Genomic DNA, 72089 nt, shown 5'->3' on the forward strand with positions numbered 1-72089 from the left:
AAAATGTAAATGTAACATCTGTGGTACTTTATTCTGCAATACTGCAACTTCCTAGTAATCCTTTAACATTTTTTTGCTATTGCCATGTAAAGTGGCAAGACACGTGACCTGCAAACAAATTCCACTTGGTAAAGAACATATTCCATTTACTTGGGAGCTTTACACTTTTTCTTTACCCAGTAATGATTTTGTTACTTTCACAGGTTTCAAATATTCTTCCAATTAAAAGCTTATATTAATTAGATGCAGCACAGCTGAATCTTCTGCCAAAATGAATTTGTAGTCTCATTCAACATTCTAATTCTCCTTCAGATGAATTGCTAATCTTATTCGTCATAAATTACCAATTATGGTAGTTTACTTGTTTTGTCTTTTGACATATTCAAGGTTCAGGAGCAATTTTACTTATCCCAAAACACTGTGGAGTAAATAGAAGCTGGAGTTCACCTATCAAACATTCACTTCTGAGAGTACTTAAGACAGCCAGATCATCTTGTACAATTTCTGTTTCAGCCTAGAGTTGTAATAATTTTGTAAAGTAATGAAAGTGTGATCTCTAAAATGATCTCTAAAATATGTTCTTGTTGCAACTTTCCTTGCACACTCATGCCCTCAGTACTACTTCTAAGGTTTGAAGACCATAATGACTACAATCAATTCTATTCTCACTGTCACCATGGTCATTCCTAAATCATGCAATAGGATCAAAAAATCCAAGTCTTATGAAAATGATGAAAGGAAAAGAAGATCAGGGCTCAAACACAACTTAAAGACTTCAAGGTGGCATGAATTATACACAATCATAAACAAAGAAACAAACAAAAATATTTCTTCCTTAGAAACATAAGGGGATTTATCAAATTCTCCTTTTAAGTATTTACATTATCTTTCCAGGAGAAACAAAGACATAAGAAACTCTGCTTTATGTGAAACTGGTTCTAGTTATGAGAAGTATAAATTAACAGAGAGCAATTTCATTAATTAGGTGTTCAAAGAGAATGTTAGGTATCTAACACTAATCAGTCAATTGCATGGACCATGTTATTTCAAAAACCAAGCTGTGTCTCTGCTGCATTAGATACCTGTGGATTTCTCATTTTGATAATCTGATAAAGCTTGAAGATCATTAAATGAAGAACTTGCTGCTTTTACTTGGAAGAAACAGAAGAAAAAAACTCCAATGAATGGCTTTTCTTTTTATTGTCTTGTTAGTTAATATAAGCATATTAAGCTGAACTGGAGTACAAAGAGATGCAGTAGATTGTGGCTGCGATTCCAGTTTGGTGCACTTTGGTACTCCTGGAGGACTACAGGCTCCACTGCAAAATGCAGCATTCAAAATTCAACAGAAGATGAATTGGAATAATAGTTTTTGTCTGTGATAGGAAAATAGCAACTTCATCCAACTGGCTGATTATGATGAAACTGGGTCAGAACCAATGCTTTACATGAATGCTAGCCAGCATATAGGGAGCTGGTTAAAACTGAAACAAGAATATACACCATAAAATAATAAAACCTGGGCAATACAAGACAGTTTTAAGCCTTCTTTTTGTTAAAATCTAACACAGCACTCACACCATTACTTAGATCTATGTGGAGAGAGCTGTTTCAACTGTATCGTTTGTGACAGGTGGTATAAAACTTTCAGTTGCACAGGGAAAAGGTGTACAACCCCCCCATTTGTAAAGTGTTTTACTGATCATGTACCAATGCCATAACTTGTTAAGTTAAAGCATTTAAAGCAACAGCCAGTGATATATAAACAAACATTTCAAATATAACATTATGCCTTTTTAAAACTATAATTCAATAACATTTAAGACAAATTGAGCTTAGAATATATACTTGCTGTTAAGGCTGAGATGCTATTGCTATATCTCCTGTTAAGTAACAGGAAACCTCAATTCAGATAAACAGGTAACCAGCAATAAAATACCCAGAACTGTAATTATGCAATTAGTATATGCTGATACTGTGTGAAGCACTCAAGTATTCTGATTTAATTTGTGAATGTTCAACTGGCTTAGTTTCACTTTTCAAGAACATCACAGACAAACAACAACAATCTTTATCTTCCAGACTAAACCTGCTCCATAAGCAAAACAAAACCCAGTGCCTTCTATTCCAGTCATAAATGCTTCTGAGATAATGACAGTATTAATCTCAGCAGAAAAGAGTTATGTAATATGGATTTATACAGAAGAGTCTTGAGTTTTATCCACCCTTTGCTCTTTAACTGCCAACACTGTCTTGTATAGAAAGAAAAAACCCAGCTTTTATTGAAAGACTTTGCCTATGCAAAACTTACTGAACTTATAGAAGTTCAGAAGTTTAAAAACGGTAGTAGATACAAAATTACCATCAAAGATCAATCATAACCTCTAAAGTTGCTGCTGATTTCAAACATTCCTTTTAACAGATTCCTAGTACAGCAAGTTTTTACAAGTATGAACACTTCAAATCTCCTCTATATATAGGGAAGTTTATAACAGGTTCAATTGGAGACATGAAAATCATTTTAAATAGACATCACAAGATGCATCTGTAGTTTAAAGGTCAAATTTATTAGGAGATTAAGAGATGTATTATCCATGAACTATAAATACAACACAGCTGACTTTATTCACAGTCACACCCCCAATGCCAACCTATTTTGTAGATACTCTTGTTCTTTTGTTCCAAGAAAAATTTGCACCATAGGACTTGGATTTCGGTTTTGGCATCTTCTTCTCTTCAACATCATAACTCCAGCCTAGAGGTTATGGGGTAATGGCAGGGTGAGACAAGAAACAGCAAGAATTATATTCTCAGCATACAATATACAGCAGATCCGATATAAAGGTTTTAATATGTTTTTTAAATGTAAGCACCCACTAATTGTTCCTTTCTAGTTGGCAAGAGAGAATAATGAAATGCCATGTGGCAAATTACCATTCTGTGAGATGGGAACACCTGACCATACTACAGACCTCCATGCAAAAAACTTGACAGTCATCAATGAAAAGCTCAACAGGGAAGACTGACTGTCCTGTAAGTTCATGGCTCCACAACTCCATAGCACACAGAAGCACTAAGGCTCTCTGTATGTTGGCACAGGAAACAAAGAAGGTAAGAAAACACATGCCATAAAACAACATACAAAAGATCAATCTCAAAGGCTGGGAGACAATGGACACCTTGGAAAGCTAATAAGAAAGAAAAGAAGGAGAACCAAAAATAAACCAAAAAGCAAAGAAAAAACTTCAACATTAGAAAGGAGCTTAATACTTAACATTTTTTGTAATAATATAAAAAATTAGGAGCAAAAAGAAAAGGGAATGAAGTGATAGAAGACAAGTAAATTATGTGATAGTTAAGCAAGAGAAATGCTTAAAAATGTCAGAAAAGAGGAGGTGGAGACATTAGTGTTTATGTAAATCAAAATGCAAATTGATTGCAGCCTCCAGGTGCCTGGAAAGTTGCCAGGGCAGCACTCAGTACTCCAAAGTTTGGTCTCTTTAGCTGCAATATTTCACTCAAAGTTGAGATACTTCTGTTGAAGCCAGAAGTGGTTAAGTATGAAGTTTTAAGTGATACTCATAAGACAGTACTTTTCTTCCTTAGTTTTAAAACTGAAAGTTGCAAGCCCTAAAATGCTTAATATATATCTGAATTTTTATACTTAAGGTGCTCACAGTAAACAGTCAAGATACAGCTACACATCAAAATATTCTCTAAGATACACAAGTTGTCATGTCACTGCATCAATTTTGCTTATTCACAAATGTCACACAAACATTTTCTTCATGTTTATTAGTTTCAACCAGTGTTAATTTCCAAGTTAACTATTCTCTGTAAGAAACACTGAACAGAAATTTTTAAAACATATTTTTCCATCTGTGAAAACACTGGCTTTTGCCTCCTGTTCTGATTAAAAAATATAGGCTTGAGTAAACAGCCAGAACTAGATCCAGAGACAGACTTCAGTATTGCAACATTCAGCATTGTAACACCTAACATTGAGACACTTGGCTGCTGGAATGGAATCTACAGCCCCAAAGTATTGCTTCATCTTTTTATACACCAGATGGAGAGGGGCCGAGTGCCTCTAAAAGAGATTTGCAACTGCCAGCACAATGACTTGCACTGCCACAGATAGCCAAAACGCGTAAAATCAGTTACATCTAACTAATGATTGTAAGAGGCCACCATATGTGATTAGGTTCCACACATTGGAATAGACTCCTTCAGACCAGCACTTTGAGGTGTTCATGACAGAGAGCAGAGGTCACTTTTATAAAAACACCAGACCGTTGGGGGAAGTTCCTCTTGCCCAAAGCCCTGCCATACAAGCCATGTAGACAGAAAGCAGATTTCACCTTCTCTAGAAGAACACCCTCACCACCTGATTAAAGGTTACTGTGGAGTAGAAAAACTTTCCATCCTTGTTACTTAAGCTGTATGTTTCTAAACAACTGCTTCAGTGATTCAGACAGGACAAAAAAGTTAGGTCAACAGTCATAATTTTTTCATTTCTTCCAGTTAAAAATGTTACCTCCTTGCCTAGAACTCAAGACCATCCTCAGCTGTAATACACTGGACAGCAATGTCTCCTGTTACTGTATCCAGTCCTGCTATTCTGACATTAGAAAACACATCAGATGGGGCAGGCAGAAAGACATCTCCTGCTCTCCTTAAGTTCTTAGGTGAGAAAGAACTCTTAAGTTTACTAACTGTACCAAAATAACCTGCACTATCTAGAATTTTCAGAAATTACATTCTAGGTTCTTAAGGAATTCTGTCATGGCAAATTTGTGTGCTACATACAAGAGGAACAGAAAGACATAGTAATTTGTGTTCCTAGACTTAATGTATGTCTCAATACTGTCTTGGTCATGAAGCTAACATCATGTTAACTTCCAGTGTAAAAGTGTGTCTAAATTTCTAATGTCTTTTAAAAAGCAGATCTAAATATTGAAAAATTTGTATTTCTAGCTACACATGACATTGAAGCTATCACCACAGAAAATATTATGCACATAACATATACATAAATAAAAAATGAAATTAAAAGTTAGGCAAGCCAGTATCTACAGAAAAGTTTGGTGCATCTCAGTTATGGTAAAATTAAGAGTACAAGCTAAGTGAATAGTGAATTGCTAATATTAATACCAAGTCATAGCCTTAGTTTAGCTGGTTCCATGCACAATGGAGTAATTTCTAACTCATTGAAGGCATAAACTTTCTACACTGAACAAATGCATTTTACTTGAGTCTGCATTTTGTAAAGTCAAAATGTAACATCTACAAAGAGATTACATAAGCAGGTCATTACATTAATTTTTTTTTCCTGTATGCTGAATTGTTCAAGAAATAACATGAATGATACAGAAGCATAAATGCCAAATTCTCCTTAATTTCATTTGTTCATAAGCCAGTAAAATACACTAATAAAATTGCATAGATTATCCAATGCAAATGTGATCTTATTAATTTCTTAGATAATAGAACCTATTTTTCAATAAAATTAGTACTGCTAAGCAAAAAAAAAAATCCATTTAAAGAGAAACAGACAGATTATATTCTAGCTTTTACTATTAGAAAGTGAAAATAAATTAAACATTAAATGGTTTAGTTTCTTAGACTGACATGTTAATGGACTTATCACATTTGTGGTGCAGAATATCAACCATCTAGCAACTTTGCATAATTTGGTCTGACCAAGAAACTTTACTATGTACACCAGACTAAATATAGTTGAAAGCTGCACACCACAGGGAAGACTTCCAAAGAACCTTACACTTCATGTGTGCTATTCCTCACTTTATCTCAATGTAATTAATCATCTTCACATCCATAGGGACTAAGCATCAAGATTAACTTTTTAATGAAATTTGAGTTGATTTAAAAGAACAAAATAAGAAAAAGAAAAGAAAGCAGCAAAAAATTCATGCTAACATTTGAGAAACAAAGGACTGCTGAATATTCAAAACACTGAGATTATGGGTACTGTTTGTGGTACCATCATTCTGTCAGGAAATACAAGCCTAACTAAGTTTACAGATACATTCCCTCTGATGTGACATTGGCTTAATAATTATTAAGTAATTATACTGGCTTTTCTACTGTCTTTTTCATGAATAAGAATAAAGTATATGTGTGTAGACTCTAATGATGGGCAGAGATAGACACAACATCCTAAATCTACAGGTTCCTCATGGGGAGTAGTGAGGGGATGTGCTGATCTCCCCTCTGGTGACCAGTGACAGGACAAACACCTGAAACACCTTTCTAGAGAGTGGAAAGTCTAAATTCAACGCATTCAGCACCCCTGGAAATATCCTCCCTTCCCATTTTACTCCTCCCCATGTAGAACACTAGTCTAACAACTCTGCAGCACAGAGGGAAGGTAATTTATCCTGTACTTATTGTGTTGTTAATACTTTGAGATCAAGATTACCTATGAAAGGATTAACTTCTCATAGCTCATACATACAATACGTACCATTTTTTTCAGCAAAAGCAATGGCATCTTCTTTAGTAGAGAAAGTAAGAACCATGTTGGACAAAGGATCAGCTCTGTAAGTAATCAGATGACAATTTTTAGGCATATTGGAAATAGAATAAAAACTGTATCTGTATCTCAAATGTTAAATCAAATTCTGTATTATACAGCTCACTGCAGTATGCCAACTCGGAAACTATTCAACACACTTCTAAAGATTATTTTCAGGGTCAACACTTACTTTCTGCAAAGTACTGTTTTACTCTTTCAGAGTGTTAGACTTCCTTCACAACTACTTGCAAAAATTAATTGGGTTGTCAGACACACAATGTCTAACCACTTGCTGAGGTTATAGTAACTGCTCTGTGAGACTCTTTAAATCTGTAAAATCCCTTTCTTTTTGTAAGATCAGGAGGTCTAAGGTAATTCTGAACATTTCAAGGAGACCAAGTGTCTGTAGAACAGCTAGGCGAGGAATAATCACGGACAGAAAAGAACAGAATACTGAAGTGAGCAGAGAAGGAATTAACCAGAAACTGAAAAGTATATTAAAAAAATACTTAAACTTCTGCTTTGGCTGAGGTCACATGACCCCCACAATTTATTCCTACACAGCAAGCAGACCACAGGCCACAACTGCAAATAAAGCTCCAAAATGCTAACTGCTAGCTAACTAATTACATAGTGGTTAGTTTTAGATGACCAGCTATTCCTCAACTGCATGAATGAAATACCATAAAGGTTTTTGAAACAAATTAAATTCTCAGTAAAAACATAAAATTGCCTTATTTGTTGCTATAAAATCTCAATTTAAGAGTAATGACAAAGGATTAAAAAAAAAAAAAAGCAGACTTCTAACTCTTAAAGAAATTAGATACTGGCTGTAGCAACACAAAGATAAATAAAACCTCCCTGTGACAACACTGCCTATGAGCCTGGGAGACAACTGGAAAGACAAGACCAAATTGCAACAAACTATTGAAGGAGCTGCCTCTCAACTGTTCTCCCTTTGAAGCTAGAAGGATAAGTGAAAAAAAAAAGACTGAAGATACACTGAACTCTCTACAATAAAGGGCAAAGCCTGTGACTGGAGAAGGGGGAGGGGAAAAGGGGGAATCTCGCTTCCAGCAAAGACAATGTAATTTTATCTGATGTACACATGGAAAAATGGAGTTCACTATATATCCAATATATTCCCCAATAAAAAAAATCAGAAACAAACAAAAAACACACAACAAACAAACAAACCAGGATAAAGACAGAAAATACACTTTCGCAAGCCACTGTGATAAGCTCTCTTAAAGATATTTAAAGATTTTTCTTATAATAGCAGGTAAGTGAATTAAAAACTAAGAATTAGTTGATGATATGACCAGTGAAGCATCAAGTGGCCCCAGTGTACTGCAATGTAGTGACAACTTCTGCTTATCATTATTCTCTTCCATAATTGGGGTTGGAAAAATCTTTTCAACACTACTAAAAAGGAACAAAGAAACTTTAGAAATGAAGTGTGGTGAGGGACCAGTGCCTGTTCTCCACTGCAACTATGGCAAAAGCCTTCCAGGACAGAGACAGCTGGAAAATGAGAAATGTGCAGAAATTATTGTTTCTATTTAATGTGGAATCATCTTTCATTCAATCTAAATAGATTTCTGATTTATTTCCATAAATGAACTCTGTGAGAAAACTGAATTTCAGAATGTCCAAAACAGGATGAAAAGAACAGGATGTCCAGTATGACATCCTGATAGTGTCAGCAGTACCCAGTGTTGCAGAATTTCCTATGCCTACCCCCAACTGTTCTATCAATCACTGAAAATTAGGATTTCGCAGTTTGTTCTATGACATCTCATACAATGAAAACTTCGCACTTCCCCGTATTTCTTTGTTGACAGCTTTATATGACAAGGTGTACCCAAGAAATGTATTTAGGCATTCTCATAATGAAACCTCCTAATTAAAAAAAAAATTGTCATGGGCCCATTTTACTTAGATCTATAACTGGAAAATTTTCACTGAAAAAAAGCCCAAACAGTCAAGAAACAACAAGTGCAAAAAAATTCTAGCCCCAAATAAGACTGAAATATATTAAAGAACTGACAGAAATATAGGAAAGACCTACAGGTCTTTCCAATATACTCAAGTATACTGAGTTAAGAGAAAAAAGGGCTTTAATATGTAGGCCCTAGAGAGCTCTTACCCACTAATCCCATTTATAATATTCAAAAGTAAATGGAAAACTGTCTAAGAAATGTTCTTTGCAGAAATTAAATCTCAAGAGAAGAAACTCTTCTCAGGTACTTTTGGATGCTGAATGGTAACCAGAGTGTACACTAAGAGTTTTTACAAGAACGCCTTGAAAATTAAGATACAAACTCATTTACAAAACCTTTAATCTACTAGCATTGAATCTCAACAGAACACTTGTTTTTTATCCTACCTGGAGCTTGCTAACCCATGAGAAATTCCTTTCCCTACCCTAAAATAAAAAATATATGTAAAGCCTTCTCAAATTTTCATGAGAAATCAATGCAACAGGAAGACTTAATTTCAGAGTTACTTTGAAATAAATTTCTTAGGTACTTTGAACTAAATTTCTGGATACATTTTTGTTCTGTATATAAAAAAATAATTTCTGTGACTGGGTTTAGAATGTTAATACATCTCAAAAAAATTCATCCTGAAATTATTTAAGGTTTTATAGGTTTTTTTTTCATAAAATTTTGTATTCTCTAATGATAAGTGTTGATATGATTGTAGCCAGACACTTTCAGTACACATTGTATTCTTTCTGAAGTTTGAAAAATAATCTCTAGTGGTTGATTTTGGTTTATGTCTAATAATTAACTATTCTGAATACGCCTCAAAGGAGACAGCTCCAAATCAAAATTACAATATTGTCAGAGGAATTGCTGGTATAGTTCTCAGAGTCTACAGGAATTTTAACCACACTGTGAAATGTAGGTAATGAATTCATATGAGGAAAAAAAATGAATTAAAAATTAGATGCATACAAGTTGTAATTACATCTCCAAATTACAGTATATTTACCTAAGAATAGTACCTATCTGGATTTTTAGTGTATTTAAAAGATTTTAACGCTAATATTGACAATGCTTTAACAAATAGAATAATATTTTAAGTAGCTGGGCTTCTTGTGGTTTTTTTATTAGTTATGACTCCTCATTTTAGATAGGATAAAAAAAAAATCTGGAAGTATTGTTTTTGTTTAAAAGATGCAAATGAGAGCTGAGAATGATTAACTCCTTTAAGTTACTAATGACTTCTGGTCCTGATGCTGCCACACAGTAACATTCCCACATTGTAATAATTTAAATGTGTGGTTGTTAACATCTTTTTCGAACTTTTCCAGATGACATTGTGACCTTTAAAAATCTGCTTTTAAACTTAACAGATTACAAATAATACAATAAACAAACCAAACCACTTACTGTAAGTACTGTTATAATACAATCAGATTTACAGGTAGAAATAACTTAATATTTTGAATTTAATTACTAGAGAGAGCCAAATATAGAAGAAAAGTGTTTTCAAAATCACTAAGTACTCACGTAGATGCCCAGCCCATTAAAGGGTTCTCCCAGCGCTCCCTGTTATCAAATTCCATCTTCCATTTCTTTGTATTGTTAGCTCCTGACTGCATTGCATTGCGTGCTGGAACAAAAATGTGAACTTTTCTGGTTTTGATGTGCTCATCTGGAACACCAGTTAAAGTAGTGATATCCTAAAAAAAAACATAATGTGACTTGTCAAAGAAGGATTCATAAGAGACTCATAAAATCATACTGCTTATGCTTCATACATAAATTCATGCTTTATTTTTAAAGTTACAAAAGCAAAAAAAAATTAGAAAAATACATTATGATTTTAGCTGAACACAAATGAAGGTGACACATGTTAGGGCTGCTATTACTATACTTCCCCTGGCTGAGTTAGATTTTGCTTGGATCAGTTATGTAAACTTGCTCATCTCCCATCTACAAAACAGCTAGAGCCAGAGGGACAGGAAGGACATTTCCCCCCATTCTCCTCTGTCCACAGCTGCAAATTCAGGACTGCTTCAACTTGTACCAGCTAAAGTAAATGTGGAAAAGTGCAAACACTTTCTTCCTTCAGGAAAATATTAAGAGTGCTGACTGAAACATTGACAAATCCCAAAATATGAACAAGACCTATTCACCAAAATACTTGCTAGCCAAGTGTGTGCTGAAGTGTAACTGCTTTCCCTTGGGCTTAACTCTGTATATTGTTAAGTAACACCAACACCTATAGTGACTCAAGAAACTATCCTTAGCATGAAGGAGGAGGCACAATATGCTACTGATTGTTTGACAGTGCAGAGAAGGTGCTAGAATTTAGCTCTTATCTATCTAGCCATTCAACCTCGTCATGTATGCAGTTATGACTCAGCATTTGACAATCAGTTATTTTGTTCATGTTCAAGATCAAGAGAGGGACATTTGATGCTGATAACATTCTTCAGTATATTTGTGAGGACAAAATTATTTAGGAGAGTCCAAACTTCAAAAAATAAAAGATTTGTAACATTGTATATAATCAATAATAGGATGCCGTCCTCTGCTAGGGAGGGATAAACCTTCAAAATAAACCTAACAAAGATAAATCCTTCAAACCAGCCTAAAAATATTAACTGACATTAATAAAGTGTAAGATACAGAAAAACCTCACAAGAATTGCTATGAAAAATTACCCTCAGCAACAGCTGATATAATTAAAGTGAACATCTTTGCTAAAAACTAAACAGTAATTATGCAAAATTAACCTGTCAGTTCATCCTAGTAAAGACTGAAATCAAACATCAAATCAATCTCTAAGGAGGTTAAACTACTCCTGTTCCTTACATACTTAAAAGGCCAGTGGGAGCTCCTCAGTCTCCCTTCTCCCCTCCACTCCCCTCCCTTCCCCTCCTTCCAGGCACAAGTAGTAAACTGGTCAAAATCAGAAAACTGCAGCAAAACTTTGGGCATATTGAACTTACCTTGACACTATTGCCATGATTTGAACTAAATGAGAACTTTAAATAGAACACTGTCATTTTACATAAATGTACCTACTAACTTTATGGGACTTTCCTTCGTGGCAAACTTGAAACTTCCTGATGCAGTCACCAGACCATCTTTTGAGAAGCTGCAGTTCTCATTTCCAATTTGATTTTACAAAATTTGGGAGATCAGTCCCTCAAAACTATAAAAGGGAAGAAGTTTAAAGCATTTGACTTACATTTACAACTAGGACAGCAGGGGCAACAAACAAGCATCCACACTAGCTTTCCAACTTCTGACATTTTTTCCCAAATTACCATAGAAAAAAGTTGAACTATCTTAATTCAATTATAAATGCTTTCATTAGGACCAAGTCATGCTTATTTTTAATCCAAGTCTAGCAGTGATATGAAAGTGAAGCAGTACCAGCTACTGGAATGTTGCAACACCTATGTAAAAATACCTTCTGACAGACTGGCACTTCTCACTGCTGAAGATTAAGCTGCAGTTTAGGAAGGAATTTGCTTAAATTTTTCTAATTTGAATTGGCAAAGTGCTTTGTTTAACAAAAAGGAGTTTTCACCTACAGTAAAGTCTGGCAGAGATTCAATGTTTCAGCTTGCTTATTTATATGAATAGGTTGAAATACTAACCTCTATATCTATATTTAACAAACATATGAAAATGCAGTAATAGTCACAAAAAATTTATTTTTCTGCTCTTTAATAATATGGTATGTGCAAAAATGCTGGGGTAGTTATCATCAAATACTTTCAGACATAAAATTTAGAATAGCTCAGAATTATTTTTTTACTATTATTACTCTCAGCAACTTTTAAGTCTGAATTATGAATTTTATGCTTCAGATTTAGAAGTTTTTGAATTCTTTCAGAATAATCTGTAACTACTAAAATAAAGATACTACATTATATAACATTATGGACATATACTATTTTCTCTTTTGAAGACTTAACACAAGAAAATCATAAAAATGTTACACAGTGCATACATAACACCATCTAAAAAGAGTGTTAAAATCAATAAATGCTATATTTCTGAGATTAACATAGTAAAGAAATGCCTAGGCTTGTTTATCTGGATGAAAGCAAAATGAAAACCCCAGACAAACCCTTCAAGCCATGTTTTTTGGCACTCAGTTGGCTCTAAATTGAGGTTATTTCACTAATAATATAGGATTAATCCCATAAAAATATCTTCAAACTGAAAATTAAAACCTCCCTGCTTTCCAAAACTGAAATATCTACATGGTGTTGCTAGTTCTCCATACTAACATTCATTATGGCTAGAGTTTCCATGCCTTCTAGCAATCATTTATTGATATCTTCCCCATTTTAAAAGCTGGCAATTGAACAGACAGTTGTTAGGACAATGAGTTTCTGGTTGCTGAAGCTCAAGTTGTCCTGACATAAAATCACTGATTTTTGCTTGCTGTAGACATGTAAGGTACTGTAGCATAGCTGAGCTGTTGCCAAAGATATGGAATAAAAAGGCTTGGCATCTATCACATACTTGACACCTAAAGAGCACAGAAGCTCTAAGATTCCTATTCCCTGTAGGCGCACTCTTAGTCTAGACAAACTGATTTCTCACCATTTTAAAATGCATTACAAGACTCTATTGTGATCATTTCATCCACACAGCTCCAGCTAGTGACAGAAGAACCTGTCCTTTAAGCGACATTTCAATGGGCTAAAGCTCCCGCTCCAAGATGCCATTAAAACAATATAATACTTGAAAAGAGCTATGCTGCATTGGGTTAAACTCTTTGCTGGGTCTTCAGTGCTTTGTTCTGAGTTTAAGTTCTCATTGAAACTACCTGTGAACCAACTTTCCAAAAACAAAGATTTTTTGACAGCTGGTTTCACATTAGTATCTTTTTTTTTTTAAAGTATTCCTTAATTTTGCAGTATTAGCAATTTAAGATACTAGTGAGGTGTTCAGCATTCAAAATCTTAAAAGATATTAGATTACAATATAAAAGACTTGAGAATTGAACTGTACAGGTTTACTAAAAATCTAAAAATTAATAATCCTGTTTCACATTTTTAAAACAGACTGCCACCTTAAAGGTGCATTCTGACATTTTGGTTTCCTTAATAGATGTTATTTGAACAGTAAACTCTGATTTTTGGGGGTTTTTTGTCGGTTTTTGTTTTTTGGTGGGTTTTTTTGTTTGTTTGTTTGTTTTTTGTAACTCAAGAAAATTTTAATACTCATTTGGAGGCATTTTGTCTCTTCTTGGAAAAAGTTCAAAGGGACAAAACCCTTTTTTTTTAATGGTGGAAATCACATAAAATTTCTTAAAAACATAGGGGTGGTTATTACAACTTACATTACTTAAGAATGTTTGCCATGGTGGAAAGCCTGCTAAAGCTGTTCTGGAAAGGATAGTAACAAATAGAACGTGCTATGCAGCAATAAGAAAAACTGATTCACAGAGGCAGTGTCAATGAAAGCACTATTCAGCATGAAGATGACTTTTTAAGGAAACGAGAATTTCCTTCTTTTAAGTACTCCACTAATAGCAGAAATTCCAATGGGGACAAGAAATGGAACTCTCTAATTAAAGGAGAGAGACAAAATGATTGAAAGTAGCTCTGAAAACAAATGGTTTTGAATAGATGGGTCAGGTGTACATAAAGGTGTTATCTTTCTTCTATGGCATTTCCTTCACCATGAAGACAGAAACTGTACATAGCTACTATTAACTACCTACAGTTTAGCACTCCCTCCTTTTTTTTTTCTTTTTCTTTTCTTTTTTTTTTTTTTTTTTTTAATAAAGGAAACAGGGAACAAGCAATGGGAAGTTGATGTCAAAACAGAGAAAAACCTCCCAGCAAGCTTCCAGCAACCACCCAGGATTTAGAGTCTTGCTAGCCGCTCTCTTTTCAATACCAGAATTTCACACATTTCAATGACCATTATGACTTCAAAGAATCAAATTTTCATCATTGTCCGTCATCTGCCGGTTGATTTGTATAAAGCAGTTCTTCTGCATGCTTTCCAGACAAAGAGCTCCTTACTTTCGTGGCTATATATCAAGTTTAAAAGTTCTATTTGTGACAGTTGTGTCTGTGGTAAATTAGGATAACACTGAAGGAGTGCAGCTGCTCCACAGGAACCTCCTTTTTGGCATCATTTCACTTAAATAAAAACTGAATAATTACCTTCTGCCTTTATTAAACCACAAAAATGCCACTGGCCTTAGCAATTACTTCCGGTTGCCCCACCTACTTAACCTCAATAGTTTTACACTTGTTAGAATGGAAAGTAGAAGTTTTCTGTACTTTTTATAAGAGTTTACAATAGCTTGCTCTCTTTCCCCACCTCCAACATGTTTTACCAGACTAACTACGTAAAGTTTTGCTATAAATCCATGTTGCAATTCACTTTATTTAGAAGTTGTTATATCAAAGCACAGAACATCTTGCATAATACCACAAAGTAGCTGCTGTGAAAAAAGTTTTTTATTTAATGTGCTCAGCTGCTTAACTGTAAGTCAGGATCAGAACATTTATGTTTCTACATTTCAATACAATATTTTTGAAGGAAATGCAAGAGAATAGAATCTGCTATGTAAACTGCAAATGGAAAAATGGATCAGAATAAACTAAACATGGTCGGACAACATTTATCTAACAGCTACAAACAAAAAATGAGAAAAAGCATATTTGCCCTTAGGAAACTCTGTATCACACAGGATACAGTTTTCTTTCAGACTTCACAATCATTTTGCATTATCACAGTAAATGACGAACAACATGGTATTACTCATAATATATTCTCCCATGTAGCCATCCTGCAGAATGATTAATAAAGAAGCTGAAAAAAGCACCCAAAGAATTGTGTTTTTAAAAAGAAAACCAAACATCGTAAACAGGAAACATAATTTGATAATAACAAAGATTTCATTAAAGCATCCATTTAAAGAAAATCTCTTTTCACAAGCAGTTTTGTAAAAAACTGAAGAGAAACTCAAAATGCAGAAAAGTAGGTCTAACAGAAGCAGAAACTGTCACATTACTGGAATCAAGGTAAGTCCACTATAATACTTTTTAGATTGCTGACTGCCATTATGCAACGGAAGTGTCAGCATCCAAAACAAGCACTGGTATCTTCAGCATTTCTATTCATCAGTTTGTATTTCATCGCTGAGACAATACTATAGCAACCATGATGTCTGAGCATTCACTGAAGTTGCAAAAACTCCTTGAAAACTTCCCTGTTGTCCTGCTCTAATGGCCCATTACACTTTCCCAATATTCTACATGCTTGATATTACTCTAGACTTGCTTGTATGAGATACTACAAATAAAATGCATAACACATTCCACACACCATTGAACCACAAAACTCTTTGAATCTGTGATTTGAGAAAAACACTAGGAGAGAGCAAATGGGAATAAATACTGGAACGTGACTTCACAAAAATAAGTAGAACACATCCTTCTCACCTGCCCTTTTTTCATGTCTTTAAAACACTTCACTTGAAGTCTGCAATGCATCCCCAAATTTTCTACTCACATCTCCTCCAAAAGTCACAGAGAATTGGTATTTATAAAAGTGATTACTGGCAAGTTATGGGAAAAGCTGCTGAGTTGTCTTTTGTTAGTTTAAACTACAACACTGAAAAGAAAAACAAAAATCTACGATTTGCACTTCTCAGTACTCTGACAAGATTCAAAACAAAGAGGCATTTTTCTTGACACACTTGCAAAAAATACCAACCATTTAGTCTGCATTTTGATAGACAAGTAAACAACATTTTACAAATTTAAAAATGAAAGACCTGGAACACCTAAGTTCCACTTTTAACATAGACAGATTATTTCTTATTCAGCATCATTTTTTGGCCAAGAAACAAAAACGTATTTTTTATTAATACTCTATTTTTTCCTGTAACAGTGTATCTTAGCTGTGTAGAGATTGTCTGGATAAATAAAAAGATGTTAAAAAGAAAGGAAATCAAATAACTAGGTTTACACTTTGGTTTCCCAATATATCTATATTAGGAAACTCATTAAATAGCGGTAAAGTGGGGGCAGTCAGGGGCAAAGAGTATATTTCATAAAAATAGATTGATGTTGCTACTAGTACTCATAAGAGAATTCAGTGTAGATGCAATGTTCTTCAAACTGACAAAATGACAAACAGCATGATTATCTTGAACAAGATGGAAAAACATCTGAATTACAGAAGATCTTGCAAATTACTTTTTATTCTAACACAAAAATATTTAAAGAAAGTATACTATCTAGAACTCATCCAAACCATATGTAAGCAAATCTTTTGCTTGCATGCATAGACAAGTGGCTAGGTCTTTTAGTGAGGCCTTTTAAAAATACATTTTTCTGCAGTGTATGGATTTCAAGCACTCTACTAGAAATTCATAATGCTCAGATTACAAAACATGCAAGAAAAGCAATTAATGAAGAATAAAACTACAGCTACATTTTTAGATGACGGACTTTCAAATCAAAGTAGATTTTTTTTTTGTTTACCTGCATTTAGAAAGTGAAAGTGGGTAGCCAAACAGTTGAAATAATCTGATCTATCATAGGGTAATTTACATTATGGTAACACTTCCCTGCTGTACTAGCATAAGCAACTGCTCTTACAGACACTATCAGTGGAAAACAAGAGAACAGGCAGGAAAAGCTTTGGAAGAAAGCAGACAGAAGTACTAGAAGATAAACACTACCTAGGATAACGAATTTTGTACCTATTCCCCGAGTTAGTTCCATTTTATAGATACTATTAAATAAATAGCATATTGCAGTTTACTTGTAGTTTAGTGATGGCATGTTTTTGAAACATAATTTATTCAGTTTGAAGTATTTATAATACAATCCTAGCATAAGTCACAGTACAGCAGATTGTCTTGCAAAGTTAAACACAGTATTTTAATAGTATCTTGGTGAATTATTCATTACTGATGATTTATAGTCTATAAAATGCAATTTTGATCATGGACACCAAAAGCCTTAACGAGCAGTTCAGGATAAGGTCTTCATATCTGAGGTGAAAGCCAAAATTCAAGCTACTTTTGTGCACTGAAAATAATTTCTGCATTTTTTGTGTGTTTCTGATGCCATTTTAATAAAGTACTACTTTTAACTTTTACTAAAAGTTAAGTGTATTTACAAAATAAACCATTACCATATGACTTAAATGATTTTTTTAATGTTACTGGTCTTCAGGAATAAGAAAATTAAAAATTATGATCTTCTTTATGTCCATCTAAAAACCTTAGAAAGCTTCCTTTGAAGTACCATTTAAGCAAATTTCCAAATAAGGCCTCAGTAGAGTTCCCAAATTCAGGTACCAGTTGATTCATAATCTTCAGCTTTCAGAAAGGCTTTCAATTGATCTTAAATATGTGGCTCTTCTCAAAGCCCCCTTAACCACTGAAGCTGCAAAAGACTCAAGGGAGCAAAACATTCAGAGCCTGCAGGAACTAGGAAACTACTTATACACAGGTAGTGGAATTGCTAATGTGAGGCAGGAACACCTTGGTCAATTCCTCATCTAACCTGGATAGCAAATATTCTAAGGTCTCAGTTGCTGAGTACACATCTGGATGTACTGCAACATCTTAGGAAGTGATAACTCTGGTAAGATTTTTTTTATGATGAGATAATAAGAAAGATTGTAACTACAGTGTATGAAACATTAACTGTGAAGTCAGTTTTAACTAACCAACAATGTCCTAGAGCTGGAAGCTAGTGCAAAGAATACTAAAATTTAAATCTCACTGTCATGCGTTTGCTACTGTTCTTTTCCTTTCACCTCACAACTACCAATTAATTAATTCCCTCTTGAATGGTAGCTATGAAGCAGAATTTAACTTAAAGGCTTAAAAATAAGTAAACTATTTATGCTTCTGTTTATTAAAGATAAAGGTGCTCATCAAAGGTGAGGGTAAAAAAAGTCAAAAAGTAGTTTTTAAAGTTTAGCTTGACAGTTCTATCACACTACTTCATCTGCTGCTAAGAGTATCAAGAAATTCAACCAATGCCCGCCCTAATTGTGATGCATGTTCTCTATTCTTCACATCTCTTTTATAGAAAAAATTATTTCTGTAATAGATCTTTGCCCATACACTTACAAGTGGTGTGAGACATGAGAGAAAAACAGAAGCAAATCCCCAATCAAGAAATGCAAATTTAGAGCAAAATCCCTGTTAGTGCATTCTTTTTAGAAGAAGAAAAGTTGCACTTCAGAAACAACAAGGAAATCAGACCTGTTAAAAGCTGCCCCTTACCCTAATGCAGGATGTAATGCTTCTGTGTAATATGCATGCACTTTAGAAGTTGAAAGGAAGTGCTAAATAGTGTACATAATTTCCATACACAGCAGGTAGTGAAGCAAGAAAAGAACTGACACAGTTACCCCTCATTAAAGAGATGCACAATAGAGAACTGTTATGCAGTGTTAGCATATTGAAGGTCTATGCATCAGGGATGTTGCGGCTATTAACAGCTTAAATGTTCACTGCGTTTTGTTAATTAGTGCATATAGCTTTTAAACCTTAACTGTGTTTTAGAAGGTTCTTTTCTAACAGCAGCACACTCATTACTTCCTGGGGATAGAAAGAGTTGATGGGGCTTCAGCTGTTTCACTGTTATCAATGAAATACACGTTAATACCACTGGAAAAAAAATAGGTTTCTTTACATTTACCTATATAGCTAATTAAAATGGATAGTTTCAAAAATCTCTCTCTAAAAAAGCTGAACATATCAGTACTACTTCACAACTGGTTTTAGCAAGTTATCTCTAGAAGTCCATTCTTGTAATTACTGCTTTTAGCTTTATATGCTTGGCCTTTACTTACAGGACAGAAATCATGGTCTTATACTTTCTAATAAAATAGAGAAAAATCCATCATCAAATAAAATCAACTTGAAACACTGATGTTTCCTTTAGAGAAAAATCCATCATCAAATAAAATCAACTTGAAACACTAATGTTTCCTTTCACTTTTGTATTGTTGTGGGGGAAAAAAATAAAGGCGAATACAATGTACAATTGTGTTTACTCAGTGGTGATTTAAAAGTAAGAATTTGTATTGGAACCAGACATTAAAGATATTCAACTTCTGACTGAACAGATGCAGAATGAGTTAATGCAAAAATGCTTTCAAATAGAGTCAAAAACAAAACAACAAAAATGTGGTCCTAAGAAAAAATACAAACCATAAGAATAAAAAATAAAGTACTAGTGCAAGCTACACTACTTATCTTAAACCAGCTTCTGCCTGGTTAATATGATACTCAGCAAGAACTTCAAATACATGATTTACACAAATGATGTTTGCCTACATAGGAAAACAGTTGCTTATTTTCATATGTGAATTTATGTGCACATCCAGAAAATAAACTGATAAGTAAAATCAACAACTTCTGCAGAAATTTTAACCTCAATTATTATCAATCATAATTCTTCAGAAATATTTGGAGCACAATTAAAAAATCTTTTAAAAATACTTACTGTCTTTGGTATGTCTTACCAGCATTTTGTAGAAATTCCTTATAGCTCAGCTTCTTAATCACCTGTTAACCAAGTTTTCAGGGCAACAGGTAATAGGATAAAAGTTATTTTCCCATCAGCAAAGACTTTCTTTTGCTTTAAACTTAGAGTGAGTAGAACTGAGTAAGCCAAAAAAGATACACAAGAGACTAAGCAATTTCTCTACAATGCATGTTTCACAGCACAAGAACTAAATGACATTAAAACTCTGGTTCTGACAATTAGATGCTCTCTCCATGGTCCATCTCTCCACTTAATACAGGTTAACTTTGACAGTATGAGAAAAGAGCCCTGAAAGTACTTAAAGATACATCACATACATGCCGTCAATAATCTGAAAAACTGATTCCATCATTGATGATATGAGTAGGGTCAGAAAGCAGTGAAGAAGCCCCAGGCTCTCTTGCAGCATGACCGAGATGTTCAAGGATTCCCACGAAATTACCAGATTTTACAGACAAGGAAAGCTTTTCCCTTTTGACTTGATAAAATGATTCAGCTAGAACTTCATGACTAGAAGAAGCAGCTTTCATGTCTGTACAAGGAACTTAGGATTTGTGGTTTTCTAGCCTTTCTAAGGCTAGGATTTGTGGTTTAAGTATATAACTTAGTACTACAGAAATGCAGAAAGACCCACTTGAATACACCGAAGAACTAGCAATGTACAGGACCTTTATTCATTATTCCTGACAACACAAAAAGAATTCATGCCATCTACAGCAGTATTTCATAACATGGGACACTAAGTTGGGTTTTAGAAAAGGTTCAGATAATAGAACTGTTTAATGAGAACGTGGACATACTCTCCTTTAAAGAGAAAAAACTATTGAATAAAACAGCTCCAAAAAATGAAGTTACTTCTTTTTCCTGTTGATTACTTGGTTGTATCTATGACTTACTTTTATCCTTTCCAGCAGATTAGAAACATGGTTTGCATATTTAGACTTCCAAAACCAATTAGGTGTTTAGATGCTGACTAACCTTTTGGAAACTAAACACAAAACAGTGATGGCCCTTTAATTTGTTCTGAGCAGCCATCACAGCAAACTCTTCAAAAGCATTATTCTTTCACAGAAAATTAAATACTATGTAATGAAAGGGAAAAAAAAAAGCCTACATACATTTCAAAAAATATACTTTGACCAAGTGTTCTAGATCAAAGCCTTGAAAGTTTTGCACAATAATGCTGTATGAAGGAAGCCCAGACAAAATTGACATTCAGAAGGGCTGTGAAACCTCAATAGCAAACACTCCTCCTTCCAACAGCCAGCAGAGAGAGCCACTACTATGTACCAAAAGAAAAGACCCTCACACCAAAGAAACACAAATACTTTACCCAAGCCTAAACCCAAAATAAACCTACATAGGAATGAGGTTGAAATTGCCCTCATGGATACAATGATCCTATCACTTTATACAGGGTTCTGAGCTACCTGCAAAATACAGTTTTCTAAACTGAACACCAGAAGTACCTTCAATTGAATTTTGGTAACACAGCAATATTTATTGCTCTTAGAAGACAGATAAAGGTGATGGCATTTTCTACTTGGACTGTCAGAATTATAGAAAGCTTCTTTATCACAGGGAGTAACTTGCTGCCTAAAGATATTCTTACAGAAAGCACTTCATCATGCAACTGGGTTTTCTAAACCGCTGCAAGCTTCATTGGACTACAGCTGCTTACAAAAACTAGTTGTAGCAAGTAATATAGATTAACTGAGCTAGGATATTCCAACTGAGAAGGGATTTAATTGCCAAACAGCAAAATATAGTAAATATGATGTATTAAAAGTATGTACATAATTAGACAAACTGAGCTTGTACTGTAATTAAGCCCAAATGCAGCTACAAACCATAACTATAAAGAAGAGTAGGTTTAATTATTTCAATTAGAAACAAACAAAAAAATAATGTTTAGAAACAAATATACACTCTGGCAGACTAGAATGGTGTACATGAATAAGAAAGGTAATCACTATCTCCAGAGTCATTAAAGACTTCAAATATTACATTTCATTTAATCTGCTTCTTTAACTTAAACAAGGTTTTTTCCTCCCCAAAGTCGTGTTTCTTAGTCTTCACTGGGTGAGGGGAGAGCAGAAAATGCAGAAGTGTGGGCAGGGTATAACAGAGAAATATGAAAAAGTCTTTTTAATCTATTATGTTTTGCAGCAAAAATGCAGTTTCACACATAAACTATCAATGACTGCAGAGTAAGGGCCTTTAAACATTTAACCCTACGCATGTCCACTCTTAGATTAGGCAGTTTTATTAAAGTAGATGTGCATTTTTACTTCCTAATGGTCATCTCTTTTGAATATTTTTCTTTTATTGAAATAATTGAAGTTTTAAACAATTCCAGAATGTAGTTTAGACCTTAGTCAGCCCCTAGCATCTTTCAAACATCAGAGCAATTAAACACAGAACTGTAGATGATCAAAGGCAAACAAAACACTTTTTAAAGTCTTGCATCTTGAAGGACAACACAGTTCAAATAAGCTCATCACCTGCTTACTTGACACAGCCATGATCGAAGAAAGTACTTCTCCAAATCACAGGTTTCATACACAAAGCCCCACTGTGCAAAACTAGAAACTGTTTCTCAAAACATATTTGCAAAGTAAAGGATGGAAAGAATCTTTATTTGCCTAATTTTACGTAACAGCTTTATTTTTTTAAATTAATTTTCCACTATTCTAAAATAAAATGCAAGCTGCTGATCTAATTTAGAGAAAAAAATAAACAAAAGGAGGAGCAGGCACAAGAGGAAAATTTAAGGCTAGGGAGAGGGAATGAGTAAGTTGAAACCCCTGAAGAAATTACCATCCTGGTCCTACATATGCTTTGAATATGACAAGTTCTTATCAGAGCTATACATATGAAGTACAGAAAAACTTGTAAATTAGATTCCTCATCTGCAGAGCAACACTGTCCTGAATTGAATACTTTACGGTAGCCACTTGAATAAATACTGCAGCTAGAGTGGATTAAATGAAAGATTATTGCAAATTCTTTTATCCCATTTAAGGTAATTTAGGAACAGCTTCAACTCACCCTTAAGGAATTAACCCACAATGGGTTAACAGCACTTTGAAAACCAAAACATAGAACATCCACTATATCCTTACTGTTTAACACCGTGGTAATGCTTAAAGAATTCTTGGCTGAAATAGTAGTTTCAATAAAAGAAAATCTAGTAAGCCTGTCCTTAATAAATGCATACTTTGCCAAGTGTTTCTCTTCACTGAGTTGCAGAAACAGCTCCTACACCCAGTCTTCAATGCAATGTCACACTGTCTCACACATGACACATTACTATGACACATTACAGTTTTGGTTTTCAGAGTAGGGTATTATATACCCTCAGTTCTTGGGAAAGCAATGATTACACTTTAAAATGCATGTTAAAGTGTGATTTGCTATGTCCTTTGTTTCACAGCACAGTACACTATCAGACTGGGTTTTGAAGAAGTTTCATCATTCCAGACTATTTTTCACTTGTTTGTATATTTTACTTTGAGCTGCAGTATTATCACTATTTATTATAGTAAAGTCTAGGGTTCTTTAATCAAACAAAGATTATACAATTTCACTAATTTTTAATCCTAGCCAAAATTGGGATTTGGATAGTGAACAAACTATGACTCAATCCTGAAAACACCGTGTGATGTTTGCTAATAACACAGTCTTCTAGAAGAAATAGACTGGAGTGTTTTTACAACTTTTTTTTTTTTTTCTCTGTGGAAAAGGTTAATACTCGAAAAATCCTATTATAAAACAAACACTAAATGATACCTCTACAAAGCCAAAAGGAAGCTGCTAAGATTCTTGACACAGATACCACAATAGTTATTAGAATCACAGAAATCACTGCAAAGGCCCATAAGACAATTGAATCCAATTGTAAACTCAGCCCATCACTAAACTATGTTCTGAAGTGCCACATCTACACAACCTATATACATCACCAGGAATGGCAATTCAATCACATCTCAAGGCAGCCTGTTCCAATACTTTACACCCTTTCCTGTAAATAAATTTTTCCTAATATCCAACCCATCTCCTCTTCTCCTATCAACTCCTGCTTAGGAGAGGAGACCAGTCCTACCTATGTCCTCCTTTCAAGTAGGGAACAGTGATGTGTGCTCTGAGCTTCCTTTTCTCCAACCTAAAAACCCTCAACTCCCTCAGTAAATATCATTTCCCCAGCTCTGTTGCCCTTCTCTGGAGTCATTCCTCAATGTCCTTCTTGGATTCTTTCTGGAAGGGCCCAGAGCTGGACACAGCACTCAAGGTGTGGCCTCACCAGTGCCCAGCACAGGGGGACAATCCCTGCCCTGGTCCTGCTGCCACACCATTGCTGATCCAGGCCAGGATGCCACTGGACTTCTTGGCCACCTGGGCACACCCTGGCTCATGTTCAGCTGCTGTCACCAGCACCCCCAGGTTCTTTTCCAGTAACTCTTCTCCAGCTTGTGGCACTGCTTGGCATTGTTGTGACCCAAGAGCAGGACTTAGGTCTTGTTGAACTTCACACCATTGGCCTCAGCCCACCAATCAGCCTGTCCAGATCCTCTGCAGAGCTGTCCTACCTTCCAGCAGATGAACACTCCTATTCAAGTCTATGGTGTCCACAAACTAACTGAGGATGCACTCAATCCCCTTGACTAGATCATCAATACAGACATCAAACAGGACTAGTTCTGATATTGAGCCCTGGGAATACCATTTATGATCAGTACAACTGGATTTAACTTCATCCACTAACCACTCTGTGGACTTGGCCTTTCAGTATTTAACTCTTGACCATCCAGGCTTCCCCTGAGTGAAAAGTACACCCATCTAAGCCATGAGCAGACATTTTTTTTCAGGAGGAAGATGTGGGAAAGGATTTACTAAAATTCATGTAGATGACATCATGGCCTTCCCTTCATCCACACTGACTTACATCACTGGCCTAGGCTGCTGAGCAGTATTGCGGCAGAATTTTGAGTGACCTTTCAAAAATATGAACTGCTCACCCTCAAATAAAGGGTCAGATTTTCTGTGCCCAGTTTGATTTATACAAGTTATTTTCAGTGAGTTAGACTGTTTGCCTACAGTCTGATGGAAAATGGTCCTTACTGAGGTTCAGGACTAAGACTTCTGCACCATTATTTGGAAAATCTTAACTTCTGGACACACGATGAAATGTTAATAGCATCATTTTGTTTAGCCTTTCATGCTTGTAATAGGCTGCCCCTAGATGCTCTCACCATGCTGAAAAAAACTATTTTATTACCATTTAAACTGCAATGTGTAGCTCTGCCTGGAATGCTCAAACCTGTGCAGCAACTCATTTTATCTTGGCCTAATGCAGAATAAAAACATCTGTGAGGTAACTACAACTCCCCAGTTACCAAGCCCTAACTGCTCTTGCAATAATTTCTGCACTGAGCTACAGAATATATATTACTAGTTGAATATTCTGCTTTAGCAATGCAATGGGTAATTTCTGACAGTAGTTCTAATTTTGAAATATCTAATATCTATATCTAATTTTGAAGTTCTAATTCTTGAAATATCACCATTTAACCAATAAAAAAGTCCTTTTGTTGACAAATATTTGTCAGAACCTTTCAGCTGCAAACAGCTGAACCTCCACCAAACCTTCATCAAAGTGCCTAACTCCAGGCTAAACATCCACAATTCAGCCCTACCAGCACTGACTGGGAAGTCTGCTTAAAGCACATATGCTGAACTGGATGACTTTTAGCTACACACAGTATCAGTACATCCTATTCACAACAACTGAAACGAATCACAGGAATTAGAACAGCTGAAATTCCCATTTTCAGGCAAAACCACTTCAACTTTTCATAATTATGATATAATGATGTACGTTATACCATACACACAAACAGTTAAATAATTTGGAACATTACCTGAGTGAGATTTGCTGCTGACAGCCTTTGCCCTCTATAGCCCAGATTTCCTAATGCAAGGAGGGTCTTGAGAGACTGACTACTTTTCACACAGCTATTTGTCCAGACTCTTGGAATATGACCTAACTGGTTGCCAGAGAATCAAAATGTGATGCAAGAACTGTATTTCTGTTGAGCTTTGTTCATTTTGTATGTTATTTTCTTCAGGTTTTACTGCTTATTAAAGTTATTTTATTCAGTATTCACTGAAAACAGCTAATAAGTGAGACAAAGATATAATTTCTTGGATATGTTCTACATAAGCTCAGCATTTAACTCCTTTTACATTAAAGAGACACACCTGTTTTCTAGGAGACCAATGAATGTGGTTTAAACTATTGGTTTTCCTACTATTTCATTAGTACTCATTTTTCTATTGTATTCAACAGAGTAGAGTATAGGCTGCAGTAAGGAAGTGACTGACTACTGTCTAATTATTGAAACTCAGGATGCTCATACATCTTCTATTTAATTTGCATTTCTTAATACAAGGAATATTTTAGCACTGCTAGAACCAAATGATTCTATTGAATAAGTTCTAGCATATGCATGTACACATAGGAATACAAGGTCTACAAGAGCACTGGAAATATAGATTAATTCCACTACAATATGTAGTTAAAAGTTTTCAACAACCTTAGCATTACTCTCCCAGCCTTGTAAATATCAAGTCAGAGAAGAGTTCTGTTTTAAAATAAGTTACAAGACGAGACTGGTTCACAAGGATAACCATATCCACTCTTCCACCTGTTCTTACTCCTTCTGAAATGCAAGCAAAAGGTGAAAAGATTATGTCCAGCTTTAAAAAAAAAAAATTAAAAATACATCAAAGATGACAAATCTATCAAAGTATGATTTACTGATGTCTAACAATCTGTAATGGAAAATAAGTCTTTTTCAATTATATGCAATGCATCAATTTCCAGTACAGTTTAAATACAACTTGCATTGAAATAATAGTTTTATGCTTTGTAACATTAATTAATAGAAGATACCTGTAATATGATAAATTAGTCTCACTTGGTTGTAATTAATCATACTTCAAATTAGGAAATATACTGCAGTGACCTAAAATTAGGTAAGACAGTACTCTACTTTAAAATGAAATTTAATAGATGTCTGGAGAACTTCTTCTAATGCTGAAAGAATTGAAAACCACATCAAACCAAGACAATTTTCCTTACTAATGGGATATAATTTTTGCCCATTAAAAGAACATGAATTTACAACATTATGGAAACTATTCCCAAAATCTAGTGAAATGAAGTTTCTAATTTTCTGTCATTTTGTTTCAGGCCCTATAATAATCTATAAAAAAAAGAAGAAATAGTTTTGCATTTAGAATGTGGACCTAAAGAGCACAACGTTGCAAGAAAACACTATTCAATCTGACATTTAACCTAATACTAAAGAAACAAAGATAAAATAAGCATTTAGATACATTATATGTATCAAAGTAAAAAAACTTAATGGCAGCTAATATGAGATCTCAAAAAACCTCAGCAAATATGAGAGTTTTTAACTTGATGACAACATATAATGACATCAGAAATATGCTCTCCATGTACAGTGTATTTACAACACTAAGGAAACTAAATAGCTGCATTTCAAACTAGTTTCACTTTAACTCAACTGGAAGTATAAACTCTCATAGCTAGACAGGGTAACGTACAACACTAACTCTGGAAAATGTACATTTGAATTCAATATGGAAGAGAGAAGAGTATTTCTTTTTCTGGGTTTGTCTTTGTATTGTAGTCTTTTAGACATAGGTATCCATCACCCAAGGCGGCAATAGGGAAATATGATACTTTACAGGCATTATAAAAGCTGTATTTAAATATATATGTGTATATGTGTATTTTAACATTAAAGAACAGTGCATTTAAAAATCGTTTAGGAAAACGTACATCTACTGACTTGCTCAATCTTACTTACACAGTGACTCACGATCTCTACAAATTTCCTGATTCCAAGTTATGCAAGTTAGTTATCTAGACTCAAGATAATCATATTTTTGAGAATAAAGTACTGTTTTTTTCCTTAACTTTTAAATCTAAGATTATACTGTTATTTCTTAAATTCAGACAGAAGTTTATGAAGTAACTGATTATTTTTTTACTCATACATAATTATTATAGCTACATCTATATACAAAGCATGAGAGAAAAAAGCCCTAAAGAGCTATTAAAGTGTTGTTTTTTTCCAACAGCCTGTTAAAACTTCAGCTGTTTCAACTTGTACATATAATTACAAATGTACAATTTATAAACATAAATTCCAAAGATTTCTTAGGTAGTTCATATAGCTCCAGGGATACAAAAAAGATACATACAATGTGAACTGTCTGGTACATACGATAGGAACATTGTTTTCCTGGAGATTCAAAAGTGATATGAAAACCAATGAAAGGCATGCTTCTGCTGTGATGCACTCCCCACAGAAGTCTTACAAAAATTATACTATTGAATAATGTAAACATAAGTGTCAGGTTGCATCTAGAGTAACAGACCACACATTATGGAAGAAGTTACAAGAAAAGATTGCCAAATTTCTGATCTGCTACTGATTAGCAGAAGAATGTTATGCATTTGTTTCCAGTTGTAATCTAACCTTCATGCATATTCAAAAGCTACAGTGTATGCACATAGTAACAATAATCTTCGATGATATATATTTAGATAGTATCTTTAGTAATATTGGTACCAATGAAGAAAATTTCAGGAAACTGGCCAATCACGTATAATTTCACTACACAGAAAATACACATAAATTTCAAAAAGAACAAGCTTGTTATTAATTACAGCTCACATTGGTCTTTGACTATAATAAAAAAAAGGGTACTCATCATTTTATATTGCTTAACACTTTGAATGCCATATTCACATACTTATGTTTTACTGATGTTCCACTTTTAAAAGTGTATAAAGGACTGCTGCTTTGTAGTTCACATTTATACAGCTTTCCTAGAAGAATGCAGAATACCATACTGAATGCCTATTGTGCAGAAATAACCCTGAAGGCTGTATCATAGTATTCAGTAGAAAACCCTTACCAATTTTTCATCAACTGTGATGAGTTGCGTGTCTCGAGTTTGGTTCTGCGCCAGCCGCCATGTGGAAGTGTTCAGTGACCTGCAGTGCAAGACTTGAAGTTAAAAAATGATTCATGCAATGAGAAAATAGAGGCAGACAAATCTTACATAAACAAGTTACTTTAACAATATCCGTCTTGTAAAAAAAATTGAAGAGGGAGAGATGAGGGCACAAAAATCCTTTTTCTCCCCAATTAGTTCTGTCTGCTGAGTTTTTGGCAGACTCCCACTTAGCAGTTCACAACAGGCTGCACTTTATGTCAGCCTACAGGCTCTCTGTCACAGAGAGACTGCCAGTGGCAAAGACTGTACTGCTCTATATGAATGTACAGTAGCTGGTTTGTCACGAAGAGACAGAAAAATACAAGGCTGCTGCAAGCATTCTGGAATTCTGATCCTTAAACCAATGGCATCAGAGGAAAAAAATCCTAAATCTATTTGTAATGGTAAAGCTCCAATTCTACACTTCAATAACAGGACATTAATGAATTCAAAAAAATCCAAGCCAAGCAAAAAAAAAAAAACCAAAAAAAAAACCCCCCAAAAAAACTAAACAAACTCTAGCCCTGCAAACACAGTTTTCAGGTTGTGAGTGTGCAAAACAACTGTTTTGCTTAATTTCTAAATAATTTTCTGTCAGCTTATTCTTTTCCAAGAAATACAATTTATCTTCTTACATAATTGCTAAATCTGTAAGATACATTCAGAAACAGAGAACACAATTCCACATCACTGAATTAACTAAATTTGCCTGTAGCTTACATTATGTCACTAATGACAGGACTAGAACCTTTGAGTATAAATCATCTTTTGGTGAAATAATGCAACAGCAGGTGAAACAAGCCAAGAAACCTAATTCTCTGACCTCATGATAGAATACCAGGTTGGAAGAGAACCTCAAAGACCATCTATTTCAACCTTTCTTGGCAAAAGCATGGTCTAGACAAGATGGTCCAACACCCAATCCAGCTGAATCTTTGAATTGCCCAAAACTGAAGAACCCACCACTTTCCCAGGTTGATTGTTCCAACAGTTGACTGATTTAACTACATTGTGAAAAATTTTCCTTGTGTCTAACCAAAACCTCAACAGGAGTGATTTTTACCATTAGCTCTTTTTGCATGTTACTCACTGTAAAAAAGGACTGCCCACCTTCTGTGTAACCAAACCAGTCCAGTTCTTTCAGTCTTTCCTCACACAGCAGGCTTCCCTGTCCTTTGATGATCTTTGTGGCCTTTCTTTGTACCCTCTCCAGCCTGTCCATGTAGTATTTTAGGTATGGCCTGAGACATGCTAAGAAAAGTGGGATCGTAACTTCTTCACATCTTCTGGTTATGCTTTTGTTGATGCAACCCAGCAATCTGTTGCCTCTCTTTGCTAAGAAGCAACTGTCCACACAGACTGAGACTGTTTTCCTCCAGGATCCCCAGATCCCTTACCCCAGTGTCAAGTCAGGTAAATCCCAGACTATACTGCAGTTCTGGATTATGATTCACAGGTTGAACAACAGCAACTTACTCTTGCTGAACTTCCTAAGTATCTTGTTAGCCCATTCTTCCAGCCTGTTTAGGTCTTCCTGAAGGATTAATTTCCTTTCCAAAGTGTCCACTTCCCCACTCAATTTGGTATCATCAGAAAACATTTATCAGGATTTGTCATGATCCCACCATGGATCACTTATGAAGATATCAAACAGTGCTGGGCCCAGAGCTGATCCCTGGGGACCTCAAGGGTAACAGGCTGCCAAAGAGACAAGGAGCGAGGCGCCGCCACCCTCTCTCTGAGTGCTGCCTGTCAGCCAGTTCCCCACCCACTGCATGGACCGCCTCACTAGACTGTAACACACCAGCTTTTCTGGGAGAAGGCTTTGACAAAGTGTATCAAAAACCTTGGAGAAATCCAGGTAGACAATAGTGTGCTCCACATTTGATTAGAGCCATTTTAAATAAATGAGGAACAAAAGTGCAGGAATTCAGTTTTCTCTAAAGAACCTTCTGAAACTAAGCAATTGCAACAAAGTTCATTTAAGAAATATCTAATATAAATCTGTACTTTCAACACAGATTACATTCTACTAAATTATCTTCCCTCTGCTATTAACAACTTCAAAACATCTCCAAAGCACAAAGTATATAGAGTCACCTAACTCTGTGGCATAGACAAACATATCTATTCCTATTTAAAGTGACAAAATTTGTCAGGAAAGTTACTTTGTTTTAAAATATGAAAGCTTTCAAGTGCAAGGAAGCACAATAATTTCATAAAAATTCAAGGTAACTACTTTGCTAGCTCAAAATCTCTGTACCAGAGAGCTTCTGGCTCAACACAGCCAGTACTTTTCAACTTGCACATGTAAGATAAAATATCATAGAATAGAGATACTGGAGCACTAGGAGAACAGACTGTTACTTGGTCCTTACTCAATTACACACCAAGAGAGATGTTATCCTAAGAGTGTCCTGAACTGCAGCATTACACTTGTGTTCCAGACTTAAGCAGCTAAAGCCAGAAAATATTCAACCTTAAATAAGAAAAAAAACATTATAACAGGAAAATTAGTTTCGCTCCCACCACAGTAGCTTTACTATCAAAGTAATATTCTGCAGGTATTCCAGAACTTCATGTGATACAGTATTCACTACATTACTTAATGTCTGTCCAAAGAAAGACATTGGATTATACAATTTAATTCTTTCGTTCTCTAAAGAAAACTAATCAATACTATGAATCAAGAAGTTATCTGAAACTTGTTCTGTGGAAAGATCTGATCAATATATAAAGATTCAGGTATGCAAGGGTTGTAAAGAGGCTGATCAGGATGATATTTTTTCTCATAACATAAATTCAATTGTGAACAAAATTTAGCACCATTTAGTTTGAACACAGTTGAGAGTGAGTTGTTTTGTTTTAAACTGGAAAAACATTAATCAGGTTTAAAAAGTACAAATGCTGTACCATTGAAAATTATTTCCACTCAGTGTTGCATCATTAGACATTGTTTTTACTAATGCCATGATAAAGAGCAGGGTAAAAACCCCACCAGATTAAAGGTGGGCAGAATCTCTTTCTGAGATGCCTCCTCATTTTACAGAGAGGGAGCTGGGTTTTTTGCATGAGATGACTCTGTCAACTGGGATAATTTCCAAGGCATCAATACCTTACAGCTCTCCGTGATATTTTAGCTATTCTTCAAAAGCAGATGGACAAATTACTACCCTAAGTCAACTTCTCCTCCTCTTCATCATTTTTCAAAGACATTTCTGTGATAACACAATTCTGGAAAACACACAACTGTTACTGGAATTTGCAACCTTGCACACTTCTTAAATGAGCTGCGTTCTGTCCATCCCTGGACTGCAATGAGTTGGACAGAACATACTTCCTCTAAGGACTTCCTAATTGAAGAGTGGTTGAAAACTGGCTTTTGGACTAGGAAAGTGAATCTCAAGTCAGTGGAGGGGAGACCTCCAGGTGAAAATACATAAAACATAAAGTTGTGCTTGAAAGATGACAGGCTGATGATATTTCCATTTGTTGCATCTCTCATAGGAAAACAATCTAAAGTTTGGAAAAACTAGCAACTCTGAAATGTCATGTGAACTGAAATACTGCTATTTGAAAATTAATAGGAAAGTGTAGCTTGATTCCCAGAATGCCTGTTTAATTTTCAACAGGCTTCACTGCAAGTGTGTAGCTAATGTCAGGCACTAACCTGAGGACAGAACCAGGAAATGCACCTCTTTCACACAACACTCTCTTCTCAAACTCTCACAATGATAAGTATCATTTCATCACTCAAGCTTCACCTTAGAAATTGTATAAGCTTTATAATATCTATTACACCTTCAAGTTAAATGAATTTGCAACCTAAATCACTTAAGTGAACACCTGAGTTAAGCCTTTTATTTCATCCTCAACAGTACAGTAATTCTCAAAAATTATCTATTAATATTTGCCCACATCCTACCTTGATTTTTAGGTAGCTTTTAGGTAGATTTTTAGGTAGCTTTTCTGATTGATAATCTTGCAGAAGTATAGAACACACATTTTACACACAGAATCAAACAATCACTGGGGAAGACCTTCAAAATCATTGAGTCCAATGCAGCCCCAACACCTCAGCTAGAACTACAATTCCATTCTCACAATATCCTACTGCTTTTTCCTATTGCTAACCTCTGAAAAGATAATCTGCTTTCTTCCTTTTACTCTGTAAACAACATGGGTGTACATTACCCCATTTTGCCTCTTTTTGACTGCTTATGGGGTTTTTTTCCTGTTGAAATGTCTTGGGATGAGACCTTATGAGCAGGAAGTTCTACTTCTACCCTGTTCCAAGTCTAATCAAACTCTGATTTAGAATTACTGTACACAGAATACTTAGAATAATCACAAATAGACTGCTAAAATAATTCAGAATTTCAGAAACTATACAGAAAGCTTTACATATAGCTAGCAACAATAAACCTTGCTATATTTTAGGCTCATTAATGACCTATTCAGAACATGTACCAAATGAACTTCCTTCATGGTTACTATCTAATAAACAAAATGTGACAAGGCTCCAAGCCCGCCACAGCTCTCTTGTGAATATGCCCAAATGCTTTCCCTATAGTGAGCTTGTTAGTGATAAACAAACAGGCGTTCAAATGTAAAAAACTAGGTTTATGTAAAAGCCTGCCTTTTAAAACAAAATCTCTTCAAAATTACATAAAACAAAAATAAAGGTTTATGAAAAAAGTCACCTCTGTCCTTTATGATTGTCCATATACTTTCCCACAGTATAGCAGCTCCTTTAACTTCTGTGTCTACTGTTTAAATGTCATTTAATTTATATTAGCAAAATTATTTTCTTCCTGCCCCATGCCACTGTGCTGGGAATCTCAATTCCTCAATTTTGATCTATATGATCCTATTTTTTTTACACTACTTTAAGTTAAGATTTTCTGTAGTTTATGATAATTTCATTACACTAATTTCTACAGTTCATTTAAACTGTAACACTGTTTACCAAAGCGTTGTCTTTACCACCAATCTGATTACTTTAGCATAGATTTTGTTATATATGTGATACAAAACAATATACCTTAATGATATTTCTGGGTCTTAGGAATTTTAAAAAGGTCAAAGTAACTTTTTCTTCCACTGCACATAGTTCTTTAGAGAGGCGTTAAAGAACTGGACATTGCATCTAGAAATACTTATGGCTACCATTTGTTATTTTGGAATCTCACAATAAATCTAGATATGTAAAGTATCTTTTACACTGTATAGAGATGACAGGAATAAATATTTGGCAAAGACTAAACTACACAGTCTTCTTATTAAATATTTGTAACTCTTACATCAGCTTAGTAACGCAGAATGAATTACTGAGGACTACCAGCAAAAGAGTGTCTTTGAAGAATTCAAAACTTTCTGTAGGTACCATTGTCCTGAAGAAACAAATGCTGTGATCATCTAACCATGTCTTCCATGATAAGTGTGTATTCCTATTCCACCATCATCTGTAGTTACAGCAAAGTCAAAAATAGTTTCCACATCCCTGCTACACAAATGAAGGAATTCAGCAAGAAGCCACTGAAATTCTTCAGTCTACTGGGAAACTACAACATTCATAACAGTATCAGGTCTCTCAACCATCTTTTACCACTGTGGGATAAGGACATAGTAGTTCCTTGTTGCAAGGTTAGGTCTTCACCTCCCTGCTTAAGTTATAGGTCCCAGCTCTGCTGGAGCCATTAACTTCTGTTGAACAGAAGAAACCAAACAGTAAAAAAATGGTCAGGGGATGTTTTTTATGGTATCTGAATTAAGGCATCGGACTTAAAGACATTACTTGGTTGTTCTGGGTATCTATATTCAACTGCTAAAACTCAACAAATTTGACCACTGTAAATATCTGCCAAGTAACCTATGCTTAACCCCTACATAGTAAGAAGCTGCCATATTTACACAGCATGAATTTGTCTTCCTTGGAGAGCAGTGCTGTGATTGGAATGTTACACAACATCCAGATGTGAAAACTTGTATTTACCTGACACAATTCAGTAGCTGGGACTTAAAACCATTGCACAAAAAAATGTTTCCTTAACCTCTTTATACAACACATCTGACTGTTTGATCTACTAGTACCCCCTTTTGGTCAACTGTTGGAGATATGGTTAAAAAAATCCAGGTATCACCAAACAGGTATTCAAATCAAAATCTGATATAGGTAAAACAAACATAATCTGTATAGGTAAAACAAAGTCTTGAAGAAAGCCCCGTGTGCCACAGGAAAAATGAAGGCAGTCATCAAGAAGTAAATCTAAAGGATGTTTTAAATAAAGACCTAAAAGACCAGGGCACCAGTGGATGTGAATATACGTATATGCAGAAGCCATGATGAACAACGCAATAGACTGAATATTCTTAATACTTAGAAGACCAACTTTTTAAATATTATTGCATTTAATATTATTTCACTTCTACTTATACAAGCTTTAGGATGTACAGCCACCATAAAAATATTAAATTCTGAATACAAATAACAAAAAGAAACACTACCAGCTAACAACTTCCACATCTTCCAACCTAGCCATACACTGTGATTAAGCAGACTAAATACAAATCAGTATGAAGTTCTGGCACATAAAACACAGGCAATAATGGTACAACATCAAATACAATACAGATCACAGTATTCAATATATCATATTTTTATATAGGCCCTATATAATGCATTTTTAAAAAGACAGCTTGCAAAGTTAAACTTGCGAGAGATGAATTCAAACACAGCAGGATAATGTTTCCTTGGTATTAAAGTCACTATTGTAGTTGAAGTGATAGTGACTTAACAGACTCAACGGTGTTTTATTTTTATTTGGTTTTACTAACTTGTTTTACTACTTTCCAACAGAAGTAAAATATGGAACATAGTGCCAAATACTGCCCATGGTGACGTGTAGTTCTATTTTGTAGTATGAACTGCAGGAGTAACTTTCGTGCTCAGAGGAGAATGAAGTTCCTGAATTAATAAATAATATATGGTGAAGTTGGCTGATCATGCTTTTTCCTTTGCCTATAAAATGATGTTAAACAGAGTAAATTACGCTTCTAAAAGGATTAATGCAGTATTAATTATCTAAACTACTGAAATTTCTGTACTAGGTTGCTGAAATGATAAAAATTGATATATAAAGACACTGCTTATACTTGCTAATAAGTTAATATGCAAAAAAAGAATTTTTTTTGAGTCATGTGTTCAGAAAACAGGGCAAGAACAGACTATGCTTTTCTGTCAGGCAAAACTTATGGAAAGAAGAAATGGTTATATAAATGTACTTAATTAACATGGACATAAGCATTTGACTTGTGGTTTGGAACTTTGAAACTAAATACAAAATTAACCTGCCTTTACAAATATTAAACTACAGGCCTGTCAGTCTCATTTCAGTGCCTGGTAAAGTTTCGGAGAAGACCAATCTGAGAATTACTGAAAAGCACCTGAAGGACAATGCGGCCATCAGTCACAGTCAGCACAACTTCATGAATGAAGAGTCCTGCTTGACAATTTCCTTTTATGACAAGGTAACACACCTAGTTGCTTAAGAGAGCCAGCTGATGTAATCTTCTGGATATCAGCAAAGCTTTCAATACTGTCTCTCACAGGATCCTTCTGGACATAACTGTCCAGCTCACAGCTGGACAAACACATCATGGGATGGGTGAGAACTGGCTCATGGGCTGGGCACAAAGGGTTAAAGTGAAAGGGGTGACATTAGACTGGAGACCTGTCACTAATTCCATAGAACTTCATCTTAGGCCCTATGACTTCCAACATCTACATTAACAACCTGGATGCAGAACTGGAAGGGATACTAAGCAAATTTGACAATGACACTAAAATTGGAAGGAGCTGTTGAAGGCAGAGAAGCTGCATAGAGAGATCTTGACAACTGACAGTCACAAACCAGATGAAATTCCACATGGGTAAGTCCTGGATTCTGCACCTGGGATGGGGCAGCCCTGGATGTACAGACAGACAGTGCAATGAGAGGCTGGACAGCAGTGCCATGGAAAGGGCCCTGGGGTTCAGGTCCATGGCAAGTTAAACATGGGCCAGCAGTGCCCTGGCAGCCAGGAGGGCCAAGGGTGACCTGGGAGCATCAGGGACAGCACTGACAGCTGGGCAAGGGAGGGGATTGATTGTCTTGCTCTGCTCTGCACTGGGGCGGCCTCACCTCGAGTGCTCAGGCACTTTTGGGCACCCCCATATGAGAAGGTCATAAAGCTATTAGACAATACCCAGGGGAGGGCCAAGGAGGTATTGAAGGTTCTTGCAGGGAAGCCACATGAGAAGCACCTTGGTCTGTTCAGCTTGGGGGAGAACGAAGAGAGACCCTGTTGCAATCTGCAACTTCCTTGTGAGGGGATGTGGAGGGCAGGCACTGATCTCTGTGGTCATAGTACTTGAGGGAACAACATGAAGCTGTGTCAGGGTAGGTTTACGTTGGATATCAGGAAAAGGTTCTTCAAACAGAGGGTGGCTGGGCACTGAACAGGCTCCTATGGAAGTGGTCACAGAACCAAGCAGAACAGAGCTCAAGAGGTGTTTGAACAGGAAACTCAGGCATGTGGTCTGACTCCTGTGCAGGGCCAGGAGCCGAACTCACTGACACTTGTGAATCCCTTCCAACTCAGAATATTCTATAATTCTTTTAAATTAGATACATTTTCAAGTAGTGATTACATCATCACATACAAAATAATTTTAGTTTTTAGATTCTACTTTAATTATCCCACAGGTGAGAAAATGCTGTTGACCTGCTATATTCAAACAAGTATCAGCTGAACCACAGCACAATGTAAAGACATAGTCCGTCCAAAACTACCACAGGACCAAAGCATATATCCATACTTGAATCCCAGTGAGTTTCTCAGGACACAAGTCACTTCTGTGAAGACATGAGTTGCCCACCGTGAGTTTTCTTCATTTAATCAGCTTTCTTGCAGTCAAGATATAAGAAAGGTTATCTCTGATCCAGTACCAAGCCTGCACTTTCCCTGACTCAGATGGGACCTATTTGAGCAGCCAGGTAACTGAGGTGACAAGAGAGTGCACAACAAAGACCAGTCCTTCAGAAGGCTCCGCATGAGGCAGACAGTATGCCCAGGCCAGCTCAACCTACTCCTGCAGAGCTGGTGTCTTTTGAGATTTTGAGTATAAGCTTATGTGCAATGCAAACAGCTTGAGCTGAGGAAAAGTTCAGCCAAAAATCCACAGAACTAGCCTGAAGGCTCAAGTCGGCACACTCACAAGCAACAGCTGCACATCCTGAAACAGTTCTCTGCAAGTCCCAGCCTGGTATCAAAACACTTCTTGAAGTGCTTAGATGCAAACTGAGTCATTACTTGAAACTACACTTCTAAAAAGCCATGTCAGTGCTCCTTGACCCTTCACATGCACATGACTAAGAGCATACCAGTGGTCTCTTGACAGATTACAGAAAACAGATTAGAAACACTTTTGAGAGAGGGGCTTAACATGTAAGAACAAAATTACCCAAAATTATTTAAACATTTTTGTTGTAGAAATAAAAGAACTCATTATGAAAGGAGACCAGGTATACTACATTTACAGCAATACAATACATAATTTGTAAGATGTCCAACTGCTATCAGGTCACAGGAACTCTGAATTACTGCCACCTGTACAGTTACTAGTAAAGTATTTCACACTACTCTCCCAACTGGAACACCTTATCTTAGGAATTAACCTCAGTTCACAACCTGAAGGCTGCTGAGAACCAGAAACTTCTTATAGGCAAGTTAGTTGGAAGACAAATAATACTAGAAATCTGCACAGCCCATAACAACTATCAACTAAATTTACATTCTCTAGTTAGAAAGCCGAATAAAGTTAAATAAGAACAGAGTTAAATAAAGTTAATAAAGAAGAGTTAAAGTTAAATAAAGTTGAAAAATAAGTAAAAATTAAACAAAGTTTAAAATGAAGAGAGAAAAGTTGTGTAGGGTGTAAAGATAAAATACCCAGGTGACACATTTGCTTTGTTTGTGCTTTCTAAATGTCAAACTCCCCACACATACACATTCAGGCATTCGTACAACTTGACAAAACTAAAAACTGTGCTCTCTTTATAGAATGAAACAATAAAAGTCAAAGGGTTTCATTTCAAAACTGTGAGGAATGAAACTAATGTTCTACATCCCACCTCTGTCTTATTTTGTGCATTTAGAAAGAAAGCCTTTGAATCATTAAACAGAAAAACAGAGTAAAGATTCCTCTGTGTTTGCAAACTGGTTTATGGCACAGCATGGTCCTGAATTTCACCCCTATCCACTCCTGTTGATTTAGCCCTTCAATCTGACTGCATTTACCAGTTTAATTAATTCTTATTCTAATTATCTAAGACTTGTAAAACACAGCATATATATTGGCATATCTATATATGTATATATGTATGCATATCTATGTATACATACATACATAGAGAAAAGCAACTTCTTTCTTATTTAATGCTCTCAAACACTTGAACTGTAAATTACAACACAAAAAAGAATCCTTTAAAGTGTTACTGGAAAACTACATCTTGGTTTATAATGGTTCGTGAAAATCAAATGAACTATTTGGTAAATAAGCCTTATGTGTTGGGGAGCTATGACAAACTGTATTTAAGGGCTATATATTAATGTTTTTAGTGCAAGCCAGTTAGAGAAAGCCAAATCTTTAAAATGCACCATGACTTACAGGTTTCTTTTCAAAACTGTATGCTCATAGGAGTTAGTCTAGATGAGAATGGGATAATCTAAGTAATATTATTTTGTATGATTTAATTTCACACTTCTTTTGTGAACTTTGCCTTGTCTCAACTACCTTTCTCTTCAATTTCCTTTCTGACACTAAGCTTTTGTCCTCAATTCCCCTTTGAACTGTTGCCATTCCTCAAGTTATCATGTACCTTAGCTACACTCCATGTCATACACTTTAGTCACACCACTTGATCTGTCAGCCCACATGGTTCTTACACAGCTCTGAGGAGAAAAACCTCTATGATACTTCAATAAATTTTTTACTACTGAGTTACACACAGAGAAGATACACCAATGGTACCACCTTATATGCAAGAATATAGTTTGAGTTTTCAAGTGTTCTAACACTGTCAGTCTGAAGACAAACTCTCTCAGACCACGCATCAAGACACTAAGGGTACCAGCAAGTCTTAATGGCCGTGACCGTCTCATACAGGGCTTCCATGAACATATCCTGCTTGTGGCTCTGGAGTTCCATTTAAAAGCTCTGCTCTGGCTCTTCAGCCCTTGCTGAAGTAGCATCATTAGGTGTCTCCACCTCCAGCCCTGGTTCTGGCTCTTGCTCTGGTCAGTAAGGGCACTGTCCCTGCTGGGGTCCCAGGCTGGTTTCCAGCATGCCTTATCTTCTGGAGTAGACAGCCTTTGACGGTCCTTGACATTTTGTCTGTCATGAATTCCTATCAAATAAAATACAATACTGTTTTTTTCCAATCTATGCAATTTATCTGCACTTGGTTTTCAGCCTCATATTACAACCAAAGCAAAGGACTTTTTTTTAATGTAGTCTCTCTATAATGACTAATTTTAAATCTCATCTTGTTTTAAAACGATACTAACTACATAAGCTTTTAGTTGTGGGTACCAGCATGATTAAATACCTTCTACAATACACATCTGTCTTGAGATGAAAACAAAGGGTTTGCTGCAGTGTAAGCAACATATGTGTCTCCCAGTTTTAAAAAAAAATTACCAAACCAAAAATTTTTAACTCCTATTCTACACACAAGTGCAAGCAACAATTACAGGGCACTAGCTAGGAAAAAACCTCCTTCCTTTCTTTTGCATACTCAACCAGCATCCGCAATCTTGAAACAACAATTCTTTAAAATGACAATTTAAAGACAAATTCTTGTGCGCTTCAAGAGAAATATAATGACACTACGAAGCTACATAAATGAAGTCTGCATTCAAAGAAAGCTTGAATGGTCTGTTTTTCCATAATTATCTGATTTAATTTTATTTCCATCTGTTATTTTTATTAACGTAAATACACCTCAGAAGCATTTTTGAAAACTCACCTTTGAGAATAAAAAAAACCTCATCAGCTACTCTATTTATGTGTTCATTTCTACACTGATCCTCATACACCAATCCCCTCCTCCTCCACAAGTACTATTCTTTCTTACTTTTCATATTCTTACTATCTAATCAGCTGTTAGCTCTCTTTAAAAGGAGACTGGAAGTATTGATATTACTCACGCTTTTCTAAAGCCTTAAGGCAACACTGGTGCTTTAAAAGCAAACCTTATTCTTGAATTTCAGTCCAGACAACATGCAAATTATTTGTCTCTTTCTCTGATAGGCACAAACACTGGTGTATGAAAAAACATCACTCTTGCAAAAATTTCCTTCCAATAACTTATGCAGCAGATGCAAATACTCCTCAAATATGTAATAGAATAGTCAAAGCTACAGCATTAAGAGCTTTCTGCCTTTTCCCTTTATTTAAAATAGCAGAAATATATTATATAGTAACTTCTGAAAACCCAATATCCATAGAAATCTTACTTTAAAACTACTGAATTCTATAAAAAATTAAGAAAAACTCAACAGCGATCATCTGCAACAACATTTTTGTTTGGACTTCAATATAAATGGCATTACTAACACTTAGCAAATTACTTCATTAACATTTAGCAGAAGATTACTTCAACAGACTGATCACAAATGACAATATCAGAGGTGATCACATATAAAATAAACATTAATAAAAGGTCTAAAAATATTTGTCTCATATACATAAAGTCTAACTATAAAAAAAGGAATAGGACTTGTTTATGAACTCTTTCATGGCAAGACCTCAGTAATAAGCAGCTGCAAGAACTGTTTGCCCACACACATTCTGGAGCTGCCTACAGACTCTCTTGTTGAGTCAGAAGTTACTTTAATTCTTCAACATCAGTCATGGGTCAAGGGAAGATTCAGACAGAAACTACTGCACCAGAAAGAGCTAAGTAAATAGTACCTAAACATACTATTACACTGCCAGGAACTAGTACACTTTGAAACTCAGGAAGAAAAAATGTCATTAATTTCTTACAAAATATGAAAACAGACATTTATAAAGAAGGTAATGTAAACTGTTCATCTTTCCTCCTGCTAGCTTAGAGATTGCTTTTATTAGAAACAAAAAAGGATGTGATCTTAAGACAGTTCAGAGGTATATTTTTAAACACACTCAGAATCAAATACTTACAAAATCATTTTAAAAACATAGCAAAATCCATTGTATTATTATAAGAATGAAAACCTGCACATGGGTAAAACATATAAAACATTTAGCTATTAAGGATCATACAAATTTACTGAAATTATTAGTATAAAATAGGAGTTGTTAAACTTGGGTTTTTTTTAAAACTAGTTGCGAGTAGGTTCACACTTCCCTGCTAATTACAAAACTCTCAGCATTTCAGTCTCTTAAAACAGTCAATTTCATCTAAGACAGACAATATAAGGTCAATTGAGTCAAAACGCTCAAACCTATACTAAGGCAAAATCAAGGTCATTTTTAAAATCCAAACAGCAGTATTTTTCCACTGTAAGTTAAATCTGTTGAACATGTTATATTAAACCTACATCAATAAAGCAAATTCAATCATTATGCTAACACAGATTTGAAATATTGTCCATTGACAGTTGGCATAATTATTCCCCTTCCCATGTATCCATCTGGTATTTCATAATCTTAGTATTGACTAATTTATTTGACAAAAAATGTGGTTCAACTTGGTGCAATAAATTCTAAAAATATATTTCTCAAACTTTGAGATATCAAATATTTGGTATTAGGATATGTCAACATCGAAGTCTTTCCCATAAGAATGTTCGAGGGATTTTCTTGAAAACAAAGGGTCATTTTTCAAATGCAGTGTTAGAGTTTATTTTAAATTGTCTAGTCCCTGAAGGAAAATATGTCCTTCTGTTTTAAGATACTATTGACAACAAATTTCACCTCTACCCTTCAAAGCTTTACTGAGGGGTTGTTTGTTTGTTTGTTGTTTTGGTGCAGTTTTGGGGGTTTAATTCTATTTCTACTCCACTTCAAATCACCTAAGTAGAGAGAAGATTACTAGGTTCTCAAATCAGCAAATTTTTGAAAAAAAGTTATTATCACATGTAACAATGTTTTTTTAAAAGTATACCAGACTTCATGCAAGCAAGCTACAGTTCTGAGCCCACAGTGGTTAGCTGCCACAAAACTGGGTAGAACTGCATTCAGCTATTTTACTGGAGAAGCAAGCACATTGCTTATTTACTAGTTAGCTTTCAACAAAATACCCTTACACATCTGTCTGCTTGTCTCTGTTTAACCTTTACTTTCTGGAAAGTGTTATTCTTCCCCTCTGAGTTTCCAATTCCAAAAATGAAGGAACTGAATGTAATTAAAATAAATCACCTCAAGTTGTATGACCAATAAGAAAGAGCAATCTAAGAACCCTTATCAGGAACATTTTGCTGTCATGATGCCTGCTCTACATACTCCACAACTACAGTACAAAAACTGTCATTTCCAGAACAACACATCTCCTCCTTGCCCCCTTCTAAAACTTTGGCTCTCCTAAACTTTTTTTTCCTATCTGCCCCTCTTGCTTGCATATCTTTCTATCCATCCTCTTCCTCCTCTAGATGAATACTGAAAATACATAAACTTTCACAAACATGACAGGAATCCCATACACTTTAAGAACTCAAATGAGATTAATCTGAATTCACCACTAAACTACATGATACCTGGTATTTTTCACTTTTTCATTGCGATGGAATTGTTCACATTGACAGCAACATCCTACTGCTCCCATGTTTCACTAGCATCTTCATTACTCCATGGGGACTTTCCAAAGCTTACTCTTTCCACTCCAAAGAAACAAGGAGCACTCTTACACCCTACTTCCAATAAAGCCAGACAGAGAAGGCAAAACCAGGAAATCTAAGACACCATTCTGATTCATCATAGTCATTATTATATCTTAATAATGGTACATACCCATGAACACAACAGACATGAGTAAATTATCCTGTTGCAACTACTCAAGTAACAATGGATTAGCAGCTTTGAGATACCACATCAAATACTTCAAAGGAACTGAAGTCATCCTATTTATCAGAAATTTCCCCTTCCTCAAAGCATGCAAAATTGTTGTGGAAAGAGGGCTGTCCTTCACAAGAGCCAGACACAAGCTGCCATTAAATAACCTGTGACTATAAAAAATAACCACTGATACTGCTTTCAGTCACAGTAAACAGGACAAGCTCCTAGACTCTCTCTTAAACACACAATCACTATTTGAACGGTATAGACAAGAGTAAAAAGGAGCTGTTTTTAAAGGAATTATGCACTTCAGATACATGAAATACCTACTCCCAAACTACGGCTTCAGGGTGTCTACAAGACCAGAGAAACACTCACTGGTGCCTGGACTTTTGTTTTTAAACTAATGCTCATAAAGTGTATGAACTATAGTGGATTTCATATTTTCCTCCTGCTGTCTATGTCCATTTGTCTCTCCATATCTTTCACCTTGAGTCTTCTCCAATGCTTCATGTCATCACAATCTTACAAGCAAAAAAAACCTGAATTTTATTCCAGATTTCAGTTTACTCCAGTGCTTTTATGTTGTATGATACTTTGACTCACTGTACTTGCTCTGATACACATTACAAACAAAATACATACTTAAGACAAAACTCTAAAATTCCAGCCAAATAGGTATTTTAAAAGCCAAATACATCTTTTTTCCCTGGTGACTAACTAAAATGGAACTATCTATAAACATATCTTATACAGCTAAGGCAAGACTGTAAAAATACTGCTTTTTTCTCCCGGTCTTTAAATTTTATTCCAGGTTCTCTATGCAGATTATATCAGTCACTGGAAATAAGTTTAACAAAGATAAATTGTATAGAACTATGTTTTTTATTAATGAAAACCAAAGCTTCTGATGTGTCTGAGCCTGACAACACCACACATACTTTTATATAATGTGTGGTATAAAGGAAGCAGCAGGAATGTATTACAGATGGATGAAATAATAAATAATACAACTTCTGCAACATGCTACCAATTCCAGACTTGACAAAAACCTCACAATGGCTACCACTAACACTAGCAAAATAGTGTTTCTACTAGCCAGATTCAGTCGGGGCTTTGTGCATCTTTAAACAGCTCTCTGCACTACCCAGACCTAGCTCTGTGAAGTCTACTAAGCCATATTTTAACACATGCTTTGGTACTGACATACAACAAAAATATCAATATTATTTCATGAAAGAAGAAAAATCAAACCCAACCAAACAATAACATAAAAGAGTAAGCTATTATCTTGCAGAATTCATTTTTTTTAAGTTAGTAAGCACTTTCCCTATTTTTTTATGGAAGGACGGGATAAAAAATTAATTCAGGAGTTTATTCTGAAGTCCTTTATTTTGCCACAAAAATGGCTTCTCCCTCATTTTCCTGAGGGGGAAGCCTGCTTATAAGGACAGCAACTGAAAATTGAGACATAAATGGCATCCCATATTTCCTCAATTTTTTGAGAATGAACTGAATAATAGGCTTCATACTACACAAGTGTCCATAATTCTTTACTTTCGTAACCTCAGATATCCATTTACGATTGTTTCAGAGACAGACGACCTGCCATAGTCTGCTGTTGTACAGGTGGATAGGATAATGTAAAAGTCCTTATGGTTAGTTGGTAAGTAAGACTATCCTTCAGTAAGGAAACTATGTATCAGTCACTTGGTGGTCTTCATCCTGTGAAAGGGCAATAACATACAATGGCATGGAGGTGTGATCATGGGCTGCTATGATCTCATCTCATGCACTGGCCCTGCGTGAGATGATGCTGAAACTGCCACTCCTGAGGAGGTGATGTAAGGGGTGGTTTGGGGTGAACAGGATGGGAGGACATGATGCACACAGTTTTCATCCAGGGTATGCCCTGAAGGTGCACAGCCTACATGCCCTTCCTGCCTGAGCACCATGCTCCATCTCCTTCTCCTGCTTGGCAGCTTCTCAAACATCCAGGTGTTGGTATGTATTCATGCAAAAGTGATTAATAAAACTGACTTGCTTTGCAATTCTTACTGTGTCCTGAGTTTTTTGTGCATGGGCATCCTCTTAAACCCGTAACAACGATGAACCAGCAAAACATTTGCTGTCTTATTCAGAGTCTTTACAACAGCATTACAAGAGGAGGCTAACACATTTTGAAAAACCACTAAAAAATGACATGAAAAATTCATTATCATGAAATGTAAAGAGTGTGTGGCCATACTACACCTACACACAAAACATTCTGCTACAGCAACAGAAATTAATTCTGACTCCAGTACACTGTGATAGAAAGGTCTTCTCAGAAGCACTCTGGAGTGGCTTGGAAACAAATACCTGATTCCCAGTTCAGCAGGGATTTGTTTGAAGTTTTTGTTTCCAGCTTCAACTGGCCATATTTCTAATGGAAGAAAACACTACAATATTTTCAGTCAAACTAGTGAGAGCATGTTCAACATAATTTCAAGCCTCCTGAAAACTTCACAGATCTTACAGTATGAAAGCTTCAAATTATGATTTAAGCAAAGGAGACACTTTTACTTTCTCAGTCAACTCAAATATCTGCTGATAGCTATTAGGCTAAAATAATGAGGGATGTACGTAACCACTGCTTAAGCAATTTAAAACAAGCACTCAGGATTTCATAAAGATATGAGGAATGCTGCATGTTCTTTTAATTTCAGACTGAACACTTATGTCCAAATTGTGGAAAAAACAGTACCAGTTTAGAATCATAGGGCAGCTTGGGCATGCGTATGTTAAAGTACCTAAATATGTCCCCATAAAAGCAGTATTTGTGCTAGATGATATAATAAAATTTCTAAGAACCAAATATCACTAACAGAAATCACAACAGAATCTCTCTTTTAACTCTTCTAAAGTGATCACATTATTATTTAATTGAACTTCTGAAAACTAGAGCACTATATGAAGTTTCACATGCAAAAATCTACATAAAAATGCACTGCAAATAAAACTACATCTTGAGTGCTTAAAATTTAATCCTACAGATTAAACAATATTACTCTGATAACCTAATTTAGGCAAGTGACATGAAACTTGCATTAAGTTTTACCAAACAGCCAAACTTTAGTCTGAATCTAAGTAAACAAAAGCACAGGGCTGAACTGATATAAGAGTCATTCAAATGCCCTCACAGTTGACAGTTCCAGAATCTTCTTTGTTCCTCCCCTAAGAACACCAATAATTTTTATTATTAGTAATTGTAATACCTTTATTTACTTAAAGATACACATCTAGCATACTGGTATAACACATTCTTTCTAAAGATTGACAATGACAGAGATTACTCTGCTAATAAATTAGACAAATACTTCAAAACAAAGAGATTACTTGTACCAAATTGCATCTGTCAAAACACTTTTCTGAAAGGAAACCAGTACTGCAGGATTTATATATACAATTGCAAGATATGCAGCAAACTACTGACTTGTCAAAGAAGTAGTCTTTTGGATAGTTACTGATCACTTCAACTGGAAAACAAGCTCAAGAGGTCTTTGGTAAACATTCAGTTCTGTGTGGTCAGGAGATGTGAGACACTAAGCTAAAAATGCTACTTGTACACTGTCATATTTTGAGGCATCTATCTGTATACTGAAATTTATCTAGGTTTCTGATAAAATACAAAGGATTACATGCTCTGCATGAAGGATTATACTGTATGTATAGAAGGAAAACAAATAGTTGCATACAAGAAGCTATATAAAGTGAAAAAGAAAAAGATACACTTTCTCCTTATTACTTTTATCTCATTTATCACCTCACTATGAGCTGTAGGAAGACATTTTGAATTTAAAACACAGAACCCTAAAACTTTTTTCTGTAATTATGTACGTTGATTCATACTCCCAAGCAGAGAGACTACAGACGCTGGTTAAGAATAAAATTTCATAAGAAGATATTTTTATGTAAAACAGTAACAAGATTTAAGTTTTGGTGCCTACCTAACCAGGACTTAATTACTTTGCAAAACTTAAATTCCATAAATGACAGTCCTAAGCATTTCCTCATACTGCCAAAACCATCTTATTCTGAAGCATCTTTTCCTCATTCCATGGAAAATTTCTCATTCTAACAAGGAGTGATTAGAAAGCCATGTACAAAACTTTAAGAGAAAATCATAATGCTCTCCCTCTTCTCCAAGAAACCTGCCGACCTATGATCAGGTCACTGTCCTACAGAATGTGAAGCATAAATTTCAGTCCCACTCAAGCCAATATCCTCAACATCTCTCTTATTGAAAACACTAAGGGACACTAATTTTTCCTCACTCTCTATGGCAAGCAAGGAATTTAACATACTGTTTCAAAAAAGAAATACTAACTGAAGTGTACCTACCTCCTACTTCTATGCTTCTCATACCCAGCCCTGCTACATCCTACTGTTTTTTTTTCCTGAAATAATTACTTGAAATATAGAATGGTAAGACTTTAAAACAAACAAACATTATTTTTAGCCTGACTCACTTGACTGATGCAATTTATGACATGGGACAGGCAACAGTTCTGTCAACACCAGAGGAGGAGAAGGGCGGAAGGAAACAGCTGAACATGAACAGTAAGTTTCTGGATTAGTGTAGAGGAACTCCTAAATTCATACTCACAGATTTCAAAGCATTTTTAGGAGACTGACAATTAACCTTCAACACCATAAAACAGGTGCCATTTTAGGAGGAAGAAGGCAGCAGCCAATGGAACAATCAGAGGATAAAAATGTATAAAAATAGTACATCTGTAGTTTTTTCTCTGCATGTATATATAGTTTTCTCTGTGTGTTTCTATATGCATACACACATATTTATAGACACATACATATTTTAAAACCCCCCCAGATTAAAAAAAAATTACTTGAACTAACTTGTATCTGTTAATATCTAAAGACTTAAGCAACATAAAACGCAAACCTTCCACATCACAATTAAAGACATGGAGCTACATTTTTTGTCCTGACTAGACTGGGGACTTACACAAGCCTTGGGTCTGTGAAATGCACAAAAGTAAACACATGCATGCATTTTCATCTCGTGGTTGGGTCATGTACGAGACTGCTAACACAGATATCTGCATTAAAGGAACAAATAGCAAAGTGCCACTTAAGATTACAAAGTCATTTCCAATATAATTTTTAAGAAATCAACAAAAAGCCAGATATTCCTTCTCTGAAAAAGTTAACGTGTTTCGAAGAAAGGACGAAGAGGAAATGCAACACGATAGAAAACAATGTGGAGTACAAATCTCTGGGAAGACTGCTGGCGAGGTTACGCTCCCCGGCAGCGAAGCGGCGACGATCAGAACCCGACCTTCAGGCACCGCAAGGACATCGGGCGGGCGGTCACCGCCAGGCAGACAGCAAGGACGGGCAAGGACATGCCCCGACAGGCAGGCACAGGCAAGGACACACATGAACGGGCAAGGAAGCGCACGGCCTGACACGGAGGAAGCCTCGGCCCGGCGCCTGCTGTCAGTCTGGCCGCCCCCCACCCGCGCCGGGTCCGTACGCGGCCCCCCGGCCCAGCGCCCGGGGCGGCCGCGGCGGAGGTCCAGGCCCAGAACGGCCTCCTCAGGTCCCCGCGGGCACCGGGGTGCGGCGGTGCCCCCCGGGCAGCCGGCGAGGAGCCCGCGGTGCCGTTACCTGGGCGGCGGCGGGCGGACCGCGGCCGCACCGCTCCTGGCGACGAGGCCCCGCAGCGCCGCTGACATTGGGAGAGACGCCGCCATGATGCTCAACGCAGCCGCTGCGAGACGGCGGCGCCGGAGGGCCAAACCTCCTCCGCCCGGACAGGAAACGCGAAGGCGAGGGCGAAGGAGGCGGCGGGAAGGGCGGGCGGGGCAGGGACTGGGACGGGGACAGGGAGCGAGGGCGGAAGGGCTCGGCTGGGGCAGGAGCAGGAGCGGGGGCCGCTGCTGGCGGGAGGGAAGGCAGAGGTGATGTGTCCGGAGCTCCCTGGAGGAGACATTCACGTGTTTGGGGTGCAGATGCTCCTTTTCCCCACCTACATGTTTGGCCCAGAAACATTTTCTGGCAGCGTTGGTTGTGACACCATCTTCTTTATGGGCACAAGTTGACAGAGAGGAAATTTAGGTTAGCTATTAGAAGGAAATTCTTTACTCTGAGGGTGGTGAGAACAGGTTGCCCAGGGAAGTTGTGGATTCCCTCATCCTTGCAGTGTTCAAAGCCAGATTAGATATAAAGCCTTCAGAAACCTGGACTATGGAACCAGAGATGGGTCCCTGCCCCATGGCAAGAGGATTGGGACTAGATGGTCTTTAAGATCTGTTTCAGCTCTTAACTTGCTGATTCTGTAATTCTCGATGGCAGGGGACAAGCCCAGGGAGGGCAGGTGTCTGGGCTGGCTGGTCCCTCTGTGCCTGGAGACCTCTGTTCTGGGCACAGAAGCTGGGCACAGGGATTTTTGGCCCCATTCTTTCCCATTATATTTTGCAGACAAAGTGGTGCACTCTGTACAAAGACATGAAAGTGTTAGTACATCTTCTTGCACCTGTTTTTTAGCATACTTCTTAGTTTTGCTGTCTGAAATGGATTCATATTCTTAGTTCGCTGAGATAAGGAAGCCCCTAGCGTACTGTGGCACTTTCAGGAGTTCTGTTCTACTTTTAAACCGATTCCAGCCTTACCTCCTATAGTAAAACAAGGAAGACTGACACAACCACCAGTCTCTTGAAGTCATATGTATAATACATTATCTGTAAACCAGAAGTAAATAACAGTACTCAAGCCCTACAATAATTAGGATTTTGTGTACACGGCTGAAGAAGACAGATGGCTATAAATCAGAAGTCAAGTATGATTCTGTTTGGTGCCAAGAGCTCAAATGACATAAAGTTTCCAAAAACACATGGTGCAAAAGCAGTGTTAGAATAGGATCTGCAACACTGTGGAGAACTGAAAAGTTTCTGGTTCTGATGGTGAAAATAGATTGTATTCTTGAAATTACTGTAACTATTTTTATATCAAAAATCTGATGACATTTTGAGGAAAAAAAAAAAGCTTAAATGAAGTTTCAGCTTCAGAATGAAGGTTTTACCTTTAATTTTACTTAAAAAATAGAAAATATAAGATTAAAAAAAAATACCCAAACAAAAACTAATTAATAGCTACAGGAGGGGATGTTGGTTTTGACTAATTGTTTCTGCTTTGCTCCAGGAGAAGCAAGCCTTGTGCTTGATTTTGACAGCAGTATTTGAGAGGGTTGAATGCAGAGATTCTGCACAAGCAAGTAAATTCAACATTTTCTTGTCCTAAATGAAGGAGGAGTGAAAATTATTTCTAATGAAAAATGAAACAAACTTTCAGTAAATGTCTTCTGCAGTATCAAATCAACAGAACGTTAATTTTCAAAGCAACACACATACACATATTGTCTTAATGAATGTCAGACCTAGAGCCATTATTTCATAGTCTTTATATTAGGCGGTATTCTTTCTTCCCATCAAATATTTCTGATTTACGGGGAAATGGAAGTGTATGCTGTTTTTCCCTTTCAAATCAGAAACTGCTTCAGAAAAAGGAGAAAAGTGAAAAGCCTGTCTGGGCAGCACAATAGAGCAACACAGTAACAACAGCAATTTATAAATTTCGTGGGTTTACAGATGTGAGTATGTAAAATTTAATTTTTCAATTGTTAGGGTGTATGCACAAAGTCAGATGTAGTAAGACAGATAACAGGAGTAATTTTATAGCAATGATGAATTGAAACAGTTTATATGGGATAGTGGTGTCTTTTGTTTAATGCAGGTGGGAAAACACCCCAAATTTTTGAACCCAGCAGTTTTTGTCCAGTGATTGTGAGGTAAAGACTTGAAAAATTGCTTCCCACATTTATTTGGGATATCTTTTTCACAGCTGTACTAGTTGTCAGCCTAATAATGCATGTCTCTCACATTAAAGCTTCAGTCACCTGCAGAGAATACATAGCAAAAATATCTGCATCTCACAAAGTTTATTATTTATTCTCTCTTCCAAAGTCTTTGTCCAGTGCATGAATGATGACAGCATTCACACCAACTCAGATTTACATCATCTAATCCAAACTTTTCTCTTTTATGGTGCTTCAGCTAGGAAGAGTGTCCTGTCATTTATGTAAGCAGGGGATGATTTTATAGCCATTGAAAGGCACCAGTGGTTTGGTGAAGCCAGTTGCCTTTGAAGACTCCATTGTGAACTGAGATAAATTGTCAGAGTCTGTCTATCAGCTGACAGATTATCACAGCTCAGCTGAAGATCTTTTGGGCAGATCCAGCTTTGTGTCTTCTCTCCCTGCTAGAGAGGAAGCCAGTGGTTTGGGCAGTATGTGAAGCCTCCTGTGCTTCATGTAACCCAGTTCTTCAGACTCCTGCCCTCCCTGCTGCCTCTCCTCTGGGTGGGGAAAGGACAGAGGTAGCACATGGCAGCTGGAATTTGAAGTTGTCACGTTATTAACTGAATCTGCCAAGGGAGGATGCCAAATTCAGGAGCTGCTGTTGGCAGCTGCAGGGACAGGATGGTCCTGTGTTAGATCACGACTGATGGGCCTGAGCATGTGTGCAAGTGAACGTGCTGCTAATTGCTTGCACAGCCCCTGGAACTGTTTTGACCCTGACTAATTAGCACCATCCCAAACAATGTCTGAGCACAGTCTGGGAATGAGCATGAGCCTGGGGAATGTTCCTAATAAGCCGTGTGGACGAGGCCTTTCTGGGTTTTGGGTTGGTTTTTTTTGAGTAGGGGAGAAGAGGAGAAAGAGTTTAGCTCCAAGAATGTGAGCTGTGCCATGTAAGCTGAGCCGCATAAGGGGTACAAAAGGCTCCTTAGACTGTTTATTTACTAATTTAAATGTAACCATAGCATTTGTTGATGAAGTATTTTTGTATAGTAATCACAAAATGGTGAGAGACTATTTCAAAACAAATAACCATAGCTCTCTCTTCACATTTGTGGCAACTCCAAGCACAGTTTACCATGAAATTAATATGCACCAACAGTGCCTTGCAGTCTGGTGCCTGAGAAAGGGAGAGACATGAATTTTTCTGTCTCTCACTACTAGCCCAGGTTTATAAGTAGACCTGTAAGATAATCCTACACAGGTTAAATATTTATCTGATTTGCTTAAAGTTGTGTAAATGTATTCACACGTATAATACAACACCTTTTTTAATCATCATGTCTTAAGTTAAACAAGTGAATTTTTGTGCATAGCAGTCTTAGAAAATGGAATGTCAAATGCCATACTCCTCAAAATAGTTCAGTGCATCAATTTTTGAGGTGACTGCAGAGCTATCGTTTGAAGTCAATACTTTCACGAAGGCTTAAACTTTTCATTCATAATTCTGGCTGCAAGCTGATCTTCTGTCACTGATATACTGTGAAGCACTGTCCCTCAAGACTGAAACAGTTCATGTGCCAACACTTATTGTGCTGTACAGTATGCTCACAGTTCCTATTGTCTCACTCTATGAGAAAGCTTATTAGCTTAACTGTGAGACTTAAGAGTCGTGTTTTCTCTTCACAAATGTGAACTGCACACATTGTGAAAACTGGAGAGAAAAATTTAACTTAATTTTTTTTCTGCTAGGCTGAGTTTGCATGGCCTTACTTCATGCCCAAATAAACCAGTTCTGGTAGAAATAATTTCATAGTCTCAAGTAAACTACAGTTAGCAATGACCAGCAGAACTCTTGAGCTATTCCTTAATGTATTGTTGCTTTGGATTAGTTTGTTTTCTTCTGGGTGGCAGAGGGGAGCTATGTAGGAAACAATAGCATCAGTCTTGATCTCAACAGTCTAAAGGGGCAAAGAACTGGTGGAAAAGGGATACAAAATACAAGAAAGCTGATTATATTGTCTAGAGCTGCATGAATTCCCTGTTTCATTTTATTTGTTGGTTGCATTGATTTTACATACAGAAGCTATGATTTCAGTGTTGGGTATCTCTCAGATTCTGACCCTTCAGACAAGTAAGCATGACAGTTTAATTCAAACTAAATAACTCATTTACTTTTGCAGAACTAAGGTTCAGTTTTTAAAATACTGCATTTTAGTTTATTTAGTTTTATTTTTAAAAGTTTGTCTTTGTAAAGAGCTTTTTCTGTATAGTGACTCTTGGCTTCATTCTATCCAAAATAATTTACTTTGCTGATGAAATATCAGCTGCCTTTATGGTTGTAGGGCTGTTTAAGTACTTGCTGTGGGACAGAGGCTATTCCTATGTATCCTTTGCAAACCTTACAACACTTTAGGTGTCAGGGTAAATTTAACGTGAGAATTTGTCCCAAATGTCAATTTCTGCATTACAAGATGAGTTTACATAAGAACATGATGCTTCGGGATGTTAGTATTTATTTACATTCTCTATATGGCAAGCAGGTTGGTAAAAAAGCTGATGGTATTTTCGAAATCTGTTTGATTGCATACGAGATGTTAAGTGCAGTTGGAGCTGTCTGGATTTAATTTTTCTCCCCCTTTGGTATGGGGGAATAAAATATCTCAGCTCATACAGGAGAAAAAAATTAAAACCAGGCAGAGCCATCCCCATTGTAAGCTTCACATGCAATCAGACATCCTTGCAGAGAAACTCCCCTTCCTGGCTGCACTGCTGCCACTAGTGAAACACAATTTAAAAAAAAAAAAAAAAAAGAAAAAAAGAAGAAAAAAAATCACTTTTTATACTCGCTGCTTTCAAGCTAGACATTGACATGTGAACCAAAATCTTCTTTTTAACTATTGCCCGGGAGGCCACCAAAGAATCCCAGCTGACCCCCTGCCATCAGAGTGAGTGATGGTCTGCTGCTGGTGTTGCAGCTCACTTCCCCCAGGCTGCCACCCTGAGAGATCCCACCATCCACCGTCGGTATGAGTGACATTAGCCCACTGGGCTTTGAAAACACTTTTCAGGTCGGTCATTGCGGAGAGATAGCTTCCTTCACACACACCATCAGGGTGAGTGACGTCAGGCCACTGGGGTTTAAAATACAGACCCTCAGGCTTGCTAAGCTGACACTGCTGAGAAAACTGCTTTTATTGTTGTACATCAGCAGGGACCTCTTTGTCTTTTTTTGCATTGTTTACTTAGAAGCCAGCCTTCCCATTCCCCGACTCCCACCCCAGACAATTATTAACATCTGTAGGGTAATTTCTATGTCCTCTTTCTTTCTTTTTTGTTTTTGTTTTTTTTTTTTTTTTCTTTTTCTTTAACTGGAGGTAAAACAGATTTCAGTCTTTGAATTTTTATAGCCATCTGCCTTCTCATATGATTTTTCAAAGATCCTAGGTATGGTGGCATTTGTTAGTGGAAGAGTCTTAGAATAATGAAAGTAAAACAATTGTTAGACATCCTAGTTCTTTTAGTTGTCCAGATCAGACACTCCTTCACTGATAAGGATAGTCATTCTTCCTTAGCTTTTTGTGAGGCTCCTGGAATATTAAATCTTCAGGAAATTATTCCCTCCAGTCTTGAGATAGCATGGCTTCCCTTGTCCTTATAGTTCATGCTGCAAAAAAGATTTCTCTGTTGTCAAGTGTTATAGAAGTTTTTACCTGGCATTTTGCATAGTTTTTGAACACTGAGTTCAGATGATGAAATTTTAGAGGCTTTCTGAATTACTGCATGGTATTAATATAAAAAAACCCTGACCTAAACTGGTTAGTGTGGAATAAAAGAATTTAAAATCCCTGTTCTGTAATATTGCTGGAAAAACTATATTATGTAGTAATATCCAGAGTGTAAGAGAAGTCCCATTTTTCTGAACTCTCTTTCCCTTTCATGAAAAATTAGGAAATGTTTCTTGATATAGTAATGAAAAGTAGTGATGAGATATATATTCTATCAATATATACTATAGAGCTATATTATTTCTACTTTTGTATCCATTGATATATATTCTATATTCTGTATATCCTATATATCTAAGGTTTATATTTATATGTAAAGGATTTTAATTTTTTATGAAAACAGGACTCATAAGTAAACGAAATAAATACCTGCATTTGAAAATCTAGGAAAATAAATTATGAGAAATATTACTCTATTAATTATTAATTTATTTAAAGGTACAGAATTGTATTGAAACCAACATTTTTTATCTAATTTGTGACTTCATTTCCTTTCCTTTACTCTGTGCAATTTAAAGTTCTTCTCTTACTGATCTGATCTTCATTTGGATGCATAAACTCATTTTATACTCAGTTTTTCGCAAGAGTAGTGTTCAGAGTACCACTGCTCTGTGAGAAGTTTGATTACTGCAAATAGTCTATCACTTCAACTTGCCTATTTATTGGATGGCATCAGCTACAGGTAGATGCTGAATAACTCCATCTGCTTTGAAGAAAGAGGCTTTTGAATGTTTTCACCAAAAGTAGTTATATTCAACACAAGGAAAACCCATGGAAATAAATTCATATTTCATCTGAAACAGAGACTATTATACACAGATAGGTCTTTTCCACTCAGTTCAGTGTTCCTGTTGAGTTTAGCTTTAACTAATCTGGATGGCAAAGTCAGTCATACTTGTGCTTTTTGAGTCAGATATTAACATGTCAAGATTTAATTGGAGAGATCTAGCTCATCCATTTGTTGTTAAAGCAAGGTTCTTTCATGCAAATGGTATGATCATTACTTTTTCTCTTCCTGTGCTCCAATGACACAGTTAAGCATTTGGTAGATTAATTGGCTTGTGAAATTGCCTCTTACTAGTTCTTTTCTAATTGTACCAATTTATTTATTATCACTTTCCTTCCCTTTCTTCCCATGCTTTTTCTGGCCTCTAATCTTACACTAGCAATTTTCTTTCTTTGAATAATTAGTTTTAAAATTTTTTTTTCAGAGAGATTATCCCATTCCATGAGGAAAGCAAAAGCAAAAGCAAATTTAAATAAGAGACATTTCATCAAAAAGACTTATAATCCCTGTTGTGTCTCTGTATTCTTCATGTCTGTTTGAAAAGTATCATTAAAACTCCCATTCTTTCTGACTACTTTTCTCATGTATTTTCTATTTTATATCAATGAAGTGCTGTGAAAAGCAGGCAGCAAACTGTAGTTTTAAGTATTTTTAAATATTTTTAAATTATAATTTAAGTTAAATTTTTGCCCCATCTGATAAACAACAGGCTAAATACTACCATAGGTCTCATATTTCTTTCTTTTTACTTTATTCACCATGTCATACAGTGGAGACTTCCTCATTTTCTATTTTCCTCATCACAAGATAAAGGGTAGTAGTATTACAGGAGTGTAATAAATTCCCTATTCATATGTACATGTCAGTGATCACAGAAATTGTGACTTAAATGACAGATACAATAAGTGTTCTTCAGGGTCTTTTGTTGGTTTAGATTTAGGTCACAAAGTGTATTTCCCAGGCTGTCCTTCTATGAGGAGCCAGTCTTGCAACATAAATGTTTCACTTTTTCAGAGCACTGTGTTTGTAGCAGCATTGAATTAAGAGTTTTCAGAACTTTTGCAGTGTTTCTAACAATCCCTTTAAAGACATAAAGATTAAACAGTACTTTTCCTGCTCAAATCCTCTGCCCATATTTCCATATGGTTTCATTTTAATGCCTGTTAATCCATACTATTATTGCTTGCCTCCTTTTACTGGAATTCATTGGAGGAAAGTGCTATTAGGGTTTTCCTTTTTGAAGAGGAGGGTAGCTGTTCTGAAGAGAGAGCACAAGATGAAATAAAAGAGTACATTTATGAACAAAATGGATATAATAATAAAGGTTTTCCATTGAATCTCTGTGGTCTAGAGAGGAACCACTGGCATTCTGGATGAGAACAGAAGCTCCCAGAAAAAAAATCAAGACAGCAGAAAAATTTTCAAATTTCGTCTTATGTCTCGTATCTCTAATTCACATGAAAATTAGAAATGGGAAAAAAAAAAAATTATCTGTTCACAAAGATTATTTTAGTTAATATGCATAACAACTGCTTAAGTAGTATCTGACAGTATCAGACAATTTCAAGGAAGTCATTTAGCCTCATGTTTTATATTCAATGCATTCCTAATTTCTATTACCTTTTTTATATTACCATATTCTAAACCAAATGCATTTTTAACAGATATTAATGTAAAATACTGTGTAATATTGCCTCATATATGTTTAAAACCCAGGTCTATTTTTGACATTGATATTATAGAGTCCTTCATACATTCAATTGAGCTATTCGTAGCCCTAAAGAGACTTGGAATGTACTAATATACTTTGCTGAATTGAGGCCTCTAATTCCAATAACCTAAAAAAACCCTTCAAAAAACAAGAAAAGAACTGCAAAAAAACCTACAACTTTCAGAAGAAGATTTGAATAAAACTTGCCATATTTTATGTCTTAGAAAAAACAAATGCAAACTTTTGCAGCCTCTTGAATATCTCCTTTATTGACAAAGTTGCAATTCGCACTTCAGAAAACTAGACTCCTAAAGTACAGTGAACATAGAGAAGGAATTTTCCCTTTTCTTAGTTTTCTATCTTTAAGAACACAGAAAACAATGTTGAAACAAGTTTTTACATATTTCTGAATTTCAGTTTTTAGGGATATTCTTGAAAAAAATTCCAACTTATGAAGTCCATGCACCACATTCACAATTTCTGTAGTTTTATAATGAGCAATGTTTGATTTGCCAGCAGGAAAATGATATATCTGGTAAACCCCTAGAACTTTCTATATTGGTACTATCATTTGTTAAATTGTTACTGATTTACTACAAAATGCGAGGGGGGAGGGGGGCAGGGTGGATTTCAGGAATGCTTATATATTTTTTTTAATTTTGCATTGATTAATTATCTCTATGACCTTCTTCATCACCACACCTTTCAGTCTTAAGGTCTCCCCACAAAGGCAAAGCCCACGGTTTCTTTCACATACTTACTCTGTTTTGGCTGTTGTCCCATCAGGTTTTAACTTTCTATCACTTCTTGGATTTCTGTGTTCAAATTCTTTCCTGGAATGCTTTAAATGTTTTGAAGTGATAACTTCCCAACATTAAAAACTGGAACAAGAAAATAAATTTTAATATAAAGTTGTTGAATGCAGGTTATCGCCCTTATAAATCGCATTTCTGGAAATAATGTCGAAGTGTTTTGGTCTTTTTAACCAAGAATATATAAGATTAAAACGAGTATTTTGGCACACCCAATCTCCTCCTGTTTTAGGCAACTATATCACATAACCTTTTTTGATAAAGGTCTGTCTTAAGAACAGGACTGTTTTAAGATCTAGATTAATTTTGCCACTTTGCTCCTCACAAAAGTCTGTTCAAGAGCTTCATTGCTCTTTGTATCTTGTCCTGGGATTGTGTTTGTCTTGAAGTTTGTTCATATCATACTATTATCTTGTATCACTTTTAGTTGTTCCTCACCTGCAGTCTCATTTTTTGTGTTTGCTTTCACTAGCCAATTAAGCATGGTCATATAATTCTTTCTCGGTTGTATCAGTGTCTTTATCTGTACTACTAGCATCTATCCTAACAATTGCTGTAAATATCTGTTTACTTGGATTTTGTTTCAAGGTAAAGTTGTCAAATATTTAAACAAGATGGTTAAGAAGCACTCAGGTGAAATATTTTATTTCTTGGGACCACTTGTGATTATCTCATTTTTCTTCCTCTTTTTTTTTTTTTTTTTTTTTTTTTTTTTAACCTGCTGTATCATCTTTCCGGTAGTCCCCACCTTCTTCTAGCAAACTAAGAATTTCCCTTATGGTGTCATGGCATGATTTTTCCTGATGCCCAAGTGGATTATCTCTGTTTCAGTTTCTTTGTGTGAAAATATATTGTTTATTTTAAATGTGTGCAATGCTATGTTTGATCAGATGTTGTTATTACAAATACCAATCTTATCTATAGGGAAGCTTCATGGAACCTGAAGCTTTTCCCCCCAGGTCTTAAAGACCAAGAATTACAAGGCAGAGAGTTTCCAGAATGTCATTCACTTCCTTTTGCTATGTCAATCAGCTGAAAGCTGTAAGTCAGAAACTAAAATTTGCTTATTAATGGAAAAATACAACATTGGGATTTCTAAAACTGTAAGTATCAGTGAAAATTTAAATACTTTGATGTGAAAATAAGCTCTAAACACAGACTTTTTAGGGAATGTTTTTATTGGAATTTGGCTCTATCTTAATCCAGTTTCTTGGGTTTGTATTCCTCATTCCCGTTTTCACAATTCACCAAGTCATGCTTTTTTTCTCGCATAGATCACTCCTTTTTATAGCAAAAGTAGATGGAGAGGAGTCAGTAGAAAGGAATCATAAAAGATCCTTTTATTTTCATATCATCCCATGTAAATATTTGGAGGAAAATTGTATCTCTTGTAGTATCCTAGGTACTTGATGTCCCTTTCAGCAGTGCTTGATGATAAGTTTCCAGAATTGGAGTATAATTACTATGTAACCTGTCCAAGAAGGACTTGAAGACCTCTTGCAAACTTTACAGCAGCTGAAACCCTACAGAATTATGGATTTGGAGTGCAAACTACAACAAAAAAAGGTTCCCTGTTAACTATCAGGATGGTTATAGTAAGCTTTCAGAACTTCCATCTATTTAGTCTTAATTTTTTATGTATTTTTTATAATATGTGTGACTTTTTATTTATTTCAAGGTAATAATTTCTAGGAATGAATGTGATTTCCATAGTAAAGCACTTCTTGACAGTATCTTTTAGAGGTGTACAAGCAATCTAGATACCTTGATAGAAATAATAATGGTGTAAAAAGGTGCAACTGGCCCACAAATCCTAATGTCTACAGGAAAACTGAACAGTCTTCTCTTCCTTCATGCATGAACCAAGTAAGTTAGATCAAAACTTAATTTTAAGGTAAGATATTTTCTTGACAGGTGAGATAATTTTTTGACAGATTTCTTCAGTTGCAATTAGGTCTGCTGGATTAATTAATGAATTAATTGCCTCCTAAAATTAGCATCAGAAATGCAACTATTTTGCAAGTCACTATTTTGTCATTTTCTTGTCCCTTTCTAACTTATTTCTAAAGTTGGGATTTCACCTTTGCCGAGACTGATTGCCAACTACAAATCTGAAATTTAAGTCATCAAAGTGGTGGTGGCTGTCTGAGATTCTCAAACAGTTCTACTCAAGACAGGATGTTCTTCCAATAGAACATGTAAAGCGCTTCTCTTATTGCAAGATGATAGATTTTCAGTAGAACACCAGGCTTTGTGCACATAAAGGGACTACAGCTTTCAGAAGTGGAGGACTAATATTACATGAAGCTCCTGGGCTGACCTGAATGTTCAAATCAGGTGCAGATTTCTCCAGCTGACATTAAATTGAAGGCCCAGAAGCTGTAACTTCAATACTTTCTATTTTTTTGGGTTCTTTTTACCTCAGTGAATCAACTAGTTCCTGCTAATTAAGCCTGCAAAACTAATGAAGACAATGCAATTATCATACTGCTCTGAAGTAGCAAGGCAGTAGCCTTGACTCTTCTTAGTTACTTCTGGAAAACTAGAGTGCTTTCTTTTTCCACAAGGGTGTTCCAAGCAGGTAGCTTTTAATCAGTTCTGTGCTGGAAAGCCACCTTTCTAGAATGAAAAGAAAAAAAAAAAAGCACATAAGCATCTGTGATTTAGCTCCTCTTATTTGTTTCCTGGGACTCGGTAGTCCATCTGGCTATTTTAATATGCTTTGTCATGTATTCTTCCTTTTTTTCCTTTCTTTTTCTATTTTGATATTTGCTTTAACCTTGACAACATTTCTGTAATCTTTTCTAAAACAGAACTTCATGATTATTTTTGTTCAGAAAGTTAAATAACCTGTTCTCATGCAGACAGATCAGTGACATACAAGAAAGGAAATGTGAATTATCTGCCCACATCCCATAGTGTAGATAACATCTCAGACTGAGCTATGCACCTGGAATATTCCTAGTAACATTAAGAACCCATGAAGTGTGTCCAATAGCACTTCATTCCTTCTCATTCCTTCCTTCAGTCTGCCTAGCTATGTTTGTGCAGACAGTAGCTCTTTAATTTAAGGATGAAAGAAATTATTCTAAGCAATTTTTTACTGAAAGCACTTTGCTCTTGAAGTAACATGTTGATTCCACATGTTATGCAGTTCATTACTCAGAATATCAAGACAGAATTGCCTAATAAGAGGAGCATAAGACAAGATGATTTACATAGTTCAGTTGAACTTCAGAGTTTGCATTTCTGAGCAGGAGAAAATGCCAAGATTCCATAAGGCAACTGCTTATTCCAAATCTGGCATTTCTCCTATTCAGAAACACAGATTGTGAAGTTCACTGAAGTTACTGAAATCAATCAATTTTTTACTGAGTATTTTAATAACAAGTACATTTTTTGTTTATTAGTGTTTTGCTTGTATACTGTTTGCATATTAAGATATTAATTGAGTATATTCACTTAACTGCTGTCTCTTTCCCGATTCTCCTAGAAAAATCCCTGTGGTACATTTAAAGGTGTAAGGAACATATTCAGGTTGGTACATGCTTGCCTTTGCTGGAAAATTAAGATGAATATCATGCACAGCTCATTTGTGGCTTTGTCTTATGTCATTCCATCAGTTGCAAGTTATACAAGTAATTTCTAGAGCCATATAAATAAGGTGTTTCACACAGACAGTGTGTAAACCTGACCTGAATGTTGTGTCTCTGTGAATGAATAAAACGGGCTCTTCTTTGAAGCCAAAGCCTGTGTCTGTTTGGCTTTTCCTCATGACTGTATTAACTGTATTCTTACTGGGGATGATCCTTGGCTTGTGCAGATCCCGGAAATGCAATTTTGAATTGTGGAAAGGAAGTAGTTGGCTGGCCTGAGCCAGAAGTATGCCAGGATCCTTGATAACAAATTAATGTTACATTCTCACATTTATGCTGTGACCTGCTGAGATTATCAATACAGTATTACCACATTTTGTTGTATCCCTGCCTGCCTTAGGCTCTTAAGCCCCAGAACAGCTCTCTGTACTGAAGTCAGTGGCTTAGGGATATGTGCCTTCACATAAGTGGAAGGGCAAAGACCATCTCCTTCCTCAGCCTAGATTTTTTTAGTGGCAGCAGTGCTGCTTTGCAACCTGGATAGAGGAAAAAATAAATATAATGGTGGATCTGTCAGACCTTCCTCATGATCAACAGCTGTTATACTCCTTCTACTTTGTTGAGCCTCTTGTTCCCCCATTGGAGGCTTTAAACAATGATCTCAGCTGTGGTTTGCAGGTTTTGTGAAACCCACAGAACCTTTGAGGATTCAGTGCACAATCTGCCTGAGATAAGACAGCACAGCAAGTCATTGGAGGTACAAATAATGACATTTATTTAGTTTCAGTATCCAGAAAGTTTGTGCATTTTTCCATGTAACCTGGAAAAAGGCTTGCACATTGAGTTGCTGAAAACCTGATTTTAAGTATTTTCATTTCATTAGAAAATATGAAGATTTCACAGTGACAGACATATTCAACTCTCCTTCAGGGGCTCACATATGTCAAAATATTATGTTTGGGGTTTTTTATGTTATTAGCATCATGAGAAGAGTGAGAACATAGGTTCTGGGCTTGGTACATGCTCTTGAATGTTTCACAAGACTATAATAAAAGATTATTTGGTATGTTCTTACATGATTTGCTACTGCAAAACAGTGAAAAACAGCTATTAAAACTATTAATAAGCAGCTATGGCTACTTGCCTCTGTGAAAAATCTAATGCTAAATAACAATTTGGTTTCTGTGGTACTTCCAAAAATTGTGTATTCCAGTCTGGTCTATACAGATAGATACATTTTACTGACATGATTATGTTTGCTAGCAACAGTTTTTTGGTTTTGGTTTTTTTTTTTTTTTTTGGTCATGAAAACTGTCCTTTTTACTACTTTTCCAAAGATGCAGGTATGCTGACTTTCTTGATGAAGATACGACCCTTACTTCACTGCCAAAACCAGGATAGACCTTTAAAACATGTTTAAACTATAAATTCCTTTTCTATAGGAGGATAATGATTTGCCCTATGTGGGACTAATTAAAAGAGGTGTTCTTAAACGCAGGTAAGACTTCCACTTCATTGGAGAGAGTTCTGAATAAATAAAATACTCTGCTTCGCAGCAGCCTTACTGGCCCTTAATGACTTAATAATGTTTTTCAATATTTGTTTTTGTTTTGTTTCTTAAAATCCCTAGGTTCTTGCATAACATGATTGCTTCATAGAAGCCTATATTTCTAGTATCTGTAGTTGTGGAGAAAAAGCTTGAAAATATAATATTATTATACAATCCCCACTTCTAACAGAGGAAAAGGAGGATCTGAAATGTGCAGTTTTTTTAAAATATAGTAAACTTTAAATGAAGTTCATTTTCTTTTGAAACTTACCATTTTTAGTTTTAATTATAATGGCTACTAGAAATTTTATTTGCCTCAGTTAATTTCAAATGTTTGGATCTGAGTTATCAAAATGTTCTGGCAAAAATTAAAAACATAATTTTTAATAAGGTTGCAAACATTAGAAAAGCAAGTTTTTCTAATTTGGAGACTCCTACTCAATATTGTAGCTGTTTTCTCTTTGGAAACTGATTTCAATAAGTATACTTGTCTTTTAAAATGTGCTCTGGGAACTAAAACTTGGGAGTTGAACTCTATGCAAATGCTGGTTATTAACATTTCAAGATGTGTAGATTTGGAATAAATTTCACAAGCACAAGACACCCCACCATTTTGTGAAAATAAACAGTGTCCACGAGCCTGCTCAGATGTTGTATCAAGAAGGGGCTTTCTGCCTGTGTGTGACTGTACACATCTGTTAATTCAGAGATTCAAATGTGAAATCCAGCACTCAGGGAGACCAGGTGGATATCTGATCGTCTCTGAGGAATTTGTGCTTCATAAACCATTCTATAGATTATTCACAGCCATGTCTTTTCCTTTGCTTGTGACATAAAAAATATGGATGAAATATTTGTACCAATAATTAATCCTGGTATAAATCAACACAAGTAACTAATTAATAAGAAATGGAGACATGTTGTTGCCAAAAATCAGCTGTTAATGCCTCTTCACTTACTGAAATGGCATGCTGCATATCACAATTGTTCTGTTACTGACTATAAAATACTTCTCTAGGTGAAAGTCAGAAATACTATCCAGCTCCACAGTGAAAGCTGTAGTCATGGCACAGTATAATTTTAGATTGAAATAAATGTGCATAGAGCATGAGAAGTAAAAAGATGCAACTCTTTATGTCCCTTCAAAACTATTTAAATGACTTACAAGCCTAAAGGCTCAAGTCACTTATCCACAAATGTGGATCTTTTTCTACTCAATACTCATTGACATATCACAGGTCTCATGTGGGGTGTCAGAAATTACACTGGAGCTATGGAGAAACTCTCTCGTTTGGGTGCAGCAGCTGAAGACCAACAAAGATATTCTTCTACAGTGCCTGAAGTGGCACTAGATTAATGCGTCCTGGCAACTAAACCTTCAAACCTTTGCTGGTTTCAGTCTTAGGATCAGCTGAAGGAGGTATCTGTCCCACTTCTAGAAGATGTCAGACTTCAGAGTGGTTATCCCTTTCTGTTAAGTATTTTTCTTAACCTAGTAACTGTTTATTCAGCCAACGTACTTGCTCCTTGCCCTAAGATTACTTTACATAAGATTATGTAAAGTGGTGAGGGACAACCCCCATGTTCCCCAGTAACAGAGTTCAACAAAACCCAAAGAGTTTGTTGCATGCCACAATGATGACCAGGTGGTGTGATCATGCTTCTGAAAAATGGCAAAAGTGGGAGTGATTTCTTCTGGCCAAGGATTGTGAGAGAAGGGCTCTAATCTGTAAATTGTAGCTACTAATGGATATTTTAAAGAAAATGGTGGATATGTCTTTACCGTATTATGTGCCTTATCTTTTCAAGATGTAATACTCAAAATTCTGAATGTAATTCTAAAATCTCTCTTCATATACGTGAGACATTTACTTGAATCTGGCAATAAATCAGTCAGAAATGAGACTTAACTCTGAGAAATATAGGCACTGGTAAAACCTTTGTCCCTCAGCAGTGATTAAACATACCATCCACGTAGGGGTCTCACCTAGTAGCACAACATCAGTGCTTCCCAAAATTTTCCCTTGGCAACCCTACTTCCAGGGTCACAACCCTACTTTCATTTTCACTTCCAGGCTTGTGGGCCCCAAGTGGGATCATGACCCTAACTTGGGAACTGCTCTATAACACATTGAAAAAATTAACATACCAGCTAGTAAATACATCAGCAAAACAAGCCCATCCAGTCTGCCCAAGACCCTGCCTGTCTGCCATCCCTAGGGGCCTTACCTATTAAACCTGGAGTTTCAAAACCATGTATCTACTTGCGAGCTCACATACTGCTTGGTGTATGTGTTACCATTGTCTTGTAGTCTTCTTTTGTGCTAGTTAGCTAAGTGTGGTGTTGACAAATATGTGCTAACACTTCTGAAAATATGACCTCCTTTTTCTTGCTTATTCATGTTGGAGGTGCTGCTTAGATTTATTATTTGCACATAACAGAGTTCACAGTTATTGTGTGTCAGAAACAAGATCTGGAGAGTCTACTGTTCCCACAGCTGGAGCAACACATACACATCTGGTAAAACTGCAGCTTAAATTGTATTGTCCTTAGCAATTAATCACTTACACTGTATTCTATTGATTCTCCTCCTTAACTCCTACTGGTCTTTACCTTCTCTTTTCTTTTTCCTCATTTGTCTTCTGCTCTCCATTTCTTAAAAGTCTCACATTTCATTTTTTAGCATTTTGTCCAGAAGTTCTGGGTTTGGATGCAGACATGCAAAATTTTCTACTTGTCTTGCAGAACATTCAACCGCTACATTTCAAAGAACTTTGCACTGGTTGTGAAAGCACACACATTCATTGAAATCTCAATATCTGCCTTTTACAGTGGAGAGATTATAACACAAGGTCCATTACCTGCAGTCACCAAAAAGTCAGTGGCAGAGAAAAACATGGATCTCCCATTCCATGTAGAATCCCATGGTGGACTCCAAGCAACATGGTTAGCACACGATATACCAGTAGATGGCACTTCAGCGTTCATAGCGTTGCTCATGCATCTGAGGGTCTGCTACAACTGGACTTCACATGCAACTTTTAGCACAATTTTATCTCTTTTTGTTCTTGTAGCTTTACTATGCCATCGTCTTTTTATTTTTTTTTTTTTTTTCATTTACCTTGCTGTGACACTTTCCTGTTACTTTTTAATCTCTCTCAATTTTTTTATATTTGGTATGTCTGATTTGAAAAAGAATAAAAAACCCACCCCCCCCAATTAAAAAAAAAAAACAACCACCACAAACAAATTAAAAACCACCACAAAAAAACCCCAACTCACTGATTTTTTTTTTTTTTTTTTTTTTTTCAGAAAAGAGTTATCTAGATCCTGTCTAGTTCATTATTAAGGAGAATTGGGTGGTGGTGAGTCACAGCAGTAAGGTTAACTCTCAGATGTTCTGAAGACTTACCATGTATTTTTTGCTGTGTGAGGTGAAGAACACTCTGCTAACTTGCAATGTATCTGCAAAGCACACCTCTACCCTTGCTGCACACAGGCTGTTGCTACACATTTCAGGTTCTGGCTTCTTTTCCAGATAGGAAATGAGGATTTTGTTTGGGCTTCTGCTATGGGCCATGGCTGTGTTTTGCCCCCTTATTTCATGTGGTGCAGCTTGCCATGTTGCTGACAGTGCAAGTGCCTTTCAATTAAGGCTGAAGTTCCATCAGAGCCTGTAAGTGGAGAATGCTGGGAAGATTAAAAAAATAATTGCCACAGCTTCCAGGCATGCTGGGTTGAGAAGTACACAAACTCTAGAGTTTGTGCCCTGTGTAAATTTGGAGCTCAGGCTCTGTGTATTTATAGGGATGGGCACAATCCCTTTTTCTTTCTTGTAAAAAGAATGAAAATTAGTTTCTTTAAGGTTGAAGTCCAAATGTGGAAATACTCATTATTTGTATATCTTTAATGTCACACAGTTTAGGCTTTTTGCAGTTTGGGTGGGGTCACCATTTGAAACAAGGATTTGAACTGATCTGACTAAACCACTGTAGGTGGGGGAAGAGTATGGAAAACATCTCTGAAGAGCTTTATTTACTTGCTCCAGCTGGTATTATCTATTATATTTCCAAGTGTCTTGTCTTGGGCTCGTTTTTTTTGGCTTTCCTTGCTGTCTTGACCAATCTAGCTGGTACTAGTTATTGTCTCTTTGAAAATTATTGTACTAAAAAAAAAATTGTAAATCTGAAGAATAGCATCATTTTAAACTCTATTTTAACTGTTTCTCTAATTTTATTTATTTGGTTTCACTTAAAAATATAGACATTTAATGCATTTTCTTGCATTTTATCTACTACACAATTTATGCAGCAGTAATTGTTCTAGGGATAGGTGTCACTTGCCTTGAAGTCACTAAACTCAGTGGGAAAATAGCATTTATGGGAAATTTTAGGATTACTTAAAGATCATATAATCAAAAGACGTATTAGAGGAGGAACATTCTGTATTCTACTGACTACTGCATCCTAGATGCATGGTGATGTGGTTGCTCCTTTAAGGTTTCTTGAGAGAATTATTTCTTTTCAACTGGATATTCCTTTCTGATTTTAGAGTTTTGACTTGGAAGTAGATAGGCATGCCTTTTCATAGAATCATAGGATAATCCAACTTGGAAGGGTTGTCAGGAGATCATCTGCTGGATTGTACTAATGTGGAAAAAAGTTCTTCATTAAAACCTGTGTGAATTTCTCTTGTTTCAGGTTATGCACACCTTGTCCTGCTACATGTGCTGCTACAGAAAGCCTGGCTCTGACCACACCATGATCTGTCTGTAGGTGGAAAAGGCTGATCTGAGGTGCTTCCTTTGTCCAGGCAGAAGCAGCTCCATTGCTCAGACTCCCCTAGCAGGGCCAGTGCCCCAGCCCTGCTGGGACACTGCAGAGCCCACTTCTCATCAGCACAACCTCTGTCTCCATTATCCAATGAGTTGCATAATTAGCTATCTCTCTTATCTATGTGGTTTGCCCTGTGACCTTTTTTATCAGTGCTCCTAACTTAAAAATAAGATGGAAGCATATTTTGGTACCTTTGGTGGCAGCCCACCAACATCAGCCTCGTAGTTCCAGGTACCTCTTAAAATATGAAGGTAATTTGAAATTAAAATGACAAGTACATTGCATGAAACTCAGCAGAAGATTATAGAAACACTGTTGTTATCTGAGTAAGAATACTTCAAATTGCTAAGGGATCTTGGAAAATTGATTAAAACTGTTCTTATGTAAAACATTTTGCATATAACCATGATACATGGAGTAATAATGATTTTTTTAAAAAATACTGCTTTTGCTGTGGATCTCTAAAATGCTATTAAATATACCAATTAATTTCTAATTCATTTTTAAATAGTTCAAAATTTTGAAATACTCAATTTTCTATTTTTAATAGTTCAAAAATCTTTCAGGACTGATGGCTAAAATTTGGATCCGGAATATGCATGCTGTGGTTTCATTTTGAGAATTAATGAATATCTGTAAAACTCGCTTATACAGTAGGAGATTCAGATGCTATTACTGAGTGGCCCTGAGGGAAATTCAGAGCCCTTATATGCTCAAATCTGTACTTCAGCACCTTGGGAGACTCATTTTCCTGTAGCATCTAGAACATATGATTAGCTCTTATCAAAGTGCATACTTTCTTCTCAGTTTTCTGACATATTAGCATTGTTCAATCACATGGTGAAGTTGACCGAGTCCATTTAAAGATTATGAAATTAAAAAAAATGTAATTATAAATGACAGAAAATGAACCAAATGTGTGGGTTCAATACTATATCAGTCTCTGAGCCAAACACTATGGCTTGCACCTCTTGTTTTTCTCCAGACTGTGATAATTTCATTAGCTAGACTGTTTAGAAGTAACAAATGAATGTTAATTATACAGATGATCCCAAATGATTATGACCAAAATCCAGCCAGTAGTTTCTATTATGTATTTATATCTAGGAGGGAAAAAAAAAAGTGAATTTGTGCAAATTATTTTTCATATAATACCTGCAAAACTCAGGCTGCCATAGAGGGTGAGATAGGCCTTGGAATTACAGGAATATCAAACAAAAAATGTAATGGTTTTCTCTTCAGGGAGTTACGAATTTCACACCTGATACCTTGTGAATACCTTGGTCTATATACAAATGCTATTATATGCTTTCACTAGAAAGCATGGAATCCTGTTTCTTCAAAGGGATAAGATACAGATGTTTCTGTGCTGGTGATTCATGGTGTAGTAAAATGCCACTGCCTGGAGAATAGCATGGCATACTGAAATTTAACTTCACCTGATCCACCTTTGGAGGGAAAGAAGAAAACCTTTCCATGAAGGAAAGGAAAGAAAGGAAAGAAATGGAAGAAAGGAAAGAAAGGAATAAAATGGGAAGGGGAAAGGGAAAGGGGAAGGGGAAGGGGAAGGGGAAGGGGAAGGGGAAGGGGAAGGGGAAGGGGAAGGGGAAAAGGAAAGGGAAGGGGAAGGGAAGGGGAAAAGGAAAGGGAAAGGGGGAAGGAAGGAAGGAAGGAAGGAAGGAAGGAAGGAAGGAAGGAAGGAAGGAAGGAAGGAAGGAAGGAAGGAAGGAAGGAAGGAAGGAAGGAAGGAAGGAAGGAAGGAAGGAAGGAAGGAAGGAAGGAAAAAGAGAAAGAAAAAGAAAAAAGAAAAAAAAGAAAAAGAAAAAGAAAAAGAAAAAGAAAAAGAAAAAGAAAAAGAAAAAGAAAAAGAAAAAGAAAAAGAAAAAGAAAAAGAAAAAGAAAAAGAAAAAGAAAAAGAAACAGCAGCTGTTTAAAATTTGTAGAGAGACTCTGAATGTAGCCTTATTTGTTGTGCATTACAGGGAGAAGGCAGCAAAGAGGTAAAGGTGCAGAAGAGGTCTATGATATTGTTCTTAAGTCTGTCAGAAGAATGTAGCTATCAGAAATGCATTCGAGTGTGACCAAAATTGAGTATATTCTTTTGCCTGTGTTTCACAGACAAATACATTTGGGAAGCAGGGCTTTAGAGGCAATATTCGTATTGCTCAAATGCCTCAAGCTGAGTCTCTTAGAATTAAGGTGATTTTACTTTAGTGCCAGAATGTGGGGTTCTGTTTACAAACACAAGCACTCTGCTCCAAGTTATTTCACCTGCATTTGTGAATGGAGTTCACAGACCTGGGACTCAGTACAAGAGTATACTCCATGGTGATCCAGGAGTTTCAGAAATGTGATTTACAGCAAGGGGAATATGTATTGCAGACAATAAAAAACACTGAAGAGAAAGATGTTTCTGAAAATTTGTTTCTCTTCTAATTTTAGGAGCTTATGACTTCAGATCTTCTTATACCTTTCCATAATTAAACATCCAGAGATCTTTTTTCTTCATTTAAACAACAGCCAGGATAGCCTGTGCATTAAGAGAAGAAGCAAAATAAAATATAACAAGACAAATATATACACATGCATGCACACACACAACCCCCCCACTTCTTTACTGAGGAAATAAAAATCACATTCCCATTTCCCAAAAACTTCCCCACGTAATCACCTTGAAGAGAGGAAGAAAAAAGGAAAGCCTCTCACTCTTGTTGTAACTATGACTCAATGCTGAAAAAGATTTGAGATTTGTAATCTTGATTTGAGATTTGTAATCTTTAAGCAGAGAGTTAAACATGATTTCGTAGCTCAAGGATGGACACACTTACCTGCTGGGAGAAGGAGGGAGGGAAGCAACCTGGATTCTGGCTCCTGCTTCAAGCACTATTTATGCATGTTACTC

General features: G+C 36.1%; 1 protein-coding gene across 1 annotated transcript; it reads right to left on the reverse strand.

The window, feature by feature from the left end:
- Positions 1 to 2546: 2546 nt before the first annotated feature.
- Positions 2547 to 50066, reverse strand: NDUFS4 (NADH:ubiquinone oxidoreductase subunit S4). Its single transcript, XM_021553890.3, has 5 exons — positions 49921 to 50066; positions 29082 to 29160; positions 10060 to 10232; positions 6488 to 6561; positions 2547 to 2755 (listed from the first exon to the last, which is right to left on the reverse strand). The coding sequence occupies exons 1-5, from the start codon at positions 50004 to 50006 to the stop codon at positions 2652 to 2654; spliced, it is 516 nt and encodes a 171-aa protein (XP_021409565.1). The 5' UTR covers positions 50007 to 50066; the 3' UTR covers positions 2547 to 2651.
- Between the last annotated feature and the right edge of the window lie 22023 nt (positions 50067 to 72089).

This window comes from Lonchura striata, chromosome Z, assembly GCF_046129695.1.
Source record: "Lonchura striata isolate bLonStr1 chromosome Z, bLonStr1.mat, whole genome shotgun sequence".
Taxonomy (NCBI): domain Eukaryota; kingdom Metazoa; phylum Chordata; class Aves; order Passeriformes; family Estrildidae; genus Lonchura; species Lonchura striata.

What these genes read in the sequence shown, in the direction of transcription:
- NDUFS4 (XM_021553890.3), bottom strand. Translation starts at nt 50,006, where the DNA reads ATGGCGGCGTCTCTCCCAATGTCAGCGGCGCTGCGGGGCCTCGTCGCC. An exon ending in GTCCGCCCGCCGCCGCCCAG is followed by an intron (nt 29,161 to 49,920) that starts GTAACGGCACCG and finishes CTTGCACTGCAG; the next exon opens with GTCACTGAACACTTCCACAT. An exon ending in TTAATGGGCTGGGCATCTAC is followed by an intron (nt 6,562 to 10,059) that starts GTGAGTACTTAG and finishes GATTACTTACAG; the next exon opens with AGCTGATCCTTTGTCCAACA.